The sequence below is a fragment of the Oryzias latipes genome, chromosome 19 (assembly GCF_053564925.1).
Source record: "Oryzias latipes strain Hd-rR chromosome 19, Olatipes_Hd-rR_3.1".
Classification (NCBI taxonomy): domain Eukaryota; kingdom Metazoa; phylum Chordata; class Actinopteri; order Beloniformes; family Adrianichthyidae; genus Oryzias; species Oryzias latipes.
In genome coordinates, this window is record NC_136255.1 from 9,966,131 (window position 1) to 10,037,177 (window position 71,047).

Genomic DNA, 71,047 nt, shown 5'->3' on the forward strand with positions numbered 1-71,047 from the left:
CGTACCTCACCGACATCAAGTGAGCGAGGGTCTCTCCGGACAGTGCGGGCAGGACGTCCACGCGAGACCCGTACATGTTGCGCAGGACTTGAAAGTAGCTCCAGAATGTGGGCTCACGTGGGTCAGCATCCAACACTGCGACTTTCAGTTCGGGGCAACCACTCAGCAACCAATCCAGCACTGCGGACGTCTCCTCCACGCTCAGGCCTCTGCCTTTCGGCTTTGGACGAACGATCCTCACTCCAATCTTACCCCCCCATTCTTGACGAATCATCTCGTGCAAAGTCTCCTTGGTCCGCAAAGGCACGCTTGGGCCAGTCAATTTCTTCTGGCTTTTTTTGCTCGCTTGCCGCACGGCGAGACTAAGGTAAGGCCCATCGTCACGTCCTACGGTGTCGTCCAGAAGCACGGGCACCTCGAGCAGCATCACGTCACAGCTCTTCACGTCAAGAGGCGGATTAGGCGAGCCGCGCCTGGGGGACGGGGAGCCGTTGAACACTTCGGTGGTGGCCGAGCAGAGACGCTCAGTCTTGCGTGTTGTCGTACCCCACAGCGTTCGACCCCTGGCTGCGCGGATGCTGGACTGCTCGCCCGACACCACGAGCGTCCAGTCATTGAATCCGTCGCTGGGGTAAGCGCGCCTGAGGCCGATCAGAGCGCACACGGGTGAGCAAGGTCCTGCGGGGGAACCATACCGCAGAAGGTCTCTCGTGCAGTTGCAACCAGGGCTCAGGCAGCCTATTTTGACGTCTGTTGTTGAAGACGGCCCTCCCGTGGCAAAGTCGACTCTCAGGCTTGCAGATTCGAAAAGTCCGCAGACGAAACCTTTCACCAACAGGGAGACGTCCAGCTCCTCCACAAAAGAGCCATCCGGGTAGAAATATTTTTTGTAGTCCTTGTACCACAGGCCCGCGTTAGGGGCAAACTCGTACTTGGCTTTGTCCGCAAACACCACCTTGGTCCCGTTGCCCTTGAGCAGCCAACGACCTGCCGCGTTCCACTCGAACGTGAAAGAATGGTTTTTCGTGCGCATGCCAGAAGGAAACACGATTTTCGCGACAATTGTGACCTGTGTGCCTTCCTCCACCCACAGCGGCCCGGCAGGCTCTAGGAACACGGTTGGCTCCGCACGAGGCCCTTTGGGCTCCCCCATCAAAGGCTTTAAGACTTGCTCGTACATTTTACGGGCCTCTACGTACGCACCGACTCTGTTCAAGGCGAAATACAGGTTCTCGGCCAGGTCTTGGCCCATTATGCGGAAAAGTGGAGCAAAGTCCGCCGTGCATATCTGGAAGGTACGGGCGATCGAGACAGAAACAAATGAGCACACACTGTAAGCGGCGTTTTCGTCTAAATCGTAGATCCATGCTCTGGTCAGCTCGTTCAAAGCATGATGTAAGACGGGAGAGCGTCGCACGTCCCTGGATCCCTCAAGCAGAGCGTACTCCTCAGGCCTGCCGCATACGGTGTCGTGCCATACGGTTCCTCGGACGATCTTCGTCTCTCCTGGCGGACACGTACTCCTGTGGAGCTGGCACGTCTGCTCCGTGCCGACACTCGTGACGAAGTATCCCCCAGGACAAACCTGTGCGCAACTGCGTTTATTCTTAGATGGTTGCGAGATCAGGGGCTGCCCGAGCGGACAGTGATGGGCACACGTTTTCCGGCCGTAGTCTAAGCATCGCACAAGCACAGACTTAACTCTGAACCAATTATCGCAGTGCGTTTTATATTTCAGGCAATTCTTGAGATTGCTCGTGTCTAACACTTGTTGCTGCGAACGAGCGACGGTCCAACATTTGAAGAAGACCGCCGCAAGCAGCAACCGCGCGTGCCACCTTGATAACTTGAACATTCTTGCTGTAATCATTTCATTTTTGTTTTTTGTTTTTCTAGTCGACAATGGCAGCCACGGCCGACGTGTCTGTCGACTAAGGGCTGATCAGTTAATTCGACCTAGCGAGATTGCAGGCACGCGGAGCTATGGCGCCACCCCAGCGATTTCATCCACCGCAATGCAAGACGATTCTGAGTCTGTTCGACGGGACTGGCAGCATATGTAGGCCTTTCATTGCGGCCGGCTGGACGGTGCGCAGGCTCGATGTGGACGGGAGGCACGGGGCGGACATAGTGGCGGATGTCAGGCAGTGGGACCCGAGCAGGGACTGGCAGGGGCCAGCGCCTGACGTTGTTTTCGCCGGGCCTCCATGCGAGAACTACAGCTTGGCCAGGACCAGAGCCAGTAGGCCGAGGGACCTGAGGCTCGCAGACTCGCTGGTGACCAAGACCTTGGAGATCATAGAACACTTTCACAGACAAAACCCTCGCTTGCAGTACTTTGTCGAGAACCCTGATTCCAGCATGCTCTGGAGGCGATGGGTTTCTCACCGGCTGTACCAGGAACCAGGCAAGCACTACCTGAGCTCCTTCGTCGAGTGCATGAATGCGACCAGAGGCAAGAAGAGCTATAGGTACTTGACTTGGGCCAAACGCAAAAGTTTCAGTTCAGGCTGCGGAGACATACATGCCGTCAGGCTGGACTATTGCATGTACGGCACCAACTACAGAAAGAGGACAAGGCTGATGACCAACAGCCCTTTCGAGGGTGCGCAGTGCAAAAAGAACTGCTCTGGTTTCAGAGAGGGCAAGCATGGGGAAGCGGCTCAGCGAGGACCCTATGACAGAGGGGTTGGGCAGAAGAGCCACTCCCTGAACGAGCTGCACGCGTATCCCGCGCGACTGGTGGACGCGATATTTGCACACGTCAGCCGGGCCGAGTGGCGCGCACGACACGGGCTGAGCCCGCCGACTGCAGAGCCTGTCTTGAGACCGGTCTCAAGACAGGTGAAGCTGCAGAATAATATGAGATGTGACTGAGTGGATGAGATGTGCTGACACAGTATATCTCGGGGTCCATACCGAACGTCCGATTGTGGGTCGTTTCAAAAACTCTGACCAAAAAGAAAAACCCGACAGCCTCTGTGTCCCCTGCCTTGATATGTCTTGGCGATCGTACACATACACTTTTACTTGCTGCTTGATTTTCTACTAAGTGTTCCAAATAAAACTCTAACTGGAAGAAAAAAAAAAACAGTCTGTGATTCTTGTCTAACCTAGTCTGTCTCGAGATGTCTGGCTAAGTTTGCGTATGACTTTATGTGCTCAAAGGCTCTCTGCGGTATCCTAGGCAGAATAAAATGTTGAAACTCTAAACAAAAAAAATAGAAAAGAAATAATGAAAGCAACACATACAAGACTCAAATGTGATTGGGTGCACATTTTATTAGTTCACACATCTGTAGTGATCCATTTGTAAGACACAGATTTTCAAAGCAGAGCAACAGAACAGAGAAGGGAAAAAAAAAAAAAAAACAGTAGATGTCAAACAACCCCAGTTTCCTGCAGTAAGTGCCTTACGATCATCAGTTACAAGCAGTTCTGGCATGTCTTCCTCCCTCAAGCTACGAAACATTTGGCTTTGGTATGTGAGTCAAAGACCAGGGCGCAAAGCTTGGTCTTGGAATGTACCCTTCCGTGAATCGGGCATGGGTAAGTCTCGGACCTCTCGTTGGCTTGCACATACACCAGCCCCGATCCGGTCATCTTCAACGTCACCGGCACGCCCCACTGATCTGAAAGTCTCCTAGCCTCGCTTTCTGCCAGTGCTTGCTCCGGGGCCCGGGGTGGCTCAGTTTCAGGACCTGGCCGGGTTCTCCCTGCCCCGAGTGTGTGTTCAAAGCGCCCCCCGAGAGACGTCACGTCGGGAGCGATAGGGTTCGAGGAGAGGCCCACAGAGAGAGCTCGGGGGTCCTCTAAGTGAGAATCCTCTATGTCTTCTCGAGCGTTAAACGTGTCCACGTACTCGAAAGCATAGCCGTCCTTGCCGCAGTTTGGAAGTCTCACGCACTTTCTGCAAAAATATGGAGCTCTGTCGATCGCCGAGCGCCTGCTCGAGCTGGGATTTGGGCCCTTCACTCTCAGCCATCCTGATCCGGATGCCCTCCGCTCACTGACTGCTTTTTTGAGATCGCACAGCCCGCATTGAGACGGGTCGTCCGGGTAAGAGAGCACAGTGTAGCGCAGGGACCTTTTTTCCATCTCTTTCAGCAGCTGCCCATACGCTTCTATCCCGTCGAAGCTGCACAGTTCGATCGGCAGGTACCACAGGATCCTTAAGCTCAGCTTAGCCATGGCCGTGGACACCTTTTGATACGCTGCGAATTTCCCCAGCGATTGGCACAGGTCCGTCAAAAGCTCAGGGTTCCCCTGGACCTCCGCCTTTTTCACCTCAGCCAGCCTGAGCACAGATTCCGCTGCCACGAGAACCAGGCTCGAGACCACGTTCTGACACACGCGAGCCTTGGTGGCTCGGTCCGTCCTGCTCGAAAACTTCTCGCTGCATCCCTGACAGCACTTGAGGTCCAGGTCCAGGTTCAGCCTGCTGACGGGTCTGCCTGGCAGAAAGACCTCGTTGTAACAAGGGGGTGGTTCTTCGCAGGGCGACCTCGTGATAAGGGTGCTTAGGTGGCCTCTGGAGGTTACGGTGTACCTGCGCGAAACCTTTCCTGTTGACCGATTGACCGGGTCTTCCATGAGAAGCACCGGGTTTATCGATCCCCATCGACAGCGCTCAGGCAGGGGACCCAGGGCTCCCGAGGCTCGTTTCAGGCAATAGTCGACCAGGTCGTTGAAGCGTAGCTCAGCACCCGTGAACATGGTGTATGCGTAAGGAAATCCCTTTGGGCCGTCCGTGAGCGTTCCGGTCAGATTGTTGAAGGCGATGTAGGTCTCTCCGACCCCGTGGGCCTCTCCCAGATCCGGTCCGCCTGACTCTTTGTCTGTGCCGCCCGCAAAGTCCTCCTCTTCGCCGTCCTCTGGGCCGCCCTCATCCTTCTTTTCACCGGAGCACCTGTTTCGTTCGCAAAGAGGGGTCTCCGCCTCAGCAACGGAGCTCTTCGGTTCCTCACCTGTGGTCTTGCCTTCAGAGCGCTCGGCCTCTAGGGGATCCACGGCAGGGTCTGCGTCTCCTTTGTAGTACCCCCATCGCGAAAACGACAAGTGGTCCGATCCCACAAGCGGTATGCCGTGCAGAGCGACGTGCTCTTCCACGCTGCGGTCGAGCAACCCGCCCGGAGCCACCATGTCCTTCACTTCGGGCGGCCCGGACCGGACCTCAGACGTGAGGTGCAGGCTCAGAGCTCGGCTGAACAGGGCGTAATGGTGCATCACGTCGTACTGCCTGCGTAGCATCTCCTCCACGGAGCGCATGAACAAGACTTGCAGCCGGGCTCCGAGCCTGGTGTCTTCATCGTCCTGCTCTGGCTTCTTCACGTAGTGATTCAGGAAAAGAAAACAGTCCACTCCTTTGGACAAGCACAGTCTGGAGAGCTTGTCCTGATCCGCCGCCTGCTGCAGGACACTAAGGTGCTGGTGGCCTGGGTGCTCGCGGCCCGAATATGAGTCTGTGTGAAATCGCACGTCTCGATCGAGGGTGCAGGCTTTACTAGAGGACCCAGGCAGGACGAGGTCTATGAGTGCTTGGATGACCACGATCGAGTCGCTCTCAAAGTTTCGATTCAGGATCCTTGCTGTGCACCTGTCTCCGGGGTGCAAGTTCAGAGCCATGGAAGACGTGTTCCACACGTGCCACTCGCTCTCCGCGGATCCTCTCGTCAGGAAGCAGATGGACATGGAGTAGAACGAGGGTCTCAGACGCTCTGTCTGAGGACCAGGGAACTGTTGCTGCTCTGTGCCTGTCACCCTCTCTTTGGCACGCTTCATCGCGTGAACAATATTGGACGGGAGGGTAGAGAGCTGCGGGGACGTCTATGTTCTTTTCCTTCTTGTCTTTATTTTTTCTAGCAATCCGTGAAGTCAGTCTAGGTTTCTGGGGCCGACAGTGGCGCCTGTCTCCGAATCTCGATGACCCGTTATAGAACCAAACAATGGAGGCCTTCTCGGAGAACGATCGTCAGGGCTTTCATTTTGTGGGCAACAGCGAGGCCCGCGCTCACCGGGTGCGCGACCGCACATGTAGCACCACAGTTTGTCAGCCAGCGTGATGTATATCCCGTGGGTGAGATGAACCTTCGGAGAAAGGTCCGTTCCGTCCGGAGCCCACACAGCCTGAGGGTGAGCGATTAGGCCCCTGGTGAACCTTACTTGGCCTAGCTCAATGTCGATGCGCTCTTGCGTGGAGTTTGCAGGCAGGGCAGAGCAAGTCCCTCCTGAAACAAAAACATGCTGGTTCAGATAGGTCTCGCCCGGCGCCGCAACGCCTTTGTCGAAGCCGCAGGAGAAACTGATCCCAGTGTTCGTTGGCCTGCTTAACACCCGTTTCATCGTCCTTTCTTGGCATTCCCAGCAGCAGCATTGCCTGTGCGAAAAACGAATTGTCATCCGGGTGGACGTCTCGGCCTCCATTTGTGCTGTTCATCCACTTGAGCCTGTGTGACATCAAAGTACGAGCCTAGACCGATCGGAACATACTCACCGTCCCTGCGGACGATGTTGCTGTATACTGTAGGTTTGTCTCCCTGTCGTCGGTCCATCCCCTCGACTGGTTTGACACCTGCTGCAAGCATGGCTGTATAATATTTGTGAGACAGAATCCTCGAGCCTGAGATAAGAGTTGCTTACCTGGCACAGATGTCTGAAGCTGGTGTTAAGAAATACAAAAGGGGATAAAGAGTCTGAAAGGGAAAGGGCCTACGGACAAACGAGGACGAAGAGGAAGATTCAAATTAAAGCCGCAAGCGGCGTTGTATGGCCCGCAGACGCAACCCGCCTTCCACGCCCAACTCTACGCACTACCGCGGCCCTCTCCGCCCTCACCGCCCACAAATTAAAAGCTAATCAAGGCTGGATTTGCTCATAATGCTAACTATGCTAACTATGCTAATGTGACTAAAAGTCCTAGCATAGCGATCAGCATAATCAACTCTCTCAGAAAAACACATTTCCTAAAATGCTAATTATGCTTACTATGCTAGCTATGCTAATGTGCCTAAATGAGCTAGCATTGCGATTAGCATCATCAACTGACTCAAAAAAACACATTTCCTAAAATGCTAATTATGCTAACTATGCTAGCTATGCTAATGTGGCTAAAAGTGCTAGCATAGCGATCAGCATCATCAACTGACTCAGAAAAACACATTACCTAAAATGCTAATTATGCTAACTATGCTAACTATGCTAATGTGGCTAAAAGTGCTAGCATAGCAATCAGCATCTTCAACTGACTCAGAAAAACACATTTTTAAAAATGCTAATTATGCTAACTATGCTAGCTATGCTAATGTGGCTAAAAGTGCTAGCATAGCGATCAGCATCATCAACTAACTCAGAAAAACACATTACCTAAAATGCTAATTATGCTAACTATGCTAGTTATGCTAACTTAGCTAAAAGTGCTAGTTTAGCGATCAGCATCATCAACTGACTCAGAAAAACAAATTCCTCCATTGGTAAGAGTTATATGTCATAAGTTGCTAAAAAAAACACTTTTTCCAAAATGGCGGCTTTTCTTTTGATTTTATCTCCATAGCAACCATTTTATGTTTTGGTCCCCTCGGGAGGACGAACAGATTGACGTCAGTTTCGGACAAATCGGTAAAAGTAAACTTTTTGTCGTCCTTAGCAACAGTGGTTTTATGCTAACCACGCCCACATTCCTTATATGTCCATATCCAGTGTTTTTCAATGTAATCTGTTTCAGGCATGAGTGCATGCATTCAATTTTCACTGTATTGTATTGAAATGCATGAGAGTTATAACAGTGCGCCACTTTGCTAGCTTGCCACGCACACGCCGTTCAAAATCTACAACTTCTAATTCCAACATTTTTTCCACAGTAGCTTGCCATTGATGCCCAAAAAGTTTCGAGACGATTGATGAAATTTCCAACGACAAGTTTACGTTTGAATCCGGTGGTAAAGGTGTTTTTTATAGAAAATTCAAGATGGCCGCCTTTTCCCGAGGTCAAAGGTCGACGAAACTCCAGAGGTGATTATACACTTACGCTAGGGACATGCGAGTCAAATTTCGTCAAAATCGCTCGAAAAAAAGTTCATTTTTCCATATTGTGTAAAAACGCGAAAAACGCAAAATGGTAGATTTTGGCACAAAATGGCCGCCAAACCGTAGGTCGTGTCGCCATCACGTAATGATTTCAAAACTTTCTTTGGATATACCTGACAAAGTTATCTGAGTTTCGTTAGCCGATTCTTAAAAATAAAATCCGAAAAATTTTTTTTTAGCCGAGTCAGCACTTTTTTTTGCGACGGTTTTTTGTTTACCACGGCCACATTCCTTTATCGATTTTGTCATGCGTGACATCGTTTTGTTCAGTGTGGGCCAGGGTATCGCATATTTCAGTTTCAGGCTATTCCGATAAAATATGTGCGAGCTAGCTAAAATGGCGACGGTTGCGAATTCGCCACGTGCACGCGTTTCAAATTCTACAACTTCTAATTCCAACATTTTGTCCACAGTAGCTTGCCATTGATGCCCGAGAAGTTTCAAAAAGATCGATAAAAATCCCTAGGACGAGTTTTCGTTTGTATCCGTCAATAAAGGTGCTTTTTTATGAAAATTCAAGATGGCCGCCCCTTCCCAAGGTCAAAGGTCAACAAAACATCTTTGGTAGTTGTAGAATCGTGTTTGTGGCATGTGTATGAAATTTCGTGAAAATCGCTTGAACAAAAGTGTAGTTTTCCCATATTGTCAAAAAACACGAAAATCGCCATTTCTCTGAGTTCGCCACAAAATGGCCGCCAAGCCGTAGGTCGTGTGGCCATCCCATAATGATTTCATAACTTCTTTGGGATATCTCCAACACGCGTGTTTTGGTTTCGTAACTGTATTTCAAAATATTTTTTTTTGGCCCCATAAGCGATTTTCGGCCCATTCATTTTTTTTACGGGATCGCTCGCCGTGATGTCATCGACTTCGGGGGGGTGGCGTTCTCTTTGCCGAAAATTCATTTTCAATTTATCCCAGGTGTGTGCCAATTTTGGTGAGTTTTCGGGTATGTGGCGGGGGTCAAAATTAAGCTCAAAGACGCCGTTAGTGTGCAAGAAGAATAATAATAATTAAAGCCGCAAGCGGCGTTGTATGGCCCGCAGACGCATCCCGCCTTCCACGCCCAATTCTACGCAACACCGCGGCCCTCACCGCCCTCACCGCCCACAAATTAAAAGCTAGTCAAGGCTGGATTTGCTAATAATGCTAACTATGCTAACTATGCTAATGTGACTAAAAGTCCTAGCATAGCGATTAGCATAATCAACTCTCTCAGAAAAACACATTACCTAAAATGCTAATTTATGCTAACTATGCTAGCTATCCTAACATTGCTAAAATTACTAACATTGCGATCAGCATCATCAACTGACTCAGAAAAACACATTTCCTAAAATGCTAGTTATGCTAACTATGCTAGCTATGCTAATGTGGCTAAAAGTGCTAGCATTACAATCAGCATCATCAACTGACTCAGAAAAACACATTACCTAAAATGCTAATTATGCTAACTATGCTAGTTATGCTAACATAGCTAAAAGTGCTAGCATAGCGATCAGCATCATCAACTGACTCAGAAAAACACATTACCTAAAATGCTAATTTATGCTAACTATGCTAGCTATCCTAACATTGCTAAAATTACTAACATTGCGATCAGCATCATCAACTGACTCAGAAAAACACATTTCCTAAAATGCTAGTTATGCTAACTATGCTATCTATGCTAATGTGGCTAAAAGTGCTAGCATAGCGATCAGCATCATCAACTGACTCAGAAAAACATTACCTAAAATGCTAATTATGCTAACTATGCTAGTTATGCTAACATAGCTAAAAGTGCTAGCATAGCGATCAGCATCATCAACTGACTCAGAAAAACACATTCCTCCATTGGTGAGAGTTATATGTCATAAGTTGCTAAAAAACCCACTTTTTCCAAAATGGCGGCTTTTCTGTTGATTTTATCTCCATAGCAACCATTTTATGTTTTGGTCCCCTCGGGAGGACGAACAGATTGACGTCAGTTTCGGACAAATCGGTAAAAGTAAACTTTTTGTCGTCCTTAGCAACAGTGGTTTTATGCTAACCACGCCCACATTCCTTATATGTCCATATCCAGTGTTTTTCAATGTAATCTGTTTCAGGTATGAATGCATGCATTCAATTTTCACTCTATTGTATTGAAATGCATGGGAGTTATAACACTGCGCCACTTTGCTGGCTTGCCACACGCATGCCGTTCAAAATCTACAACTTCTAATTGCAACATTTTTTCCACAGTAGCTTGCCATTGATGCCCAAAAGGTTTCGAGACAATCGATGAAAATTCCAACGACAAGTTTACGTTTGAATCCAGTGGTAAAGGTGTTTTTTATAGAAAATTCAAGATGGCCGCCTTTTCCCGAGGTCAAAGGTCGACGAAACTCCAGAGGTGATTGTAGACTAACGCTAGGGACATGCGCGTCAAATTTCGTGAAAATGGCTCGAAAAAAAGTTCATTTTTCCATATTGTGTAAAAACGCGAAAAACTCAAAATGGCAGATTTTGGCACAAAATGGCCGCCAAACCGTAGGTCGTGTCGCCATCACGTAATGATTTCAAAACTTTCTTTGGATATACCCGACAAAGTTATCTGGGTTTCGTTAGCCGATTCTTAAAAATAAAATCCGAAAAAAGTTTTTTTTGCCGAGTCAGCACTTTTTTTTGCGATCGTTTTTTGTTTACCACGGCCACATTCCTTTCTCGATTTTGTTGTATGTGACATCGTTTTGTTCAGTGTGGGCCAGGGTATCGCATATTTCAGTTTCAGGCTATTCCGATAAAATATGTGCGAGCTAGCTAAAATGGCGACGGTTGCGAATTCGCCACGCGCACGCCTTTCAAATTCTACAACTTCTAATTCCAACATTTTGTCCACAGTAGCTTGCCATTGATGCCCGAGAAGTTTCAAAAAGATCGCTAAAAATCCCTAGGACGAGTTTTCGTTTATATACGTTACTAAAGGTGCTTTTTTAAGAAAATTCAAGATGGCCGCCCCTTCCCAAGGTCAAAGGTCAACGAAACTTCTTTGGTTATAGTAGAATCAGGGTCTTGGAATATGTGTGCAATTTCGTGAAAATCGCTTAAATAAAAGTGTCGTTTTCCCATATTGTCAAAAAACACGAAAATCGCCATTTCTCTGAGTTCGCCACAAAATGGCCGCCAAGCCGTAGGTCGTGTGGCCATCCCATAATGATTTAAAAACTTCTTTGGGATATTTCCAACACGCGTGTTTTGGTTTCATAGCTCTATTTCGAAATATTTTTTTTTGGCCCCATAAAGAGATTTCGGCCCATTCATTTTTTTTACGGGAACGCTCGCTGTGATGTCATCGATTTCGGGGGGGTGACGTTCTCTTTGCCGAAAATTCATTTTCAATTTATCCCAGGTGTGTGCCAATTTTGGTGAGTTTTCGGGTATGTGGCGGGGGTCAAATTTGAGCTCAACGGATCCGTTAGAAACGGGAATAATAATAATAATAATTAAAGCCGCAAGCGGCGTTGTATGGCCCGCAGACGCAACCCGCCTCCACGCCCAACTCTACGCACCACCGCTGACCTCACCGCCCTCACAGCCCGCAAATTGAAAGCTAGTCAAGGCTGGATTTGCTAATTATGCTAACAATGCTGACTATGCTAATGTGGCTAAAAGTGCTAGCATAGCGATCAGCATCATCAACTGACTCAGAAAAACACATTATCTAAAATGCTAATTATGCTAACTATGCTAGCTATGCTAATGTGGCTAAAAGTGCTAGCATAGCAATCAGCATCATCAACTGACTCAGAAAAACACATTACCTAAAATGCTAATTATGCTAACTATGCTAACTATGCTAATGTGGCTAAAAGTGCCAGCATAGCGATCAGCATCATCAACTGACTCAGAAAAACACATTACCTAAAATGCTAATTATGCTAACTATGCTAGCTATGCTAATGTGGCTAAAATTGCTAGCATAGCGATAAGCATCATTTACTGACTCAGAAAAACATATTCCTCCATTGGTGAAAGCTATATGTCATAAGTTGCTAAAAAGCCCACTTTTTCCAAAATGGCGGCTTTTCTGTTGATTTTATCTCCATAGCAACCATTTTATGTTTTGGTCCCCTCGGGAGGACGAACAGATTGACGTCAGTTTCGGACAAATCGGTAAAAGTAAACTTTTTGTTGTCCTTAGCAACAGTGGTTTTATGCTAACCACGCCCACATTCCTTATATGTCCATATCCAGTGTTTTTCAATGTATTCAGTTTCAGGCATTAATGCATGCATTCAATTTTCACTGTATTGTATTGAAATGCATGGGAGTTATAACAGTGCGCCACTTTGCTAGCTTGCCACGCGCACGCCGTTCAAAATCTACAACTTCTAATTCCAACATTTTTTCCACAGTAGCTTGCCATTGATGCCCAAAAAGTTTTGAGACGATCGAAGAAAATTCCAACGACAAGTTTACGTTTGAATCTGGTGGTTAAGGTGTTTTTTATAGAAAATTCAAGATGGCCGCCTTTTCCCGAGGTCAAAGGTCGATGAAACTCCAAAGGTGATTGTAGACTTACGCTAGGGACATGCGAGTCAAATTTCGTGAAAATCGCTCGAAAAAAAGTTCCATTTTCCATATCGTGTAAAAACGCGAAAAACTCAAAATGGCAGATTTTGGCACAAAATGGCCGCCAAACCGTAGGTCGTGTGGCCATCACCTAATGATTTCAAAACTTTCTTTGGATATACCCGACAAAGTTGTCTGGGTTTCGTTAGCCGATTCTTAAAAATAAAATCCGAAAAAATTTTTTTTTGCCGAGTCAGCACTTTTTTTTGCGACGGTTTTTTGTTTACCACGGCCACATTCCTTTATCGATTTTGTCGTATGTGACATCGTTTTGTTCAGTATGGGCCAGGGAATCGCATATTTCAGTTTCAGGCTATTCTGATAAAATATGTGCGAGCTAGCTAAAATGGCGACGGTTGCGAATTCGCCACGCGCACGCGTTTCAAATTCTACAACTTCTAATTCAAACATTTTGTCCACAGTAACTTGCCATTGATGCCCGAGAAGTTTCAAAAAGATCGATAAAAATCCCTAGGACGAGTTTCCGTTTGTATCCTTTACTAAAGGTGCTTTTTTATGAAAATTCAAGATGGCCGCCTTTTCCCAGGGTCAAAGGTCAACAAAACTTCTTTGGTAGTTGTAGAATCGTGTATGTGGCATGTGTATGCAATTTCGTGAAAATCGCTTAAACAAAAGTCTCGTTTTCCCATATTGTGATAAAACACGAAAATCGCCATTTCTCAGAGTTCGCCACAAAATGGCCGCCAAGCCGTAGGTCGTGTGGCCATCCCATAATAATTTCATAACTTCTTTGGGATATTTCCAACACGCGTGTTTTGGTTTCGTACCTGTATTTCAAAATATTTTTTTTTGGCCCCATAAGCGATTTTCGGCCCATTCATTTTTTTTACGGGAACGCTCGCCGTGATGTCATCGACTTCGGGGGGGTGGCGTTCTCTTTGCCGAAAATTCATTTTCAATTTATCCTAGGTGTGTGCCAATTTTGGTGAGTTTTCGGGTATGTGGCGGGGGTCAAATTTGAGCTCAAAGGCGCAGATAGAAAGCGGAATAATAATAATAATAATGAAACAAAGCAGAAACAATATAGAAGTTTTTGCAGTCAGGTGGCCTATGTATTTCAATGCGGCCTGTCTTTTACTGTAGGCTGGGCATGTCTTTTTGGCTTTAAACCCGTCTTTTGAGGGCTTTTTGGGGCTTTTTTGTGTTTTTGTCATCATTTTTGCGACTACAATTTTGACGTTTTTGCGTTAGTGTTGTGCGTGTGTGTGTGTATTTTTGTTGCGTTACACAATTGTCGTGTCGTTTTGTGCTTTGGGGGACTTTTGACCCCATTTTTTGGCGTTTTGACGCGTTTTTTCGACGTTTTGGACCTTTTTGAGTGTTCGACCCTCGTACCAGTTACAATATGGTCCTTGCAGTCTATGACTGCTGCGGGCCATAATAATGAAACGAAGCAGAAACAATATAGAAGTTTTTGCAGTCAGGTGGCCTATGTATTTCAATGCGGCCTGTCTTTTACTATAGGCTGGGCATGTGTTTTTGGCTTTAAACCCGTCTTTTGAGGGCTTTTTGGGGCTTTTTTGGGTTTTTGTCGTCATTTTTGCGACTACAATTTTGACGTTTGTGCGTTGGTGTTGTGCGTGTGTGTGTGTATTTTTGTTGCGTTACACAATTGTCGTGTCGTTGTGTGCTTTGGGCGACTTTTGACCCCATTTTTTGGCGTTTTGACGCGTTTTTTTGACGTTTTGGACTTTTTGAGTGTTCGACCCTCGTACCAGTTACAATATGGTCCTTGCAGTCTATGACTGCTGCGGGCCATAATAAACATTCGAAAAACAATATAGAAGTTTTTGCGGTTAGGATTTCCTATGTATTTCAATGCGGCCTGTCTTTTACTATAGGCTGGGCATGTCTTTTTGGCTTTAAACCTGTCTTTTGAGGGCTTTTTGGGGCTTTTTCGTGTTTTTGTCGTCATTTTTGCGACTACAATTTTGTCGTTTTTGCGTTGGCGTTGTGCGTGTGTGTGTGTATTTTTGTTGCGTTACACAATTGTCGTGTCGTTTTGTGCTTTGGGCGACTTTTGACCCCATTTTTTGGCGTTTTGACGCGTTTTTTTGACGTTTTGGACCTTTTTGAGTGTTCGACCCTCGTACCAGTTACAATATGGTCCTTGCACTCTGTGAGTGCTGCGGGCCATAATAAAGGTGACGGCAAAAGAAAAACGAGAAAAGAAATAAGAAGAACAAGAAAAGGTGCAAGGTGACAGAGGATGAAATCAATAAGAATGGGCGAGGAGAACGAGTAAAACGAGTGCCCACTCACGTCGTTGCTGCTAGACAGAAAGTGAGCGAAGGACGAGCCCTTGTACCCGGGATCGAATCTGTACACCCGGTTCTCTGGGCTTCCCTGAACGCTCACGGTCCTCTCAGTCTGAAGGAAGGATGGCAGTCTCTGGAGTTCCTCCATGACGGCTTCCACCCCAAGCCTCAGTGTGGTGCACATGTGTTTGTTCTGAGCCTGCACCATGACGTTGATGTCCAAGTGCAAGAGCACCGCCGCCAGTATCAGCTTCATCGCCAGGCTCTTGCCGCACTGCCTCGGGGCGAGGCATAGGGTGTACGGGTTTGCATATCGAGCGAACTCTTTTTCTACTTCAAGCAGGTGGCTGCGCGCCGGGTTCTGGTAATCGTAGCTCTCTGAACCCAGAGGCGCTAGGTTCAGCGCACTCAGCAGGGCGTGCTTGTGCCTGAAGAGGTCGTCTCCAAACTGCGCGTTGGTGACGCCCAGCACCACTCCTCTCAAGAGTTCTAGCTGAAAGGGCTCCATGCGCATGCCGTTCATTTGGAAATATTCAAACACCCTTTCTACCATACATCGAAATCGATACATGAGGCGATCGGAAGCATCCCCTTCAAGATTTCCCGAGGCCCGTAACTCGCGCACCCTCGCCTTTGCGCCTTCCAAACCCAGCTCCCGGATCAAGACGGCTTGCGCAACCCGGTCTGTCATCAGACGGTTGTATTCAGAGACCCTCTCCCGCTCGGAGCGCCTGGTCTCCCCCTCCACCTGATCCTTGTAGAGCCTGAGCCGAACGCAGTCCACAGCCACCGCCAAAAGCGCAGGCGCCCCAGAGCCCGGTGCTGGATCGTGTTCGATTTGGTTTTGCAACCAAAGGATGTCATCAGGGTTTGACGACAGGGCTCTCCACAGGCCCGGCCGCGTGAGGCGCGACGAGATAGATCTGCACGCAGGCTCTGTGCTCGCAGAGGGAGAAGAGGGTGAGGCGCTGTGTCCGGCAGAGCTCATAGCACACAGTACCTGGGCTTGCCAAACCCTGGACGAAGAAAGACGCCCCTGCAAGGCCACGGTTAGCGAGTTTGTGCTGCCGCTAAAAATCCACTTCAGGTACTGCTGGCTCTTCTCTGGGAGCCCTGTGAGAGAAGCATCGATACCAAGAGATGCGCATCGGCCGGAAGCGTTAACCGATACCCAAAAGGTTCGCGCCAACCGCGCGATGATGTCCGGGGACTTCGATCCCGAATTCTGCTTCGAAGAGTGGCCCGCGGAAGCCTTTGGGGTGAAATCATTTTGGCTCACAACTGACGGAAGGTTGGTTGTCGTCGACTCGCCCCTCGAAGATGCAAAGTTTTCTTGTCTGAGGCAACGCAATCTCACGAACGCTCTGGCCCTTTGGGAGGTGCAGCCTGAGCTGTGCTCCCAGCTCACCAAGGCCTCGAGTGTGGCGCACTCCACCTTGATTGGACTGTGCGGGGATGCATGCCGCCTGAGCCGAGGCCGCTTCTACAACCTGTACGCCAAGTACCCTCTGCCCCTGGAGAAGCGAGGCAGCGGCCTCGCCTGCAAACCTCCCGAGAATCGGGGGGCGCCCATCGAAGAACGCGACCTATCTTTCAGAGAGATCCGTTCGGGTAAGGAGTTGCTCTCGATCCTCAGACCTCTCTACGCCACATATTTTGCCCTGGTGGAGGGGGACCCGGCTCTCGAGGAGCTCCGGCACAGGGTCGATCTGCTCAAGGCTTGGTGGCTAGTTCGCGAAGAGCGTTCTGAACTGAGCCTCTCTGTCTGCCTGCGTGGCAGTCGGGTCGCCAGATGGGCGTTAGCGTGTGCTTTCTTCCTCACCGACTGTTGAGCCGCGTGGCATGTCTTTTGGACGGACAGAAAATACAGTTTATTAAGCCCGGATGCTGTTCAGCAGGTCAGGTCTTGTTCTTCCGAGGCAAACCGCGCACCTCATGCATCTGAAGACATGGACCATAGGAATATCAATCTAATGGGACCGTTTCTCAACAGGGACGAGACAGTCAGGTTGATGCTCGGCACGAATTTGGGCAGCTATCGCGTAGTCCTCATGCAAGGCTCCTGCGATGTGTGGGTGCGAGGCAGAGATTGCACGGTCCAGTACCAGGCACACAAATGCACGGAAGGCTCTGGATGGTACGCCTACTCGAAATCTCAGTCAAGAATATCAGGTCTGTCAGTGGAGGACCTGATAGAGCTTTGCGTCGAGGACACAATCTGCGAGGAGCAGGAAGAAGAGGAGGTGGTGAAGGAGGACAAGGAAGATGAGAAGGAGGTGGTGCAGGAGGATGATAATGAGGCAGCGCGGTACGACTACGAAGTGATACACAAGCTCTGGGCGCGCAACAAAGGCCGCAGCTATGGTGAAGAAACGAGCCCAGACGGTGGAAGGGCTGGGGGGCATCCTGACTCACGAAAGACATGCTGGGGCTCCGGGGGGGGCGTGCCGTACCTCCAGGATGGCGAGAACTCGGTTGATGAGGATGTCGAGAGTGGTGATGAGCTAGACTTCTTGCCCGAAAAAATGGGCAACCTCAAGCTCGTGGCAACGGATCGACTCCAGAAACGCCCCAGCAGCCCAAATCCAGCTCACTGGGACCTGGAAAGACGCCAGCCGGGCAGCCCCCCTCTGCTCCGTTGGGACCTGAAACCCAAGGAGCATCCCGTCACCAGGAGTGCCTTGCCCAGCGGCATGGAAAAGGTTGGTGGTACTCCTCCACTCCGGAGACATCCTGAGCCAAGAGAGCACTGTCTCACCATGCCCGTCTCGCCCACAAAGGCACCCGCGACTCAGGTTCCCAGTGACCTGAAGCTTGAGAAGTGCAGCATGCACAAACACGCTTTTTCCTGCGACAGCTCCCAGAAACCGGCGTGCCCTGGACGAATTCGAATCCCCCCGATTTTTTGTGGTGAACAGGAAGCAGATCCGCAAAGTCCATCAGAGGATGACAGTGAAGAGGATGGGTACGGAAAGGTCTACGGCGAAAAGAGATCTTAAGCGACGAAGCAAGCACCCCAGGAAGAAGTTGCCGAATATATCAGAGAGTACAAGGCAACGTGGTTGAATTGAGTGTATGTGTTCATTTATTTATTTTTTGTTTTGTTTCTGTATCCTCTTTTATTTTCACCCATATCCATCTGGACCACTTCACGTCACCCGTGATATCGTGTCATGAGAGCAGTAGTTGAGCTCCGTCGAGACAAACGGGTTTTGTCGGATGAGCCTTTTGGTCTCCTTAAGCCCGAGTAACACAGGAGTGGTGGGCAGTGACGAGAAGCCTGTGTCTCATCTCTTTGTCTTTCCTTAAGAAAGGAAAAAAAAAAAAACTATTCTGACACGACAAGTTACCAGGAACCTCGACCCCACCTCCAGGTTGGATCAGACACACGGTTCAGCGGACAACAGGAGTCTCCAGAATCTCCCCTCGTCCGCCACCACGGCAATGTCAACCACTCCAGGACACGAGTTTTACTCCTCGGATGTAACGCACACAAGAGCTTCATCCTTGACAATCACAACAGAAACCGTGTCGTTCACCAACGCCCGTGGTCTCGAAGGGGACGGTGTCCTCACCACGTTCTCACCCAGAGACAGGGCCAGCTTGGAGCGCGGTGGAGAATCCGGTCGAGGGGGGACGGAGGACGTGCCGGACTCTGTCATCTATGATCAGCTCTCACGGAACCCTGAGTCGCTGAGTAATTCCAACTTCGTGTCCGATTCGCTGGAGAGAGGGATGTCCGCTTCCTCCGATCTAGACGAGGAGGAGAGCGAAAGGTTGGATGAAGATTATCTTTCTGACTGCAGCCTGCCCGATTGGTACGACCCGGCACTCCGGTGGCATGCCCCCGAAGTCGTAGAACGCATGCGAGGCCAGGGCCTAAGCGTTGACGAAGAGGGATTCTGGTACGACCCGGGCTCCTTCTACTTGGACGGCTTTGAACCTAGAGGCGTTGTGTTTGAAGACGAGAAGTGAAGTTCTGATCCTGATGTATCCCTTGACTCTATTTTTCCTACCTACAGAATTGAACAGTGTTTGCTTTTGTATGTTTTTTTGACTTCATTGTATGAGACTCAATAAAAGTTCTGCTAACTCACAACCTGTGCACGTGTGTGTGGTGCCTCTGAATGAGAGTCCATGAGCTCCTGAGGCTTGTACAGTGAAAAATTATTGGGAGCGGGAGATTGGAGCAAAACAAAAGAAAAAGTGAAGAAAGGAAACAAAACAACGAGAAAGACCAAGCAGTTCATCTTTACCCTTTTACTTTGTATTTTATTGAGGGGAAACAAATGTGACGATACAAAGCGGCGGCACACACAGACAGAGGCAGACACAGACAGAGAAGTAGCATTTCACATACAATGAATCTCTCCGCATATTCTGACGGATCTGTCTCCCCCGTGAATTTCGTCTCTGGTGTGGCAGAGCAGCAGAAACGCAGAGAGCACGTCGTCCCTGGTGTACTCGCCACCCTTTGACTTTTTGCCTCCGGTGAGAACGGTCCCACCTACACCCTTGGCTGACTCTGTTATCACGACAGTGGCCATCTCATCCCTCAGTTTGCCCAAGAGCCGCTTCCCGTGCTCTGCGTGCAACCTGTCGGTCAACCTGCTGTCAGGCAGGAAGATGGTGTCTCGGATATCTAGAGCTCGAGCGGTTGCATCTGTGGCCAAATTAATGCCACTCCTTGACCTCCTGTACATATGTACGGCCATGGAGGAGCCGGCCCTCGCGCTGGAGCCAGCGCCGCGACAGACGCCAAGGGCCGCTTCTACGGCCCTGCCCTTTCCGATGGCCTCGGCCAGCACGGCCCAGCCTAGGGACATGACACACTCGCAGTAGCCCAGATTGTCCCTCTCGATGGCCGACACGGCGCTGAGCACCATGGCCAGTTTGGTCTTGGCGCTGACGTGTTTTCCCAGCATGTACCTGGAGTTGACCTGGGACCACTTGCTGTAAAAGAGCACCCTGAAGCCAGCGCGCGCCAGAGCGTATTCGAGCAGCTCCTTCAGATCTGCCAGCGCGTTTACGTAGGTGTTTTGCTCAAACACCACAACCACCGGCACCTCTTTCCAATGAGCTGCGGGCAAAAGGACTTTCAGTAGCCTGACGTGTGCGCTCAGCAGGGCAGCGTACACCCTGGTGACTTGATCTAGATCCTGAATCTCTAGCTCGTCCAGGGACATGATCTGCAAAGAGACGGGGGAGACACGGGTTAGAATATTTTGTCTTCAAAAAACAATTGCACAAAGAACACTGAGAGGTGCTCGACGTAGTGATCATCATATTCATCGTACAATTCATCTTCTTCTTTAGCATCATCATCGTCATCACCATCATCATGATCAACATCATTATCGTAGTATCACCCTTAAGATAACACAACTGAAGCAGATCTGACATTATCAACATGTCTCTCTGTCCTGCCTGCTGTACGGCTAGAAGACGTCTCTTGCAGTCCATGCGTATGCCGTGGGAGCTGCTGCTCTCCCGATATGAATTCATGGTAGCCCTTGCTTCGTTCCGCCGCAATGTGGACCTGTACGTTGAGATGGACATCGGGCAGCTGAGAATTGCGTACAGTCAAGTGGTTTCGTTTTCGCCCGCCAGGATACTCGTGACAAACTCGCTCATCTCCCATTACAAACTGAGTTTGAAGAACGAGCACTCGGGACGCAAAGTTCAGGCATCGGTCCCCCGAGTCCCCACGGAGCTTTCTGAAGCGGTGACCCTCGCTCTCGGAAACGCCGTTCCGAGACGTTTTGTGCACGGTTGCATGTCCAAGCGTAAGTGGCGAGGACACGAGGAGATGGTTCTCTCTGCCTTCGCCTCTGCTGAGTCTGTGCGAGGCGGGCCACTCAAGTACCTGGCCCTGGTGAGGGCGAGCCCCCGGAACGTGGCCTCTCTACACACGGTGGTCGCGCTCGCCATGACGGGCTGGATGATGGAGTTGTCGGGGGGTAGGGCTGAGAGCTGCACCTGTGGGGTCTGGGATCAGGCCCTGCAGCTCATCTCGTGCTCCGTTCCAGACGCGGAGACCACTCTTAGCGTGCAAGACGAGAACCGAGTGAGCGCGTACATCTGCACCCTGATGCATGTGAAGCTGGGCCCCGAGAAAGAAGTGCCTCGAGGGCAAGCTCCTGACTACGGAAACATTTTCAGAGATCTTCTGGTGTCCGGCTTAGAGGGGACAGAGGAGGAAGGCGTCGAGCGTGTACGGTCGCGCGTTGAGGATCGTGGATGGGAGACCTACCACTAGCTTGCCTCCGGCAATCTCCACGGCACAACACACTCCGGCGCAAGACCTGGAACCTCCCCCGAACGTCGGGTCCAGACACAAGTAAGCCCTAGTCACAGTCGATCGAGCGAGGTCTTCCAAAGCAGAACAGTTGTTGGAAAGGAACCTGTTGATGACAGAAGCCTCGAACGGGATAGTTGTGTCAGTCTTGCGGTCCTCAGACGAGGTGCTGCTGCTGCCTGTAACCTCACTCTCGAAACCCTTGGGCGAGACCATGTTCATGAGCTCCTTAAGCTGCTCATCCACTGATATGTGTTGTGGGCAGTAGACGCCGAGGCAGCAGCAGGTGAGCCCCGGATCCCTTTCGTGGTACGCGCACTTGAAACTCTGGGACACCACGTGGTAAGCGGGGCTTCCCAGGTCGTCGCGGATGTCCGCGACCTTGTTCAGCCAAGGCGTGTTGTTGACGTGGCTGGTGATGTGAACCTGTTTCCTTCCTCTGAATGCAATGTTGGGCAGGACTGCCAGAAGCACTTTGGAATTCACAAAGCCGACTTCGTCCACCAGGATGAGATCGGCGCTCTGTCCCCTGCTTGCCTGAGAAGGACAGCAAACAAAATGAAAGAAGAGCAAAAGTTTTTTTTCTTTTTTTAAAAAAAAACAAAAAAAAACAACAACAAAAAAAAATATAGAAACACTGTAGCAGCGTGAGTTATACAAGTGGGAGAACAAAGAAGAAGGAGAGGAGAAGAAACAGGAGAACAACACAGAGAAAAAAGAAAGGGCAAATGGGACAGGAGAAGGTTGATCGGGAGACGAATCGAGGTTTGACGCTAAGGAAAGCATCGATGGACCGCTGGCTCTCAGAGTTAATAGACGACCCTCAGTGGGTAAGCCACTGCGTGGAAGAGGGATGCACTTTTGATGACCGATACATCCTGGGCTGTTACGTTTGCTCAGCGCACCTCAGCAAGCACTCCTGCTCGGGATTCAACTGCTCCCTGGTGCGCGCGATGGCCGGCCGGGTTTCTCTCGCCTCGTCGTCAGAGGAATGCTCCTGCCCCGTGGTGGGGCTGGCAACATTTCGCAGAGAGGACCCTGACTTCAGGGGACCCTGGTACTCTGGTACGGATGTGACCGTGGGCTACGGAGCGTTGGAAGCGGACCTGCGGACGGGCGGACCCGTAGGCAGGGTGCCGTGGGTTGAAGATCAGCGCAGCGTAACGGCACGTGTGCTGAAATCCTGCCTGCCGGCCATGATCGCGCTGTTCTCCACCATCCTCTCGCGTGCATTTTCAGATGAGTACCAGGCCCTGGAGCGTGGGGAGGGTCAAGTCCTTTCGGAGCGTTGCCGCTGGACGTCTTGCGTGTTCAGACTCGCGGGTTGCATCGAATTTCAAACCGGAGGAGAGCGGGTCAGCGCGGACCTAGGAGATCTGGAAACCGTGAAGGACGCTGCTCTCAAAAGTGCAGCTGCCGTATCGACCCTTTTCTGCTCACCCGAAGCGAGGGTCAAGCGCTTTGTGAAAAAACTTGTGAACAAGCAAAGCGACAAGCATTCGAGGAGAGATGATTTTTACACTCTGGTGATTATGGCCTCCCTTTGCTTCTTCCCGTACTTAAAGCTCACCGTGTTGAGCGAACTGTTCAAAAACAGGACCCTGGTGCTCATGTTTTTCGACAAGACCCTCGTCAGGCACAATCAGTGGTCCATGCTTGCTACCAACGTCCACCTGCACGTGAAACAGCCTTTGTTTAAGAATGCATTCGCGGACGGCGACCCGGGTCGATACCTGCCTTTGGTTGTAAGGGCCGCCTTGGGCGATTATATTTCGTCATCCAGTCTGAGAAGTGAGCTGAGACCAGGAAGCCGATGCCCACCGGGAACGTAAACCGCCACGAGCCAGCCCAGGCCCCGCTCAGAGAAAATGGAAACAGGGACCGAGGCCGCTCCAGAGGCAAGCGGATAGAGCCCTCTCTGGCGGGCTTCTACGAGATGCATGAAGGAAGAATCGAGGAGAAGAGAATCTGCGTGAGCAACGAGCCGCCTTCGGCACAGCGTTGCAGACAATATCGCGTGGGGTGATGACCTACTGCCTTTATCCGATGTCTTCGCATCTCACGCTGCTCATTTTACCTCTAGGATGGTGTTTTGTCTGCTGTGTTGTACCTACACTACATTCAATAAAATCTCCAATGAAAATGTGACTGGTGTATTGGTTTGTGTCCCTTGTTTTTACCCCCCTCACCTTTTTCAGAAAAAAAAAAAAAGAAAAGGAATTCAGGTTTGGTGTAACAGTTTTATTTCCCATATTTAGTCTCCCTTCTGGTACAATGAAATGATGAAAAGAAAGGTAACAAAAAAAAAAAAGAAACTCAGAACCAACATCAGCAAGGCGACTCCACAAGCGTTCCGAAGCAGCACAGAGACATCGAAGGGCCCTAGACCTCATTGTGGCTCTTCTGTCTTGGTTTATATGCCCCCACTTTTTTCCGCTTGGAACACAGAGGTCTTCTCCATTCAACGCCTTTGGGCCGTGAAGGTTTTGGTTTATTCATTTCCACGCTGCGGGAGCCGTCTCGTTCCTGGGAGTCTGTGCTCTCAAGAGGCAGCTCTGCGCGTCGCAGAGCACGATCGGATTTGAGCTTCTGCAAAACCTCTCTCTTCCACTGCAGGTTGACCAAGGATGTCAAGGGAGCGTGTCCGAATTGCACCAAAGCGTCGTATGAGTGCCCTGGGTCGGCGCTCGCTACCCTATCTGCGAAAAATCTCATGAAAGCGATCTCGCATCGCAAGCAGTTCCACGATCTGCTCGAAGGGCGAGTGGGCTGAGGCGATGCGTTGGGCAGAGTCCGGCGCTCCCCCTCGTCCTCTTGCCGACAGCCTGTATCCAACGTGGCCGTTGTCAAACACGTAGATCCCGTCGCGAGACAGTTCCACTGGCGAGTCTCCCATGAGCACGTATCCATGAGGCAGCTTGCGGAGCGTGCAGTATGATGTGATGTGAGCGAATAACCAGATGAGAGAAGCGACCTTTCTGTTATAAGGTGTGGGTCTTGTCGTATGTTTTAGCTGCCTGTTCACTCCCTCACTCAAAGTCACCCCGATCAGGGGGACCCTGGCTACCCGAGACACGCTCCTCACCAGGCTCCACGAGGTCTCCACCGAGAGCCCCGATGCCACCAGGTGCTTGAACAGCACAATCCTCTCAGCCGCCATGTTGTATCTGTCCGTATGTCTCCGGATTGGGTCCAGCAAGGCCATGCACACGTAGGAGAGCAGTTTGTCGTTGGTACCCGTAGAGGCTGTGGAGGCCAAAGAGAGCTTGAGCTGCTCCACCGCGAGGCCCACTCGTGCTCGACTGTCCTCCTCTGCCACCCCGGACCGGCAGTTCGCCAGGAGCAGTGCCCTTTCACGGCTCCTGTTCAGCGAACCATAAAAGCGGTGGAGCCAGCGCACGGGATGGGCACTCAGGTACCTGGGGGCTTCCAACTCCTCTAGCGTGCGCTTGTACGAACAGAGCCGATGAGCCACTTCTTTTCCAAGAGCGATCTGTTTGTTCATCTCTTCCCGACGCTTCAGGGACTCCAGCTGCTCGAGGAACCTCATGGACCTCGCGCCGTTGCCCGTACTTTCCGGGGGCCGCTCCATTCCCGGGAATGCACCTCCGCTCGGCCCGGCCCTGGCCACCTCTCCGAAGCCTTCGGGGTCACTGAAATCTAGCATGGTCGACCCGACCGAGTCCAGGTCGCAAAGGGGCTCCACGCCCTCGTGCCTCAGCGTGAAGTGGCAGCATGATAACGTTCTCTGGGTTTCCTCCCAAGTGTCCAGGGTAATGTCGGTTTCAAAGTAGCACTCGGGGCACTCCTTGGTGTCTGTGGCCAGCCTCGGAATCACTGGGTAGCGGAGCAACAATGCGAAAAAATCCCTGAGGGAGTCCAGTGCGAGCAGCAATTCCTGGGTCGAGAGCGTCCCAAACTCTCTGCTCAGCCTAGCATACACCTCCAGCGCTTCGGAGAACGTGAGGGGCTGGCTTGGTTGCCTGACAATGGTTTCCCCTTCTTCTATCCCTCTCACAGCGAGCCAAAGGGTGAATTCGTTCACTCGCTCTTTGCCCGGGTCCGATGGGGTGCAGGCGGCCGTGCGGGGCTCAGCAAAGGTCCTGGCGAATTCCAGCAGTGTTGCATCTGCCTCTCCCAGCACGCGAGCCAAGCAAGCTCTGTCGTACAGCTCCGTCAGGGACCTCCGAGTTGTCCCCATGTTGCTCTGGTCGCATCTTGCTTCTGCGCCACCAAGGCTTCCAGTGCGCCCGGAACCAGAGTGTTCGCGATGAGCCTCTGACCCTGCCACTCGGCTAGACAAAGCATGAGTCCTATCCATCGCGGGTCCCCTGAACACGAGGGGTGCTTCACGTCCAGCCTGAGACCAGCCGATGGCCAGAGGGTTGTTAGTTGGGCAAACGTGGCCAATCCGCTCTCTGAGAGGAACCGCCTGGGTGAGCCATAGATACGCCGTGGTCCTTGACTCCAGGAGGATAACGGTCCGCCCAACTCACGGTCCAGGCTCTCTGGGATTTCTTCTAACTCGTAGGCCCCGGCCTTTGTCACGATCATGCAGCGAGAGAGTTCTCTGGCGCGCTTCAGTATCTCCCCTCTGCCACCCCTCACCACCAATGTGACACCAAACTTGCCTGGAGGTGCATCCATCGACAACACGTCCCCCAGCGCTAGAGTGCAAAGGACCAAGTCCAAGATCTTGTCCCCCGCCGTGTCTGCAGAACCGTGCTCAAACACTGGCCTCAGGCCACATCCGAATGTCAAAACGGTGTGAACGTGATACGCCAGGGTTGAAAATGCGCAGGGTCTGTAATAGCGCACAAGCTTGCCTCTTCCCGTCAGCTCGAACTGCCTTTTGCAGTTCACATTGGGAGCTGGGGTGAAAAAAATGTGGCCCTCCACAGCAGGGACGTCTGGGACCAATTCGATCTCCAGTCGAGAGTTCAACGTGAGGATACTCGAAATGCCTTTCTCTCGCCAATTGCATTTTACTCTCACAGGTGCAGGTATTGGTGGCGCAGGTTCGTCTCCTTTTCCTTCATCTCCAGCTTTTTCTTCTTCTTCTTCTGCATCATCATATACTTCGTCAACGTCAACGTCCTCTTCTCCTGCTTCTTTGTCATCATCCTCGTCTTCTAGCTGCCCAAGTCCATTGTCACCGTCCCTCGTGTTCTGTTCCTGTGCATTTGTTACTCCTGTGTTGAGCATCAGGTTTGCAGCCCTGTGCATCCTCTGGACAAGCGACGCCTTTGTGTCCACCGAGCACCAAAACCTGTCTCGCTCAAGCACGAGTCGACCGTCGGGGCTCCTCTGCCATCTCGGAGGGCTTGGGCCGAGATGGGGAAACCATTCGCAGTGTCCTCGAGCCAGCGCTTTGACCGGCTCTGCATTACCCGTCTCCCACCTGAACTTCAGCTCGGCCACCTTTGCGCAAAACGATCCCGGGTCTCTCTTTGACCATGGCGAGGGTCCGTTCCAGGTCTCGGGGCCACGTATTCCCCCAGGCACTCCGTTCATTTCGCAGAAGGCCCTAAGCGAATCTTTGTTTCGCATTCTCAGAATGTTCTGCTGCTCCTCCGATGGTTCGGCATCCTCTGGTGCGCTGACGAGCACGTGCAGGCCAGGGTCGCCCCGAATTGCAGCAGCCCTCAGGGTTCTGGGCTCAGAATGCAACACCAAGTTACCAGAGTTTCTCACCGGTATGACACCTCTAGACCTTTGGACCAGAAGCGCAATTGCCTTGTCCTTCTGTGAGCTGCCTCCACCCGGGTGCGACACAAGGTACCCCGTCCTTCTGCTTTTCAGCGCGTCCATGTCCCTTGGCAGCGCATGGGTCCACCGACAGGCAAAAGTCAGACAGTCTGCCTCTGGAGTGTACACCGTCACAGAGCGACTCCTGAAGGGCCCAGTGGCTCCTGCAAACCAAGCAACCGCTTTCTGCAGGTAACCATATAGCCCGCATTGCGAGCATCTGATCTCCAGCTCCGCGTGAATTTCTCGAGAGAGCATGGCACGCGCGAGCGCGCCCGCAAACTCTCGGGCAGAGCTCACCTCGGCCCGAATGTTCCGCCTTTCGAGATCATCTTCGCTGTCATCCTCCAGCTGGTTGTTGGCGTCGTCCTCATGAATTGGCTTTGCGTACCACCGTCCGGGCTCCGCTATCTCTATCAGGCTGGAGATGGGCACGCGAGACTCACGCTGGAACAGGCTAGTGCCACGATTTGTCACGACGCAGAGGCCCCTCGTCCACTTTTTTTCCAGGGGGCACGTCAAAACGCGCGAGCGCAGCGTGTCAAAACCTCTCCATTCTCTTGGATTCAGTGCCCTGGCATCCTCGTCTTCCATCTCTACTCTCCCGAGGCCATCGCCTAGGTGACCGAGGTTCGTGAACTCCTCCGGAGGAGCTCCGCAGAACCATTTTACCATTGCGATTTCTGAGTCATCTGGGCCCAGGGACCTGGAGCTCCGGGACACCGGGTAGTCTCGCTCCCAGTCGCTCAGGCGCGAGGTCTCGGCTGGGACTTTGGTAAAAGTCCATCGAGTTTCCTTCAGCCTCTTCCAGGAGCTCTCGCTCGCTACATAGCCATCCAAGGGATCCCTGCGCCCCTGACGCATGAACATCTTGTCGATGGCGGAGGCCTTGTCCAGGCACTTGATGCGTGCCCTGGGCTCGAGCGGATCTGGGTCGGGCCACGAGGGGTCTTCGCTCGTTAGAGCGTCGGTCCGGAACAGCGAGCAGCTCTCCACTACCACCGCCACAGACTCCAGCTTCTGAACCAACGGGCCTTCACCCCTCAGGTAGAACAAGGGAGACTCAGAAGCGAACGCCACCATGTGCCCGTCTATCACAGACACCCCGGGTTGTCTGCCGGACGCCGTCGATTCAGATCTCGGGGCCCCCTCGCTCCCCAGTCTGAGGAAGCTCCAGTCACCCAGGCTCGTCGAAACTTTGCTCGGGAAGCGCTCAACCCTCTCAAACAACAGCGTGGGTCCCAGCGTCTCCGAGTACGCTCTTAGCAGGAGATCTTCTTCGTCCCCTCGAGGCAGCAGCACGCTCCCGGGGTGAAGCTCGGAGGCGCTCAGGGGTATGGGCTCGCAGCACCTGGCCAGGAGTGGGGCCAGCCTGTGGTCTCGAGAACAGAGAAAGGCTCCAATCGTGTTGACCCTAAAGCTCCCCGAGTGGTGAAACTCAGTGTCTGTTCCCCTGGTCCAAGCAGATGCACCCCTGTGCCGGCTTAGCGTGAACAACCGGGGGGCCGAGTGGCAGCTCAATCTGCAGCTCTCAGCCAAGTGGCCCAGGAGAGCGTACGCTGGGGGCAAAAGGCCCCGTCCATGCAAGACGAACTCGTAATCGAGCATGATGTCACCGGTGCTCATTTCTGGCACGCAAGGGTGCACGGCTCGGTAAAAGTGAGTCAGACAGGCACTCACGTCGAAGTCCTTCTCTGCCCCCCTTGTTGCCAGTACTCTCGCGCAGTGCCCTAGCATCACTGCCTCGTCCAGGCATGCTTCATATGCGGAGCCGCACTCCCCGGGGCACCTGTCGGCTCTGTCTAGAGCAAAGCGCTTCGGGCGAGCGTTCGGCGCCAGGTTCAGGTTGTATTCGCACAGGGGACGGGAGAATGTATCTTTCGGAAAGCCCTCGCTCGAGTCCTTCTCGTCCCTTGCCACCTCAACCGAAGGAAAGAACTCTCCGTCCCCAATGGCACTGCGGCATGACTGGTCAGCCTGCGCGATGAGCCAGGAACGTGCGTATGGGGGCTCTACAAAACAAGGGCCTCTGGTGAAAGGCTCGTCCACAGCCACCTCGAACTCGCAGCGCCCAGACGTCCTGCGGGAGGATGTGAAAAGGCGCGACAGCCTGCGCTCCTCGTGACCCCTGGCCTGATCGCTGCGAATGGCTCGTTCCAGGCCGAACGCGACATCCACAGCGAACGGGGATCGTACGGGTCCGGGGTCAGAGCGGCTCAAGGCAGGCTGGCTCTCCGTTTCCGGGGCATAATTCAGCTGAAAGTAGCATTCGCACGTCTGAGGGATCCTCGAGGAGAGGCCGATCGCGCAAAGGTCGTCGGTGAGCCTAGTGCGATGGGCGCCGCTGGATGCTGGACGCACGCCTTGCGTATTTGGAATCTTTAGGACGGCCCTGTGATGACCGTGTCTCGAGTGAAACACCCCGCAAACTCTCAGTATGTTCAAGTCTGTGGGCCCCAGCGTGCGTATGCCTATCGTGAGCCATTTGAAACAAGAGCTCGGCCCAACTCCCCTTCCGTAAAGGACTAGGTGGCCTGTCCTTTCGGGCACCTCTCGGGTTGGTGGTGAATCTGCGCGTGCCGGAGTTTCTAGCTTGTGGATCTCCTCGGTGTCCGAGTTTGGCGGCGGCCGTCTCGGGTTCCCATGTAGCAGCGCTAGTTCCTCTTCCAACTTCCCGTGGATCGGACTCTCGGGCGATCCCAACGGCTCTAGACACGTGAGACGAGGGCCGGTGCCCGGGAGATACTCAGACACGATTGTCCTGAGCTTTTGTAGGATGCAACAGTCTCTCGCCTCAAAGCGAATGTTGCTTTGATTCAAAACATGTTCAAATGCCATACTTTCCACACTGAGGTAACAAAGAATCAGTGCTTGCGCCTCTTCCTGCCCCAAGGGATCCGAGAACCAGAGGCTTGTTGGTACGTCCGGGCCCACCAGCCTTGAGAAGGTTTCCAGCGCGTACAACACCGCCGTGCAGCTTGCGCCGTCAAACTGAGCCGGCGTGATCACATCCATCGTGCCAGGGATCAGACATACGGCTCGGTCGAATAGGTACTCCTCTGACCTGCAGCCCTGCGGCACCACCATTTCGTATCGGGGGCTCCTGGTGACGCGCAGGGTGGGCGTCCTGCTTGCAGACGGCGACCTATCTTTCCCTCGAACGAAGCGCGAGGATATCAGCAAGCGAGGCACCCCAGGTGCAGCCGTCTCGATCTCTAGCACAGAGTGCCCGCAGGGAAACCATTCTGTAAGTCGTCCGCTGGGGACTCTTCCTACTGTCCCCATCCTCCTTCTCCATTCCTTCTTAGCCTCTTCGGGTTGCCTTCCTGTTCCTTTGCTCCCACCTACGTCTCCGCTCCTGTCGCTCGTGCTACTCGTAGCACAAGATACGCCATCCCTACCCACATTCTGCCTCGACTTGGGCACGATCACCAGCGCGTCCCTCAGAAGGTGCCTCAGCACAGCGACGTGACCGTTTTCCGCGAGTACAGAGAATGCCAGTGGCGTGGAGATAACCTCCTTCAGAGCCTCCAGGCCAGAAACTGTGAGGAAGTTTGTCTTGATCACTCCGTCGAGTTCCCTGTGAGGGTTCGACATCCCACCAGCACAGGGGCCTTTCATGGGCCCCGCGAACAGAGGATACATCGGCTCCAGGTCTCTCAGGTCCAGGGGGACAGCGGCTTCTCCGGGCAGCACGCATCGCAAGGCGAACCGTGTTCCAAGCCCACAGTCTCCTAGGGCCAGGGCGCACAACGTGCGGACGACCTCTTCTCGGCAGCCGAATGAGAAGAAGAGGCAAACGCGAGCCTTCCAAGAAGACACCACCTGGTAGAGTGACTGACCGTCAGAAGTGTAGATGCGACCGGAGATCACCTCGGCTCCGCGCACGTCCCTCTCCTCGACTGTGTAGCCCACGCTTGTTTCTGGCCACCAGTGGGAAGAGCTGCCCGAACTGCTCTCCGAATGTGTCGAGATCACCAAAGAAGGCTCGGATCCTCCGTCCTCGCGCGCTCTAAAGGCTACGTCTGAAAACACGGACAGCGTTTCCCTGAAAACGGCGAATGCGCTGTCTGAGGGCCGCAGCCTTCTGGGAGTACGAGGCTCCGCGAACTGCCGGATACTCAGCACTCTGCCTTCCTCGTCTGCGGTGACCAGTGCACCGTCGCCCAGCCATGCGGCATAGTGCGACGAGGTTTTCGATGGCATCAGAGGGCTCGGGGAAAGGCGCCGCCGACGCTCCCGCTCGTACACGATGTGGCATCGCGACCTGTACCGCTCAAACCACTCGGGACGAAGACTGGCACGCAGGTTTCGGCCCCGCATTCCGAACAAGTAGGCCAGCTCATCGTCCGTGAGTTTGGACTTGCCAGCGCGGAGGCATGCATACACGTAGCAGATGTACTTATCACACATGCGGACTAGGGGGCCCAAACGCCCCCCTCCCGAACGTTTCAGAGGGGACGGGGCTTCAAGGGAGCTGCTCTCGATCACTTCTACCCCATGGATCCGGTCACCAGCGTGTCTTTCTGCTCCGCCTGGAGCCGAGTGGTCGAACATGCTGGCAGATTGCCGCAGATTACGCTGGCCCAGGCCGTGGAGTCTGTGTTTCGGAGGTATGAGGAAAGGACTTCCACATGTAGGAAGAGGGTCGAATCTACAGACCGTGAGACTTACAGAGGAGAACGCAAAGAGTCCAGAGCGCCGAGGTTTGAGCAGGACGAGGTCGAAATGAACACAGAGGACGAGTTGCTCGATTTGGAGTCTGGATTCGAGAGGTCCTTCGTAAACCTGAGGAGTATCAAAAGCGAAGAGAGCATGTCTGTGCTCTCTCAAGGCAGTGACGTTGAACTTGAATCCGAATGCGAGTACAATGTTTCCTGGGTACCCGTGAGACGGGAAAGGTACCGGCGTGCCAATTCTGTAAAGAACGGCAGCCTCGGTCCGGGAAATCTTCCGCCGAACGAGCCCGCCAGGTGCCTCAAGTGCGAGGCCTACGACGCCCACTGCAAGGCCGCCGCCGAAAGTTACAGACGGACCTTGAGTGGCTACACGAAGACCGTCTCCGAGCTTATGTTGGGCTTCAAGACGGTCTTGGAGAGGTATCCTGAGCTGAGGGTGGACACGGGAGATGAACGCGTTCACTTCATGGTTCAGGCCGCATTGGGTCGTAATAATCTGGTCCGAGAAATGGTCCGTCTGTCTGCAAGGAGGACGTGCGAACGCACTCTCGGGGAGGCCAGGCAAAGAGAGTCGTGTCAACACGACTCGGCAACCGTGTGCGAAGCGCTGAACTCCTGCTACACGGACGCTGAGGCACTGCGGATGATCCTGGAGCGCTACACCGACCTGTACGTAAGGTACATGGAGGTGTGGAGGGGGATGTGTGCCAAGATATCAAGGGATGTCACACCGCTGGAGTTTCTCGAACTCGTACGGGAAAGGCCTGGGGTGAGCCAAGGTGAGCCGTGGAGCGAGGCCAGAGCATACGTGGGTCGCATGCTCGTCAAAGCGTCTTCGCTGGTGCCAAAGTGTGTGGGGGACGATTGTGCTCGGATGCTCAGGAAGTTGGACGTCGAACTTTCTCGAGCCAGGCCTCTAAACTCAGGGAGTAGCAACAGGTTCCTTGTAGGGTACCTTGAGGACGTGCGTGGGCGTCTGGACAAGGCAGGCTCCGGTGTGTGGAGCTGGGATTGTCACATGAACGATGCCTACTTTGACATCAGGTGCGACTTAGCGGTTCTCGAGAGCCTCATCGGCATTGGTGACATCTCAGTCAGAAGCCTGCTCTATGAGAGATCCCTGCTGATCTCTCAGTTGAGAAAAGTCATGATGAACGAGGGCTCTCTGGAGGTCAACCTGAGCAGGGCACGCTGCAAGCTCGCTGAGGCCAATGCTCTGAGGCGTCGCCTGGAGGCCGCCGGCCCGGTCTTCACGTTCTGAAGGTATCCATATGTGTGTGTGTGTGGGGGGGTGGTGGACACAGACGGTATGGGACACGGCGAGATACTTAACACATAAAGCGGTGAGAGCTCGACTGACCACCCCCCACCCCCTCATCATGGATGTCAACTGCGATTACTTGGTGGTCAGTGGTTTTGACACTGAACCTGACGACCAGATTCACTCTTGTCCACATTGCTCATCTGCACGGTACCTGCGCAGGGCGCTGGTGTACGAGCCCGCAGACGGGGAATGGAGCGGGATCTCTGCTTCCATCTCGGTCAGGCCGGTCACCTTTGAGGAGGCTTCTTACGGTCGCATGGTCCCCTACTTGCTGTCGCATGAGACACGGGACGATCATGGCACCGGACCAGAGGAAGGGGACGAGACCTTGCTTTACTATGTTGTGCATAACAACCTTGCCTCAATTCAAGGCCCAGTGCACTTGAGAGACACGCCGGAATACGGAACCTGGTTGACCGAGGTCGACCGGTGCTCCGTGGCGCTTGGACGGTTGAGAAGCGCGGCTTCCGCGTGTGCTCACCTGCCAGACCTGAAGCGATTCGTGCTGGAGCAGAAAAACGACGACGGCCTGCTGCACCTGGCTAGCAAGTGGCTCGCACAGGCCAAAAATTCAGCCGTCGGGATTGAAGCGTTTGGTCCCTTTTTCATCGACGTGGCTTTCGCGCCAATTCTTCACAAGATCATGAGATCTGACTGGCTTGCCAAGCGCAAAAGCAACTGTGGCACCTCCAACGAACTGAAACCAGGCTGGGCGCAGGAATTCTACAACGCCAGCAAGGTCTCGCGCTCACCAGATGGTAAGATGAGATTCGTAGGCCACCCGACTTGCCTTTCTGTGCCGCTTTGCGTGGCGGGGGAGGGGAAGGGGCCCAGCGGCGTGGCTCAGGCCATCCTGAGAGAGATGAGGCTCTGCGGATACACCCCTTGGTCCGCAGTGCACGCAGTGCGGTGCCACGAAAGCTCCTTGCACGGGCTCTCGTGTCCCGAGTGCCGTCGGGTGATTTTTACCCATTGTGCATTTCTCATGGAGTGCGCTGCACTCGAGGCTTCTCTTGAACACGACTGGCTGGTCCGCAATGAAGCTGTGATTCAGCTGTGCTGGGTGGTCCATTCCCTCCTTTCACTCGAGATCCGAGCCGCGGTCACTGTAGGAGACCTTTCGGCTGCCTGCAGCGGAGCAGACAGTGAAATGGATTTCGAAGATGTGACGACAGAAGGAACGGAAGAAGTGGAAGGAGAATGGGATATAGAAGAAGAAAACGAACAAGAAGATGAAAAAATAAAAGAACAAGAACAGCCAAATGAAGAAGGAGGAGAAGGTGCGCCGTTCGACACGACACGCTGTCGCGTCGAGGCCAAGGAGATGGACACTTGGGCATTTTTAGTGACCGCGCACTGCGTTGCATTTCAAACCCACGAGCGAAACTGCTCGCTGGATTTGGAAAAATCGGCAGTGCTGTACGCAAACGATCATTTCCCGTCTACTCTTGAGTGTGAGAACGGGGAAGAAGGACACACCCAGAAAACGAGCATGAAGCCGGACCCCAGACTGTTTGAGATGGCAGCCCTGAACAACGCATTCAACTCTCCCAGGCTCAAATCAGGGAATTGCCTTCAGGAGCGGGACATGCGGGTCCCTCCGGCTGGGAAAGTGTTGTACGGGCTCTCTGCACCAAGGAGGTTCTATGGTTCGGGTTCCGAAGACCAAGCCCGGATACCCAATGCCTTCGTTGACAAAGCCGGACGTATCGAGGCCCGGGGTCAGGATCCAGAGGTGATAGCGGATGCCTTCGGGCTTCACTTTCCCAAAGTGTCACCGTCCGCTCTCTGCCATCTGAGCCTGAAAGCGCCTCAGCCTAGCTCGCTGAGGGCAGACGCGAGCTTATTTTGGCCCGTGTTTGTCAACCCCACGAGGTCCTGTCACAAGCTGTTCAAGGCCCTGGCTCTTCCCGTGTCCCCGAGTCCTGCGTACGCACTGGAAACGTTGGCACGAGGATGGAGAAGGGTGCCGGACTGTGTGCGAGGAGAAATGCCCACTGCCACTGGAGGCTGGGTCACGATCCCTCGTGAACATTACGAACGTTATTTCAAGGGCCCTTTGGACCTCTTGACGGGCGCAGGGTTGATGAGTGAGAGCGAAAAGGGGATGATGCTCGAAGCTTTGAGCAAAGGCGTTTTGCCATGCTTCGCTGCCGAAGGGGAAAGCTTACCCGACACGCTTGTGAGTTCCACCCTGGCGTTATCATTCGCGGCCAGTGGGTTAAGGCTCTTTGCAGCCGGTGACCTGGCTGGAAGAGGAGAGGGCCGGCAAGGAGTCAAGGCAACAGCTCGTTCCGCAGTGAGAGGGACCGTGGCGGGGCTGTTGTACTTCGCGGCGTGGTACGTGCTGGTGTATGGTAACGCTCTGCACTCTGGCCCATGCGCGCTCAAAGTCCTAGCGCGCGAGGCTGGAGGAAATGATGCAAACAGGCACTTGTGTGCGGCCATGGAACTGAAAGCTGACCGTTGCGCCAGAATAACTCCTGCAAGAGGAGACGGTGGAGGGGACGCGGACCTGGACCTGTTCTGCGAATACTCTGTTTGGGGGTACGACGACGGCAGCATCGTGAAAGCTATGCTGATCATATTCGAGGGACTGCTCGATGCTCGGACCGTACTGCGTGCGGCCCAGCTGTACGTACCCGAGCTCACTGCTCAGCTGCCTTTCTCCAAAGCCCTGAACTCCGTCCCCAGCACGGTAAAAAGCGCGATCGAGGCAAGGGACGCATGGTTTGCTGCACGCCAAGGCGGAGTAGAGTCGTCTCGGGGTGATCCGCCTTACATATACCTGGGCGATGTGGCCCATGGGATTCACAGCAGCCTGAGAGGCGCTTTAGATGACGGTGACGAGAGGCCCGTCGCGGCTCCTCCGGCGAGCCTTGACGCTCAAGACTCAGACCCGTGGTACGCATGCCTCCTGTATCTTAACGAGAGCGACGACAGAGAGGGGTCACATCTCAGCTACGTGATACAGGACCTGGAGAGAATGACTGTTCTGAACGACCCGGAATGCTGGGAAAACATACTGGAAGGAGAGCTCCCAGACGTTGATTTGGGCATTCGTTGCTCAGACTCTGCAGACGGCACACGGCAAGTCGCGGCCCGCTCGGAGAGTGTCGCTCGAGGCTCCCCACACGTCGCAGGCGGGGTCGCTCCCGGGGATCCAGCCGTACAGGGAGTGGCGCGTTCACAGCTGGATAGCTCTCAGTCGACGCTGGAGAAGTTGCTGGTGGTGGACTCTCTGGATAATCTCGGCTTTGCGGGCCAGAGCATTTTTCCCAGAGAAACCGCTGACATCGATGACTGGCGGCGTTCTGACGGGGCGAGCGCAGCACCAAGTTTGAGAAGGCCATGCCTGACGAACGTGTGGAACACGACTTACACAAGGACGCATTGGGACGGCATGCGAAACTCGAAACCTGCCCTACGCAGCTCGCGGTCACGCTCTTACCGAACCCTGGCGGAAGCGCTCTGGGTGATGTTCATCGGCGCGTACGGATGCAAAGGGTCGCACTCAGCTCCCCTAACGGTGGAAGCCCTCGCAGTGATCATACACCTGGCCTCCAAGATCATCGATAATGGATCCATCTCCGGCCTAGGGCCCTGCAAGGACATAAGGGCTCTGTGCTGCCACTTGTACCCCGAGCCGCGCCAGTTCCTGCCGGTCGCCTCAGTAGCGGCCGGTATGTTTGGATGCAACGTTGCGGTTTGCTCCCGGGAGACCTTTTATTGCATTCGTAACAGCCATCACGAGAACTCGTGGGTCCAGGGTTTTCTGGAGTGCGACGGGTCCTCGTGGCACCTGAGGGACGCGCCGCTGCACACAACTCCGATCGAACTGCTGTTCGAGATCGGACCGAGGCACAGAGCGGGCTCACTTCAAGCCTATGCGAGGCTACACGACCTCGAAGTGATCAATGTTCCTTCGGACGGCTACTGCGGATTCCACAGTGTGGCTCAGCTTCTGTACGGTCGCATGGCCACGGATGAGATCCGCGTGGATTTGGTAAAGAGGATGGCTGACTTTGTTTTCCTCAACGCAGGAAGGTCAGACATTAGAGAGACGTACCTCCCGGAAACCAGAGCGCGAAACATCTCTGAGCTGGAGCGGCAGTTGTCTGAGGAGAAGAGGTGGCTCAGCGTACAGGAATTGGGTTATATGCTAGAAGCTCACGGCAAATGCTTGGGACTACTCACGGACACCTCTTACCCAATCTACGACAAGGCTTGCGCTCACATCGTATGGACACAAAACCATTATGAGCCCCTGAAACCGAAAATGGAATGTCAAAGAAGAAGATGTTGAGCTGTGCTGTTTTTGGTCAGATATGTTTGTCCTAATGAGCTGATGGGAATGAATAAAAAAAAAAAAAAAATAATAAAAACGTACACCAGAGTTTGTGTTGTATGGCTCAATTCTTTATGTTGTACGACAGGAATACATAGGATATATGGAACAGGGTAACAACTCTGGTAGAAAGGACCAAAGATACTGCACAGTCAGAAGGCACATTTTTTTTTTTTTTGTGCGAGAGGAGTACACAGGAAATATGGTACATGGCGACCACTTCGGTCGAAGTTACTCGAGCTACAGCTGTCAGAAAACACATTTGGCACACACATATTGCAGTCCATCGAGTAGGTGGATGAAACCTAATAGTACGTGCTGCTCTGCGTGTCCTCTCCCTGCTGAGGGAGCACTGGTGCGCTTTACTCTGGCCCGTCTCCCGAATCAAGTTCCTCGCTTGGCTCGGCAAAGGCGGAGAGTAATGCCCTGGTGATCAGGTCACACCTTTGCGACGGGTTCATCTGAGCCAGGGTCACAGGCCCAGTCAGGACGGGCTCGACCACAATTGCCCGATTCCACTTGATGACCTGATTTTGTATCCGTACGACAAACGGGCCATAGGGTTGCACATCGGGCCCTTGGTCGGTGGGCAGCGAACACGTTTTGTATCGTCCGTCTCTCCCCAGCACTTCCTCCAGGGGCCCTTGCGGCCCCGTGGCTCTCTCAGAAAAGCCGCAAAGTGCGTACACTTGGTGGACGAGCTCCTCGTCATCGGGCAATGTCCACTCTCTGAAGTGACCTCTCATTTCCCCTGGTCGGAGCCACGACGCGCAGCCGCGCTCAGTACCGCGGACCCTCTGTCTGCGCACGGGGGGGGCGTAGGTGGGACCCGGGGGCGCTCCAAACACCGTGGCGTAAGCCTGCTTTAGTTTGTCGGCTGCCGCTGTAGGCACGTATTTGTGCAGGTTTAGCTGGGAGAGGGTTTCCCACACAGCGGCCAGACCTTCCAAGGCACCCCAAGCGGGACCGTTACCATCCCAAACGTACAGCGTGTCGGCCAGGCACGCCAGCAGGTCAACCCTGAATCCCGTCTCGACCCTCCAAATTCTAGCGGGCTGTATGCGCTTCATGGTGAAGCCGAGAACCCTCAGGGACAGGATCTGAACTCTCAGTAGGCACTGTAGCACGTGGTAGGCCAGCAGGACCATGTCGTCGTACCCGCATGACATGAGTGACCCTCTAGAGCACCCTAGGTTCACGGACCCGGGCCTCTCGCCCACAAAGACACCGACAGCAGTGTCCTCCGTGTCTTTGGTCACGGAGTGTAGGGCGAAGGTGCGTGGAACAAAGGAGTGGACTTGCAGGCGTGTGTGCATGTCAAGCAGCATCACCAGATGCTTGTAGGCCATGTGAATCCTGTGTATGATCAATCCCAGGACATCCTGGACGGTGCACACGGCACCCAGGTAGTGGGTCTTTCTCCCTATCACTCGAAGGAGATGCGGCGTGTCTTCCTTGCACAAGCACGGCAAACTGTCCACCAGAATCTCTGTGAGCTTGTAACCCAGGTCCGGTGGAGCGGCAAGATCCACGGGAAGGTACATCTGCTCCGAAAGCTCGCAATCGAGCAGGTTCCGCTCCACCGTCGGTACGTAGGCAAAGCCCTTGGGCCACGAGAGGTTAGTGCACCGGGCGCGCCCCCGTTTCATGGTATCTCCATCCCTGAATGAGTACTCTCTGCCCAGTGTCCACAAAAACTTTTGACAAGTACTCGCTCCGAGTACCAGGTCCAACACGTCTGACATCCGGTGCTTTTGGTCTTCTGTGCAGCCCTGGCCCCAGGCGTCCCATCTCCCAGGCTTTTTGAGTCTGTGGCACGGCCTGCTTACACAGGCCTCTGCTGAATCGCGTTTCACAGTGGGGTTTCTCATCATATCAGTTATGTCCCTCGAAACAAGGTATGTGATGGGGTGAAAGCGTGCGCGGTCGGCAGATTGCCTCTCCCGCCGCGAGAGCCCTCTGGATTTCCACCTCATGCGATTAGCTGACAGCACGCGCTCACGTTCTGCTTGTAGTTTGGGACTCTCCGCGCGCGCCACCGCGCTGAGACTGTCCCCTTTGCTGCAACTGTCCTCTGTTTTGACGCGACCGTGAAACGATCGCCTCTCTTCGCTCCCTACGGGGTCGAGGCCTCTCGGCGTGACGGGCGTCCCTCGAAAGCCGGCCTGCGTTGGCTGTTGCGTCTCTTCGTCCAGACCCTGCTCGGGGTAAAATGACTCTTGAAAGACTCTGTGCGCTGTCTTGGCGCTTGGGAAATCGTCCATGTCTGTATTAGTCTGGAAAGGGTCTGAAGCATTGTCTGTAAAAATGCTGTCCAAGGAGCCTGCCGTGAGCAGCGAGTCTGCCGTGTGGAGGGAGTCTCCCGTGTGTAGGGAGTCTCCGGAGTGGAGGGAGTCAGCCGTGCAGAGAAAGCCGATTGTGTCGAGTGTACTGATCGTATGAAGGGGGCTCACACAGTCATTGCTGCAAGGTTCAAAGTCCTTGAGGGCGAGGAGAGCCAGAGTCGCCTGCTGGTCCTCATTGTCAGGGTTCGCATCAACGTCCAGGTAGGTCACGGTTCGGGGCTCGGTGAAAGGCCCGCTCGAAAGAGTCTGTTCGCTCGTGATATTGTGGCACATCTTCCGAATGTTCTCCAGGCCGCTGCATTCTCCTAGCATCTGCCGGCTTACAGATTCAGAAGTCTCTGATAAGAGTGACTCGCTAAGCTCCATCGTCATGCTTTTTGTGATGCATGGATGGCACTGCGTTTCGCTCTTACGCTTCCTCCTACCAGCCTTGGCTCGAGGCGGACTGGTGGCAGGAGCGCATCCCAAAACTTGGGAATCCAGAATTTCTGCGAGGGTCTTACAGCTCTTCGGCAACGTCCTCCGAGACCCCAGCAACGACAGCTCGTCCTCCTTCAGGACCTCAATCATGCAGACGAGCCCGGGAACGGCCGCGGACTCGTCACATCCCATCAACCAGACGAATCGCTCTCTCAAAGAGGTACGATCCCTGTACCCTGGCCCCAGCCATGCGGGTTGCGGCCAGTGCCCCTTCTCTTCAGACCTCATCGGTCGTCCGAGGCGATTCCACACAGCTGACCACAGCTGACCGTCCACCATGCCAGTCCTGCAAAACGAAGAGATGGCAGCCTCCGTTGTCGAGCCGTCTTCCGGGAGCTGATCGAGACGGCCCACAGTGGGCTGCGAGCCCTCGGTTCCTTTACTCGAGGCCGTAAAGGTTCGGCAGTCCGCTCCGGCGTGCAACACGCTCAGCGCCAGGTTCAGGCACGCAGCACGGAAACTCTCTTCATCATCGGTCAGCGCAGAGGCCCGGTAAAGCCCTGGCAGGGAAACCCAGGGAAGCAGCGACATTGTCTCCCCTGTGTGGCGGTTGATGATAAAGGCGCACGGGAGCTTGGAAGTGCTGCGATGAGAGTCGGCATCCTTGGCATTTTGGTACAGAACTCTACAAGGCCTGTGATCAATCGAGCAAAGTTCCCTCAAGGAGTCCAACACGCAGACCAGCGCTCTGCGAACCACGATAGCATGGACCTGCTCTCCTCGGACCTCCTTCAGCCAGCTGTGTAGCGGCAGCCACCCGGCCCCCAACGTGGTCACCAAGTGCATGACTGTTGACGCGGCTCCAACTGCCTGCTCCAATGCGACGCAATCGAGCCGTGGGTAGTGCCGCCCGACCCCCAGTGAGCAGCTACGTTCTTCGTCTTTCAGCCTGTCCCTCAGCTTCGCTCTGCGTCTGTTCTCGTGAGCCCTAGTGGCCTCGTGCAAAGTCTGCTCCAGGTGTTTGTTGGAGATCAACACGCTCAGGATGATGGAAACGTCCCCGTGGAGCGTGGTGCGCAGCTCGCGCACCCTCACAAGTGGGTTCCTCAACCGCCTTTGGCTTACCGTTTCGGGTCCGGACACACGTAGCTCATGAAACAAACACTGGTCCCTCAAAAAACTGTACAGGGGTTCGGGCATCCTCAGGTCGAAGCGATCAGACGATGGAGTCCACGACCGTCCCTGCGGCACCGTGGCCAGGTTGAAGTAGTAGGGAATGGACACGTGTAGCCTGCCGCTAGCTCTGGAGCTCTGCTTGTCCTGATATCTCCACCAGAGCTTGAGCACACTGGCGTGGACGCGAAGCTCAACTTCTGGGTCTTGAGGCAAGCAGTGGGATGCATCGGGACCTAACGCTAGAAGTAGATGCGCAGCCATGTCTCTCAATTCGCTTGGGGACTTGTGAAACGTGTAGCGTCTCCTTTTCACGAGGCTGACGAACAGCATCACAAAGTACGGCGTGTGGAGAACAGCCAAGTGTTCCAACCGTCGTAGGTTCAGCCCCGCTTCCAGCGGTGCGGGCTCAGCGCGGCAATCTTCCACCTCCAGCACGTGGCGACATGCAGTTGGGTCGAAATACAGTTTTGCCCCTCTGCAAAGCTGACAATCTCTGCACTGGCCCGTGGCGAAAAATGAACTTAATCCAATAGAGCCCCTCAGGTGTTGCGGGTGGTAGAAGTAATCCCTGCGCTCTGCCTCGAGGCGGTTATGCTCCCCCGAGGAGTACCCCCGTGCAGCTTGATTGCAGAGGTACCGCAGGGCCTCCTCGACACATTCAAAGCCGTCTCGGACGACGGCTAGCTCCAGAGCGCCAGTGTGCAGTGCCGCGGCTGCAGCCAGCCACTTGGCGACGCCGTCCTTCGGATCCATAGGCGCAACTGGTAAAGAAAAACAAACAGAGGAATGGGTGAAGTGAGATGAAAAGACGGAGAGGTCATGTTCTTTAAGGTATTCACTGGGTGTTCATTATGTTGCTTCATCTTAACCCAACGGTGGCCCTCGTCTATTGGAAAAGTCAGTGAATATCCTTCGCGCTATCCCCCTAGCGGACCCTGTCCTCCCAACGCAGCATCACAGTTTGTAAATGTTCAACGAGGTGTCACCGTCCGAGACTGTGTGCGTCACCATCAGTTTGTATCGTCTGTCCCTCGCATGGTAGTACAGGGTGTGTTGCACGGCCATGGCGAGACAGCAAGCCCCGTTTGTCTTTTTGAGAGCCCAGGTCGTGAACTGGTCCCACAAGCCCTGGGGCTCTTGTGCACGGCGTGACTTTGAGCCGCTGCTGAAAGGTGTTGGCTTCAGGGCACCCAGGGATGCCGGCAGCTCGTACCAGAAAGCAGGCGAGCCTGGTCGTGGGAAGCCCATCCTAATCGAGGCCTCTGGGAGCTCGCCGATGGCCGCTGCGGCCAACCCCGCATCTCCCTCGAAATACGTGTGTGCAAAGCAGGAGGTTTCACCCAAGGGTGGCTCGGGCAGAGCCCCAGGAAAACCTTCCATGTCTATAATGATGTAGCGCACGCCGAGGCTCTCGTTTTTGTAGTCTACGGTGCGTACGGCCACGGGCAGCGCACCGACAAACCCGAAGAGCCAGGCAAGCACGTCAGACTCGATCTTCACAGGGTCAGGCACGTGGTTGGACCAGACTACTGCCTGCATTCCCCTGATCTTTGGAACCGCCTTCAAGCAGGCGCTCATCACGTCAAAGGAGTTCCAGCGGAGATCTATCACGCAGGCTTGTTCCGTTCTCATGGAGATCAGGTGGTGGTTGCAGGCGACGGCATTCTCGCCTGACTCTGCAGTTATAAGGTCGAGCGCTAGGGCTTCTCCAAAAAGCCTGTTTCCGTACTCGGGCGCGGGTGCTGTGATGCTGCGCCCAATCACGTACAGGGCGCTGAAGTTGTCGCGACCCGGGAAGAGCTCCAAGGTTATCTCCTGGGGCAGCGAGCTTTCTAGGCAGCACGGTTCTTCCCCCGACGAGGCCGGTCCCCGTCTCTGGATGCAAAAGTTAAACTGCTCCACCACGCTGAGGGGTCTCTCTGCGGTGCAACCGAAGTGGGATGGGCGTGACTTGTAAACGTACAGCCCCGGAGGCAGGGTTCGGGATCGGTCAACCTGGTAAACCAACACTGCGTCGCAGCATTTGGGATATCTCGCGCTCCGGTTGCGAATCAGCCACCTGTACGCCGCTGCCACCGGCTCCATTTCGTAAGCCCAAAGGACTCGGGACTGGGCTCTGGCGGTCTCGCGGGTGGAGCTTCTCACACCTGATTTTGTTGCGCACCGTCTGCTGCGGCTTTCCTCATTTGGAACATCTTTGCCAGACTCCTGGTTGTCGCGCTGACCTGCGGACAGGCTGGACTGATGAGCGCAAGTGCAAGGCTCGTCTTTCGTCCCGTGCCGCAGCAACGAGTCCACCGCGTGCCTAAAGTTAAACCTGTGGTGGAAGCAGTTGGTCGAGCCATCTCCGAGAGATCTCAGGCTCAAGCCTTCCGCTCCGGGGGCATACAGCACACCGTCAATCACTGGTACGGGGTCTAGCGCCAAGGCCTTGTACAAACAGCAGCACAGCTCCCCTTTGGCTTCCATCTGGGACCGAGCTTCCACGGACAAACACGGCAGGTGTTTTCCGATGATGCTGCAAGGAGGGGAGGAAACTCCTCGAGAAGGTCCTCCTGAAACATTCACGGGTAGGGTCCCCGTCGAGCTGTTGATGGAGTGCAAGAAAAAACGTCAGAAGGCCTCAGCGGAGGCCGCTCTCAAGTCTACAAATCTCTACAGGAGAATTTCCACCATCAGCTATGTTGGCGGAGCGTCCAGGGTCAGCAGAGCGCGAGCCAACAAGAGGTCTGGGTGCACCAAGTGCCTGGCATGTCTGGTGACCTTGGTCAAAGGCGGCAAGCGAAGGAGCAGAGCCGGCGTCAAGCTCCGATGTCCTTGTGACGCCAGGGTGTGCGAGACCTGCTTTGTGAACGACCCCCACTGGTACCTGACGGAGCCCCACTTCAGCAGCTGCCCTTCGATCCGCGGGTTCATCTGTTCCGCGTGTGCCTGTTTCGCAGGACTCGTCGAGAAGCCATGTTGCCTCTGGATGTGCTTGGGCTGTTCGGACGGGGTCCGGGAGAACGGCGTAGACTGCTTGCAGTGCTCAAAACCTGCGCCTCGAGGGAAGCCCCGCTTGCGTCGCGCTCTTTGGTGCGAAACGATGAATGTGGGTCGACAGGATGCTGGGGAGCCTTCCTCAAACGCCCTGTGTTGCGACAAGGACAAGGTCTCAGACTGTAAGGAACTGATCAAGGTACGCGTCCTGGAGCGCGTGGCAGAGAGCAGGCACCTGTCGTCGACAGACCTTACCGTCCTCTTTCCGGAGTGCAAGCCTCCGCTGGGCAGATGCTCGTGCGGGGCGAACGGCGACCCCGATCCGATGTGCCCACGCTGCACCCCTGTGCTGGCCGTGATGGAGCTGCTGGCCAAGAACCCGAGGCCGCTCATGGCATCTTTTGCAGAGCGTGCGGTACCAGGGCGAGCCCTGGCCCGTAACACGTACGACAGGGTGCTGCTCACTGAGATGCTGAATGACAGAGGGCTCCCTTGGTGCGCTAATCGCAACTCTTGCAAAGGCATGCTGGTGAATGCAAGGACGGGGCCCTTGAGGACTCTAATGTCCCCCGAGGCTTACAAGCGATTTGTTTTGGAACGAGTTAAGGCACAGCGGTTGGGCAATGGGGAGCCGGAGGTCACGCCAAAGACATCTTGCTGCGTCCTGTGCCTGCTGTTCAACCAGTCTGCGGCCGTAGCGCAGATGTGCGCTTCTGAGGGTTTCAGGCTGGAGGCTCACCCCACTGAGCCTGTGTACTACTTCAACGTGAAGTTTGCACCTGACGTGGGCGTGCCTGAGGTATCAGTGAGAGACTACCAAGGCTTCCTGATCAACTTTCAAGGGTCTGTTGGAAGCTACAAGCCCACGTTTTACTACAACTGGAGACATATGTTGGAAATGTTACGCAGAGACGCCTCCGGAACAGTGATGCTCGTTCACCCCGGACAAAGGCAGCCTTAGACACTTATCAAAACAAGTTATGAAACGAGTCTCTCTAAAAACGCGATCGTTGGCAAAGAACAAAAAAAAAAAAAAAAAGAACAACAAAAAGAAAAGCGTTTCCAAACAACTACATGGTAAATGACAAACTCACATACCTGAAAGAATCTCTCTTCAGTCCTGAGCTGACAGCTCTGCGATCCAGGTTCAGCTGCACAAAAATGATATTGGCCAAAGAGGAAAGTCCTTTCAGAATTCCAGATGAGTATTTGAAGCAAAATGCCCTCCTCTTTCTTGCTCCTTGCAACGTGACAACCTGCTTTGCCTGAGCCCTTGGGAGAATTCCTCCTCACTCCAGTCGGATGCTTGAATTTATGTGGTCAGATATCACTGTCTCTCCCCCTCCCTCTTTCCCTGCAGCTTTTCCTCCTTCAGACAGAAGACTCCACCTTCTAATTTCTCTATGTTTCTTTATCTGCCTTAGTGCCCTCCTTCTGCTGCTTCTGTCAGGAGTCCAACAGGAGCACAGCAAACAGGGCTTTCTGTGTCTAGGTCTGCCAGGGGAAACCTGCTCTCTGGTGCAAACAGAGCTACACCAGAAGACTGAGATCCCAGGCTCTTCAAACCAGAAACTGTTTCATGCAAACCTAGAGAGGTTCAAGTAAAATTACCTGGCTCTGTAAAAACACCATGGAAGCGAAGACTCAAAAACCGATCGATCCTTCTGCCATGAAAACATTCCGGGAAAAGTATTGGATGTCCAGCCATTGCCTGGGCAAGGGGGGCTTCGGCAAAGTGTTTCTGGGAAAGAGGCGGAGCGACAGGATTTCCGTGGCCCTGAAGTTTGTCCCGCTCTTGCGTACGAGATGCTGCGAGGTCGACGGGACCAGTAAGCCGCTCGAAGTGGTTGCCTTGGAAATGGTCACCAAAGACCCTCCGTTTCCGGGGATCATCCGCATGCTGGACTTTTACAAGACCCGGGGAGCTTGGGTGATAGTCACGGAGACGCCAGAGAACACGCAAGATCTGTTTCACTACATCACGACCTGTAAGCGTCTGTGTGAGGACACGGCCAGAGATTTTCTAGGTCAGGTCATTCAGGCCTTGCTCCACTGTCACAGCCGCGGTGTCGTGCACATGGACGTGAAAGACGAAAACCTGCTGCTGGACCCGTCTACGCACAAGCTGTTACTCATCGACTTTGGTTCTGCCGTTTTCCTTGAACCCGACAAAGTGTACGACACGTTCCACGGGACCGCGGTGTATGCACCCCCCGAACGGCTCACTCAAGGATGCTACAAAGCTCTCCCGTCTGAGGTCTGGTCGTTGGGAATACTTTTGTACGACATGGTGCACGGGGACATACCGTTTCAAAACGACGAAGAGATCCTACTGGGCGAGCTTCGTTTCAAAAAGGACCTTTCCGAGGACTGCGTGGCCCTGATGCAATGGTGTTTGAGCAGGGCGCCTGAAGAGAGACCGACGCTGAAAGACATACTAGCCCATCCTTGGATGTCGAAGCAAGACTCGGAGATGCACCAGGGAAACGCCTCGGCCGGGGACCCGGCGCGCACGCGAGGGGATCTCCCGCGATTGAAGAACGAAATGCAGCACCGTCCGTCGATGTTGACGCAAGGCTCCGAGAGCCCGGAGGAGTCCGAGGAGGAGGGGGTTAGCCGCACTCCAATCGAAAAGAGAGACGGAGCATTCATTTGAATCGGCAAATGACCTCCATGTTCCTTGGAGTGTTGCTGAAGAGACAGGACTTTCCGCGGCCACTCTGAAGTCTCACAGAGCCGTGTGTCGTCCAGCCTAGGCCCAGCGTTGCATGGGTGGCAGCTTTCTGATAGTTTGGCAAAGTGTGTTCCTTCAGGATTTCTGTGTTGCAATTTTGCCTTAGTCGAATAAAAGTTAAATCTGAACCAACATCATCTTGTGTTTTTCAATTTGTGTTTGCTGGGTGCTGTATGACATAGACCCCAATAATACCTTTTAAAGATAAATTGCTTTATTTTGTATTAGTTGATACAAGACACAAGCTGGCTTTGTAAAGATTGACAAATGCAAAAAATAATGAAAATAATAATACTACTAATAATAATATCAATAATAATAAAAATAAAATGAATAAAACTACATTGATGTTTACATTGTTTCAATCGCATATTGGTTAGCCTATAAGCAGGTTAAATTAAATGATTATTGCATACAGAGGTTAGATGTTTGTGATAAGCGTACGCACAGGTTAAATCGAGTGATTATCGTAAGCAGAGTATACATGTTTGTGACTACCTGACACGACTATGAGATTATAGTACGAAGATATTACATGAAGTTACTGTCTCATACAAGATACAAAACGGTACATATTGAGACGGATAATAGCAGGAGGAAACAAATCTCGAAGTCACAAGGCAAAACGTTGTTTGGTTTATTTGTTTTTTAGTATTTTTTTCTTCTTTTTTTTTTTAAGGTACTCAACGCGCCGGGTTGAGTACTAGCAGCAATGGGTATGCCTAAAGTGCGAGTGGCATAGAAACCCTTCCGCTGGTACAGCTCAGCCAGTCCCCTTCGAGGAAGCCCAACGGTGGAGCGCTTTGACAATGTTGCCTGGTTCTGAGTTAAGCCTGGACGCAGAATTGCGTATCTCATCCGTGCAAACGAGCCAGCCGTCTGGCCTCTGTCTGCGCCAGGACGCGGTGGGCTGGCAGATGGGAACATGACGTTCAGGGACAGTGTTGAGGTGTTCCCAAGCAAGACGTGGCCTCCAGGTACCCCTGCAACTGCGCTTCTGTATTCGGTGACACTGCATCACTTGTGGCAAATTGGCTGGACCCTGTAGGATGTTGGTCACCGTCTTTTCGGAACCGATCATCATTGGGTTTGCCTAGAGAAAGATCAACACAGTAAAAGTTGAGATGGCATGCCCCTTAGCGCTCAGGAAAGAATTAAAAAATAAATAAATAAATAAAAAAGGTTACTTTGATGGCCCCGTCCTCCCGCTCGCCACCGTAGCACCAGCAGAGTAGAAAGAGAAACGAAAGTGTCCGAAGAACTATCATGCTGCCCACACTCAGGAAAAGGAATGTGTTTGGAAAGTCTGCAAGAGTCAGTAGCTTTTAAAACCCTGAGATAGAAGTCGGATTAAGAAAAAAAAAAAAAAAAAGAATTGTAGCTTACTCTGATTCAGAGGTGCCGACCGCAGTTTAGGGACTCTGACCTAAGTTCTGAGAGTCCGACCACCACAGACAGAGTCTGACATTAGTCCCTCACCAAGAAAAGTCAAATTATAAAAAAAACTAAATAGTATAAAATATTAAAAAGTTTTCCACGCTCACTTGTTGGGAACATAAAACCACATTGTAAACTAAAACAAAACAGAAAAGTTTTCTACGCGCTGGTTGTTGGGGTTATATGGAACCCACCTTAGACTTAGGTAAATAAATAGTTTTGCACCCTGCCTTGTTGGGTTCGCGAGACAGAAACCTCAACAAATATAGTTCCGAGCGCTAATTCGCAGGGTCCCGGGACCCAAGCATAAACATGAACAAAACCTAGCCAAGGTACACTAAAACACCACATTTGTTCAGAGCGCTGCCTGGCGGGGTCCGTGAGACCCCAACATAAAATAAAACAAAATATAGTTCCACACACTACCTTGCAGGGTTCGCGTGACCCAAGAATAAACCTGAACAAGAGATAGTTCCGAGCGCTGCCTTGCGGGGTCCGCGAGACCCCACTGTACACTAAAACAGAACATTTGTTCAGCGCGCTGCCTTGTGTGATCCTAAACAAAATATTGTTCCAAAGTACACTAAAACAGAACATTTATTCAGCGCACTGCCTCCCATGGTCCGAGAGACCCCCGCGTGAACCTAAACCAAAATATTGTTCCGAGCACTGCCTCACGGGATCCGCGAGACCCCATCATGAACCTCGACAAAACTTAGTTCCAAACCCTGCCTCCCTGGGCCTGTGTGACCCCAAGGTGCACTAAAAAGATGAATTTGTTCAGTGCGCTGAAATGCGGGATCTGAGAAACCCCAGCGTAAACCTGAACAAAACTTAGTTCCGAGGTCTGCCTCGGCGGGTCCGCGTGACCACAAGGTACACTAAAGTGATGCATTTGTTCCCCGCGCTGCCTCGCTGGGTCAGTGAGACCCCAGCGTGAACCTGGACAAAGCGTAGTTCCGAACCCTGCCTCGCGGGGTCCGCGTGACCCAAGGTACACCAAAAAAAAAAAAAGAACAGTTTTTCAGCGCCCTGCCTCACGGGGTCCGAGAGACCCCAGCGTGAGCCTGAACAGAACTTAGTTCCGAACTCTGGCTCTCCGGGTCCGCGGGACCCCAGCGTGAGCCTGAACAGAACTTAGTTCCGGACCCTGCCTCGCGGGGTCAGCCAGACCCCAGCGTGAACCTGGACAAAGCGTAGTTCCGAACCCTGCCTCGCGGGGGGTCCGCGTGACCCAAGGTACACCAAAAAAAAAAAAGAACAGTTTTTCAGCGCCCTGCCTCACGGGGGTCCGAGAGACCCAAGCTTGAGCCTGAACAGAACTTAGTTCCGAACCCTGCCTCTCCGGGTCCACGGGACCCCAGCTTGAGCCTGAGCAGAACTTAGTTCCGAACTCTGCCTCTCCGGGTCCGCGGGACCCCAGCGTGAGCCTGAACAGAACTTAGTTCCGAAGCCTGCCTCGCGGGGTCAGCGAGAACCCAGCGTGAACCTGGACAAAGCGTAGTTCCGAACCCTGCCTCGCGGGGTCCGCGTGACCCCAGCGTGAAGCTGGACAAAGGGTAGTTCCGAACCCTGCCTCGCGGGGTCCGCGTGACCCAAGGTACACCCAAAAAAAAAAAAAAAAAAGAACAGTTTTTTAGCGCCCTGCTTCACGGGGTCCGAGAGACCCAAGCTTGAGCCTGAACAGAACTTAGTTCCGAACCCTGCCTCTCCGGGTCCACGGGACCCCAGCTTGAGCCTGAACAGAACTTAGTTCCGAACTCTGCCTCTCCGGGTCCGCGGGACCCCAGCGTGAGCCTGAACAGAACTTAGTTCCGAACCCTGCCTCGCGGGGGGTCCGCGTGACCCAAGGTACACCAAAAAAAAAAAAAAAGAACAGTTTTTCAGCGCCCTGCCTCACGGGGTCCGAGAGACCCCAGCGTGAGCCTGAACAGAACTTAGTTCCGAACTCTGCCTCTCCGGGTCCGCGGGACCCCAGCGTGAGCCTGAACAGAACTTAGTTCCGAAGCCTGCCTCGCGGGGTCAGCGAGAACCCCAGCGTGAACCTGGACAAAGCATAGTTCCGAACCCTGCCTCGCGGGGGGTCCGCGTGACCCAAGGTACACCAAAAAAAAAAAAAAGAACAGTTTTTTAGCGCCCTGCCTCACGGGGTCCGAGAGACCCCAGCGTGAGCCTGAACAGAACTTAGTTCCGGACCCTGCCTCGCGGGGTCAGCGAGACCCCAGCGTGAACCTGGACAAAGCGTAGTTCCGAACCCTGCCTCGCGGGGTCCGCGTGACCCAAGGTACACAAAAAAAAAAAGAACAGTTTTTCAGCGCCCTGCCTCACGGGGTCCGAGAGACCCAAGCTTGAGCCTGAACAGAACTTAGTTCCGAACTCTGCCTTGCGGGGTCCACGTGACCCTAAGATACGCTAAACGATTCGTTTGTTCATAGCGCTGCCTCACGGGGTCCGAGAGACCACAGCGTGAACCTAAACCAAATATTGCTCCTAGCTCTTCCTCGCCGGGTCCGCTAGACCCCAGCGTGATCTTGAACAAACTGTACTTCCGAACGCTGCCTCGCTGGGTCCGTTAGACCCCTGGGGAGGGTGAAAGGGGTGTTTATCTTTTATATATATATTCATAATAAGAATAAGAATAATACTAACAATAATAATATTAATAATAATAACAATAAAGAAATAAAAAAAAAAAAAAACAACTGTAAGGTTGGCACCATCAGGTGGCAGAGAGGAAGCATGGTGAATGTGGACTAAGACCAAAAAAAGAAACAATGAAGCCCCCCGTAACCCAATTGGTCAAGGATAAAAAAAAAGAGAAAATAAAGGTGGACTGCATAATGCATTCGGTGGAAATCTTTTCCTAAAAGGATGCCCCTTGTTGGCATTAGATCAAATAGGAAAGAATTCAGGGTTTCAGTGACCCTCAGAGAAACGGCACCCCTGGTGACCGAGGGTAAAAAAAAACAAAAAAAAAACAGAGTGACCGCAGTAGAGAAAAGGCGACCCCTGCTGTCCGTGAAATAAAAAAAAGAACCGGGGAATTGGCGACCCCAAGTGGTCGGGGGTGATAGAGGGTGCCTGAAACGTCTACAAAGTTTTGGGGTGAATGACCACTCTTCAGTGGTCAGGGACCAAACCAGGATGAGGGGGTGCGTTTTTAAAATGACCCCCCCATTCCCTTCCTTCAATCCAAGCCTTTTTGTTCCCCCTCTAGGACAGCCAAAGGGTTAAAATAAGCCCCCCCGTTCCTTTATCTAATCCAATTTATTTCTTTTTTCTCTAGGATAGCGCAAGGGTTATGTAGAGAAGTCCAAACAGTGCTATTTGGAGCTAAAAACGCTATTTTGACACTTTTGAATGAAAAACTGATTTATATGTACAAAATGCACTCAAAAGTGAAGAAAGTGTTAGTTCTTGTCACCTTGTAAGTGGGGAAGTCGTAACAGTGCAATTTGGAGCTGAAAACGCATTTTTGACACTTTTGAATGAAAAACTGTTTTTTGTGGCCAAAATGCACTCAAAAGTCAAAGTTCTCATTTGCAGTTGAACAACGTCTTATTTCTTGTCACCTTATAAGTGCAGAAGTCCAAACAGTGCTGTTTAGAGCTGAAAACGCATTTTTGACACTTTTGAATGAAAAACTGATTTTTATGTACAAAATGCACTCAAAAGTCAAAGTTCTCATTTGCAGTTGAACGTGTTATATCTTGTCACCAAGTCACTGGAGAAGTCCAAACAGTGCAATTTGGAGCTGAAAATGCTTTTTTGACACTTTTGAATGAAAAACTGTTTATTGTGGCCAAAATGCACTCAAAAGTCAAAGTTCTCATTTGCAGTTGAAGAACGTCTTATATCTTGTCACCAAGTGACTGGAGAAGTCCAAACAGTGCAATTTGGAGCTGAAAACGCTTTTTTGACACTTTTGAATGAAAAACTGTTTTTTTGTACAAAATGCACTTAGAAGTGAGGAAAGTGTTATTTCTTGTCACCTTTTAAGGAGAGAAGTCCAAACAGTGCTATTTGGAGCTAAAAACGCTATTTTGACACTTTTGAATGAAAAACTGATTTATATGTACAAAATGCACTCAAATGTGAAGAAAGTGTTGTTTCCTGTCACCGTGTAAGTGGAGAAGAACAAACAGTTCTGTTTATAGCTTAAAATGCATTTCTGACCTTTTTGAATGAAAAACTGTTTTTTGTGGCCAAAATGCACTCAAAAGTCAAAGTTCTCATTTGCAGTTGAACAACGTCTTGTGTCTTGTCACCTTATAAGTGCAGAAGTCCAAACAGTACTATTTGGAGCTGAAAACGCCTTTGTGACACTTTTGAATGAAACACTGTTTTTTGTGGCCAAAATGCACTCAAAAGTCAAAGTTCTCATTTGCAGTTGAACAACTTCTTGTGTCTTGTCACCTTATAAGTGCAGAAGTCCAAACAGTGCAATTTGGAGCTGAAAACGCATTTTTGACACTTTTGAATGAAAAACTGATTTATATGTACAAAATGCACTAAAAAGTGAAGAAAGTGTTATTTCTTGTCACCTTGTAAGTGGGGAAGTCGTAACAGTGCAATTTGGAGCTGAAAACGCATTTTTGACACTTTTGAATGAAAAACTGTTTTTTGTGGCCAAAATGCACTCAAAAGTCAAAGTTCTCATTTGCAGTTGAACAACGTCTTACTTCTTGTCACCTTATAAGTGCAGAAGTCCAAACAGTGCTATTTGGAGCTGAAAACGCTTTTTTGACACTTTTGAATGAAAAACTGTGTATTGTGGCCAAAATGCACTCAAAAGTCAAAGTTCTCATTTGCAGTTGAAGAACGTCTTATATCTTGTCACCAAGTGACTGGAGAAGTCCAAACAGTGCAATTTGGAGCTGAAAACGCTTTTTTGACACTTTTGAATGAAAAACTGTGTATTGTGGCCAAAATGCACTCAAAAGTCAAATTTCTCATTTGCAGTTGAAGAACGTCTTATATCTTGTCACCAAGTGACTGGAGAAGTCCAAACAGTGCAATTTGAAGCTGAAAACGCTTTTTTGACACTTTTGAATGAAAAACTGTTTTTTTGTACAAAATGCACTTAGAAGTGAGGAAAGTGTTATTTCTTGTCACCTTTTAAGTAGAGAAGTCCAAACAGTGCTATTTGGAGCTAAAAACGCTATTTTGACACTTTTGAATGAAAAACTGATTTATATGTACAAAATGCACTCAAAAGTGAAGAAAGTGTTAGTTCTTGTCACCTTGTAAGTGGGGAAGTCGTAACAGTGCAATTTGGAGCTGAAAACGCATTTTTGACACTTTTGAATGAAAAACTGTTTTTTGTGGCCAAAATGCACTCAAAAGTCAAAGTTCTCATTTGCAGTTGAACAACGTCTTATTTCTTGTCACCTTATAAGTGCAGAAGTCCAAACAGTGCTGTTTAGAGCTGAAAACGCATTTTTGACACTTTTGAATGAAAAACTGATTTTTATGTACAAAATGCACTCAAAAGTCAAAGTTCTCATTTGCAGTTGAACGTGTTATATCTTGTCACCAAGTCACTGGAGAAGTCCAAACAGTGCAATTTGGAGCTGAAAATGCTTTTTTGACACTTTTGAATGAAAAACTGTTTATTGTGGCCAAAATGCACTCAAAAGTCAAAGTTCTCATTTGCAGTTGAAGAACGTCTTATATCTTGTCACCAAGTGACTGGAGAAGTCCAAACAGTGCAATTTGGAGCTGAAAACGCTTTTTTGACACTTTTGAATGAAAAACTGTTTTTTTGTACAAAATGCACTTAGAAGTGAGGAAAGTGTTATTTCTTGTCACCTTTTAAGGAGAGAAGTCCAAACAGTGCTATTTGGAGCTAAAAACGCTATTTTGACACTTTTGAATGAAAAACTGATTTATATGTGCAAAATGCACTCAAATGTGAAGAAAGTGTTGTTTCCTGTCACCGTGTAAGTGGAGAAGAACAAACAGTTCTGTTTATAGCTTAAAATGCATTTCTGACCTTTTTGAATGAAAAACTGTTTTTTGTGGCCAAAATGCACTCAAAAGTCAAAGTTCTCATTTGCAGTTGAACAACGTCTTGTGTCTTGTCACCTTATAAGTGCAGAAGTCCAAACAGTACTATTTGGAGCTGAAAACGCCTTTGTGACACTTTTGAATGAAACACTGTTTTTTGTGGCCAAAATGCACTCAAAAGTCAAAGTTCTCATTTGCAGTTGAACAACTTCTTGTGTCTTGTCACCTTATAAGTGCAGAAGTCCAAACAGTGCAATTTGGAGCTGAAAACGCATTTTTGACACTTTTGAATGAAAAACTGTTTTTTTGTACAAAATGCACTTAGAAGTGAGGAAAGTGTTATTTCTTGTCACCTTTTAAGTAGAGAAGTCCAAACAGTGCTATTTGGAGCTAAAAACGCTATTTTGACACTTTTGAATGAAAAACTGATTTATATGTACAAAATGCACTCAAAAGTGAAGAAAGTGTTATTTCTTGTCACCTTGTAAGTGGGGAAGTCGTAACAGTGCAATTTGGAGCTGAAAACGCATTTTTGACACTTTTGAATGAAAAACTGTTTTTTGTGGCCAAAATGCACTCAAAAGTCAAAGTTCTCATTTGCAGTTGAACAACGTCTTATTTCTTGTCACCTTATAAGTGCAGAAGTCCAAACAGTGCTGTTTAGAGCTGAAAACGCATTTTTGACACTTTTGAATGAAAAACTGATTTTTATGTACAAAATGCACTCAAAAGTCAAAGTTCTCATTTGCAGTTGAACGTGTTATATCTTGTCACCAAGTCACTGGAGAAGTCCAAACAGTGCAATTTGGAGCTGAAAATGCTTTTTTGACACTTTTTGATGAAAAACTGTTTTTTTGTGGCCAAAATGCACTCAAAAGTCAAAGTTCTCATTTGCAGTTGAAGAACGTGTCAATTATTGTCACCTTGTAAGTGAAGAAGTCCAAACAGTGCTGTTTAGAGCTGAAAACGCATTTTTGACACTTTTGAATGAAACACTGTTTTTTGTGGCCAAAATGCACTCAAAAGTCAAAGTTCTCATTTGCAGTTGAACAACGTCTTACTTCTTGTCACCTTATAAGTGCAGAAGTCCAAACAGTGCTATTTGGAGCTAAAAACGCTTTTTTGACACTTTTGAATGAAAAACTGTGTATTGTGGCCAAAATGCACTCAAAAGTCAAAGTTCTCATTTGCAGTTGAAGAACGTCTTATATCTTGTCACCAAGTGACTGGAGAAGTCCAAACAGTGCAATTTGGAGCTGAAAACGCTTTTTTGACACTTTTGAATGAAAAACTGTTTTTTTGTACAAAATGCACTTAGAAGTGAGGAAAGTGTTATTTCTTGTCACCTTTTAAGTAGAGAAGTCCAAACAGTGCTATTTGGAGCTAAAAACGCTATTTTGACACTTTTGAATGAAAAACTGATTTATATGTACAAAATGCACTCAAAAGTGAAGAAAGTGTTGTTTCCCGTCACCGTGTAAGTGGAGAAGAACAAACAGTTCTGTTTATAGCTTAAAATGCATTTCTGACACTTTTGAATGAAAAACTGTTTTTTGTGGCCAAAATGCACTCAAAAGTCAAAGTTCTCATTTGCAGTTGAACAACGTCTTACTTCTTGTCACCTTGTAAGTGAAGAAGTCCAAACAGTGCTGTTTAGAGCTGAAAACGCTTTTTTGACACTTTTGAATGAAAAACTGTTTTTTGTGGCCAAAATGCACTCAAAAATCAAAGTTCTCATTTGCAGTTGAACAACGTCTTGTGTCTTGTCACCTTACAAGTACAGAAGTCCAAACAGTACTATTTGGAGCTAAAAACGCTATTTTGACACTTTTGAATGAAAAACTGATTTATATGTACAAAATGCACTAAAAAGTGAAGAAAGTGTTATTTCTTGTCACCTTGTAAGTGGGGAAGTCGTAACAGTGCAATTTGGAGCTGAAAACGCATTTTTGACACTTTTGAATGAAAAACTGTTTTTTGTGGCCAAAATGCACTCAAAAGTCAAAGTTCTCATTTGCAGTTGAACAACGTCTTACTTCTTGTCACCTTATAAGTGCAGAAGTCCAAACAGTGCTATTTGGAGCTGAAAACGCTTTTTTGACACTTTTGAATGAAAAACTGTGTATTGTGGCCAAAATGCACTCAAAAGTCAAAGTTCTCATTTGCAGTTGAAGAACGTCTTATATCTTGTCACCAAGTGACTGGAGAAGTCCAAACAGTGCAATTTGGAGCTGAAAACGCTTTTTTGACACTTTTGAATGAAAAACTGTGTATTGTGGCCAAAATGCACTCAAAAGTCAAATTTCTCATTTGCAGTTGAAGAACGTCTTATATCTTGTCACCAAGTGACTGGAGAAGTCCAAACAGTGCAATTTGAAGCTGAAAACGCTTTTTTGACACTTTTGAATGAAAAACTGTTTTTTTGTACAAAATGCACTTAGAAGTGAGGAAAGTGTTATTTCTTGTCACCTTTTAAGTAGAGAAGTCCAAACAGTGCTATTTGGAGCTAAAAACGCTATTTTGACACTTTTGAATGAAAAACTGATTTATATGTACAAAATGCACTCAAAAGTGAAGAAAGTGTTAGTTCTTGTCACCTTGTAAGTGGGGAAGTCGTAACAGTGCAATTTGGAGCCGAAAACGCATTTTTGACACTTTTGAATGAAAAACTGTTTTTTGTGGCCAAAATGCACTCAAAAGTCAAAGTTCTCATTTGCAGTTGAACAACGTCTTATTTCTTGTCACCTTATAAGTGCAGATGTCCAAACAGTGCTGTTTAGAGCTGAAAACGCATTTTTGACACTTTTGAATGAAAAACTGATTTTTATGTACAAAATGCACTCGAAAGTCAAAGTTCTCATTTGCAGTTGAACGTGTTATATCTTGTCACCAAGTCACTGGAGAAGTCCAAACAGTGCTATTTGGAGCTAAAAACGCTATTTTGACACTTTTGAATGAAAAACTGATTTATATGTACAAAATGCACTCAAAAGTGAAGAAAGTGTTATTTCTTGTCACCTTGTAAGTGGGGAAGTCGTAACAGTGCAATTTGGAGCTGAAAACGCATTTTTGACACTTTTGAATGAAAAACTGTTTTTTGTGGCCAAAATGCACTCAAAAGTCAAAGTTCTCATTTGCAGTTGAACAACGTCTTATTTCTTGTCACCTTAAAAGTGCAGAAGTCCAAACAGTGCTGTTTAGAGCTGAAAACGCATTTTTGACACTTTTGAATGAAAAACTGATTTTTATGTACAAAATGCACTCAAAAGTCAAAGTTCTCATTTGCAGTTGAACGTGTTATATCTTGTCACCAAGTCACTGGAGAAGTCCAAACAGTGCAATTTGGAGCTGAAAATGCTTTTTTGACACTTTTTGATGAAAAACTGTTTTTTTGTACAAAATGCACTTAGAAGTGAGGAAAGTGTTATTTCTTGTCACCTTTTAAGTAGAGAAGTCCAAACAGTGCTATTTGGAGCTAAAAACGCTATTTTGACACTTTTGAATGAAAAACTGATTTATATGTACAAAATGCACTCAAAAGTGAAGAAAGTGTTGTTTCCTGTCACCGTGTAAGTGGAGAAGAACAAACAGTTCTGTTTATAGCTTAAAATGCATTTCTGACACTTTTGAATGAAAAACTGTTTTTTTGTACAAAATGCACTTAGAAGTGAGGAAAGTGTTATTTCTTGTCACCTTTTAAGTAGAGAAGTCCAAACAGTGCTATTTGGAGCTAAAAACGCTATTTTGACACTTTTGAATGAAAAACTGATTTATATGTACAAAATGCATTCAAAAGTGAAGAAAGTGTTATTTCTTGTCACCTTGTAAGTGGGGAAGTCGTAACAGTGCAATTTGGAGCTGAAAACGCTTTTTTTGACACTTTTGAATGAAAAACTGTTTATTGTGGCCAAAATGCACTCAAAAGTCAAAGTTCTCATTTGCAGTTGAAGAACGTCTTATATTTTGTCACCTTATAAGTGCAGAAGTCCAAACAGTGCTATTTGGAGCTGAAAACGCATTTTTGACACTTTTGAATGAAAAACTGATTTTTATGTACAAAATGCACTTAAAAGTCAAAGTTCTCATTTGCAGTTGAACGTGTTATATCTTGTCACCAAGTCACTGGAGAAGTCCAAACAGTGCAATTTGGAGCTGAAAATGCTTTTTTGACACTTTTTGATGAAAAACTGTTTTTTTGTACAAAATGCACTTAGAAGTGAGGAAAGTGTTATTTCTTGTCACCTTTTAAGTAGAGAAGTCCAAACAGTGCTATTTGGAGCTAAAAACGCTATTTTGACACTTTGAATGAAAAACTGATTTATATGTACAAAATGCACTCAAAAGTGAAGAAAGTGTTATTTCTTGTCACCTTGTAAGTGGGGAAGTCGTAACAGTGCAATTTGGAGCTGAAAACGCATTTTTGACACTTTTGAATGAAAAACTGTTTTTTGTGGCCAAAATGCACTCAAAAGTCAAAGTTCTCATTTGCAGTTGAACGTGTTATATCTTGTCACCAAGTCACTGGAGAAGTCCAAACAGTGCAATTTGGAGCTGAAAATGCTTTTTTGACACTTTTTGATGAAAAACTGTTTTTTTGTACAAAATGCACTTAGAAGTGAGGAAAGTGTTATTTCTTGTCACCTTTTAAGTAGAGAAGTCCAAACAGTGCTATTTGGAGCTAAAAACGCTATTTTGACACTTTTGAATGAAAAACTGATTTATATGTACAAAATGCACTCAAAAGTGAAGAAAGTGTTGTTTCCTGTCACCGTGTAAGTGGAGAAGAACAAACAGTTCTGTTTATAGCTTAAAATGCATTTCTGACACTTTTGAATGAAAAACTGTTTTTTTGTACAAAATGCACTTAGAAGTGAGGAAAGTGTTATTTCTTGTCACCTTTTAAGTAGAGAAGTCCAAACAGTGCTATTTGGAGCTAAAAACGCTATTTTGACACTTTTGAATGAAAAACTGATTTATATGTACAAAATGCACTAAAAAGTGAAGAAAGTGTTATTTCTTGTCACCTTGTAAGTGGGGAAGTCGTAACAGTGCAATTTGGAGCTGAAAACGCATTTTTGACACTTTTGAATGAAAAACTGTTTTTTGTGGCCAAAATGCACTCAAAAGTCAAAGTTCTCATTTGCAGTTGAACAACGTCTTACTTCTTGTCACCTTATAAGTGCAGAAGTCCAAACAGTGCTATTTGGAGCTGAAAACGCTTTTTTGACACTTTTGAATGAAAAACTGTGTATTGTGGCCAAAATGCACTCAAAAGTCAAAGTTCTCATTTGCAGTTGAAGAACGTCTTATATCTTGTCACCAAGTGACTGGAGAAGTCCAAACAGTGCAATTTGGAGCTGAAAACGCTTTTTTGACACTTTTGAATGAAAAACTGTGTATTGTGGACAAAATGCACTCAAAAGTCAAATTTCTCATTTGCAGTTGAAGAACGTCTTATATCTTGTCACCAAGTGACTGGAGAAGTCCAAACAGTGCAATTTGAAGCTGAAAACGCTTTTTTGACACTTTTGAATGAAAAACTGTTTTTTTGTACAAAATGCACTTAGAAGTGAGGAAAGTGTTATTTCTTGTCACCTTTTAAGTAGAGAAGTCCAAACAGTGCTATTTGGAGCTAAAAACGCTATTTTGACACTTTTGAATGAAAAACTGATTTATATGTACAAAATGCACTCAAAAGTGAAGAAAGTGTTAGTTCTTGTCACCTTGTAAGTGGGGAAGTCGTAACAGTGCAATTTGGAGCTGAAAACGCATTTTTGACACTTTTGAATGAAAAACTGTTTTTTGTGGCCAAAATGCACTCAAAAGTCAAAGTTCTCATTTGCAGTTGAACAACGTCTTATTTCTTGTCACCTTATAAGTGCAGAAGTCCAAACAGTGCTGTTTAGAGCTGAAAACGCATTTTTGACACTTTTGAATGAAAAACTGATTTTTATGTACAAAATGCACTCAAAAGTCAAAGTTCTCATTTGCAGTTGAACGTGTTATATCTTGTCACCAAGTCACTGGAGAAGTCCAAACAGTGCAATTTGGAGCTGAAAATGCTTTTTTGACACTTTTGAATGAAAAACTGTTTATTGTGGCCAAAATGCACTCAAAAGTCAAAGTTCTCATTTGCAGTTGAAGAACGTCTTATATCTTGTCACCAAGTGACTGGAGAAGTCCAAACAGTGCAATTTGGAGCTGAAAACGCTTTTTTGACACTTTTGAATGAAAAACTGTTTTTTTGTACAAAATGCACTTAGAAGTGAGGAAAGTGTTATTTCTTGTCACCTTTTAAGGAGAGAAGTCCAAACAGTGCTATTTGGAGCTAAAAACGCTATTTTGACACTTTTGAATGAAAAACTGATTTATATGTACAAAATGCACTCAAATGTGAAGAAAGTGTTGTTTCCTGTCACCGTGTAAGTGGAGAAGAACAAACAGTTCTGTTTATAGCTTAAAATGCATTTCTGACCTTTTTGAATGAAAAACTGTTTTTTGTGGCCAAAATGCACTCAAAAGTCAAAGTTCTCATTTGCAGTTGAACAACGTCTTGTGTCTTGTCACCTTATAAGTGCAGAAGTCCAAACAGTACTATTTGGAGCTGAAAACGCCTTTGTGACACTTTTGAATGAAACACTGTTTTTTGTGGCCAAAATGCACTCAAAAGTCAAAGTTCTCATTTGCAGTTGAACAACTTCTTGTGTCTTGTCACCTTATAAGTGCAGAAGTCCAAACAGTGCAATTTGGAGCTGAAAACGCATTTTTGACACTTTTGAATGAAAAACTGTTTTTTTGTACAAAATGCACTTAGAAGTGAGGAAAGTGTTATTTCTTGTCACCTTTTAAGTAGAGAAGTCCAAACAGTGCTATTTGGAGCTAAAAACGCTATTTTGACACTTTTGAATGAAAAACTGATTTATATGTACAAAATGCACTCAAAAGTGAAGAAAGTGTTATTTCTTGTCACCTTGTAAGTGGGGAAGTCGTAACAGTGCAATTTGGAGCTGAAAACGCTTTTTTTGACACTTTTGAATGAAAAACTGTTTATTGTGGCCAAAATGCACTCAAAAGTCAAAGTTCTCATTTGCAGTTGAAGAACGTCTTATATTTTGTCACCTTATAAGTGCAGAAGTCCAAACAGTGCTATTTGGAGCTGAAAACGCATTTTTGACACTTTTGAATGAAAAACTGATTTTTATGTACAAAATGCACTCAAAAGTCAAAGTTCTCATTTGCAGTTGAACGTGTTATATCTTGTCACCAAGTGACTGGAGAAGTCCAAACAGTGCAATTTGGAGCTGAAAATGCTTTTTTGACACTTTTTGATGAAAAACTGTTTTTTTGTACAAAATGCACTTAGAAGTGAGGAAAGTGTTATTTCTTGTCACCTTTTAAGTAGAGAAGTCCAAACAGTGCTATTTGGAGCTAAAAACGCTATTTTGACACTTTTGAATGAAAAACTGATTTATATGTACAAAATGCACTCAAAAGTGAAGAAAGTGTTATTTCTTGTCACCTTGTAAGTGGGGAAGTCGTAACAGTGCAATTTGGAGCTGAAAACGCATTTTTGACACTTTTGAATGAAAAACTGTTTTTTGTGGCCAAAATGCACTCAAAAGTCAAAGTTCTCATTTGCAGTTGAACGTGTTATATCTTGTCACCAAGTCACTGGAGAAGTCCAAACAGTGCAATTTGGAGCTGAAAATGCTTTTTTGACACTTTTTGATGAAAAACTGTTTTTTTGTACAAAATGCACTTAGAAGTGAGGAAAGTGTTATTTCTTGTCACCTTTTAAGTAGAGAAGTCCAAACAGTGCTATTTGGAGCTAAAAACGCTATTTTGACACTTTTGAATGAAAAACTGATTTATATGTACAAAATGCACTCAAATGTGAAGAAAGTGTTGTTTCCTGTCACCGTGTAAGTGGAGAAGAACAAACAGTTCTGTTTATAGCTTAAAATGCATTTCTGACACTTTTGAATGAAAAACTGTTTTTTGTGGCCAAAATGCACTCAAAAGTCAAAGTTCTCATTTGCAGTTGAAGAACGTGTCAATTATTGTCACCTTGTAAGTGAAGAAGTCCAAACAGTGCTGTTTAGAGCTGAAAACGCATTTTTGACACTTTTGAATGAAACACTGTTTTTTGTGGCCAAAATGCACTCAAAAGTCAAAGTTCTCATTTGCAGTTGAACAACGTCTTACTTCTTGTCACCTTATAAGTGCAGAAGTCCAAACAGTGCTATTTGGAGCTGAAAACGCTTTTTTGACACTTTTGAATGAAAAACTGTTTTTTGTGGCCAAAATGCACTCAAAAGTCAAAGTTCTCATTTGCAGTTGAAGAACGTCTTATATCTTGTCACCAAGTCACTGGAGAAGTCCAAACAGTGCAATTTGGAGCTGAAAACGCTTTTTTGACACTTTTGAATGAAAAACTGTTTTTTTGTACAAAATGCACTTAGAAGTGAGGAAAGTGTTATTTCTTGTCACCTTTTAAGGAGAGAAGTCCAAACAGTGCTATTTGGAGCTAAAAACGCTATTTTTTGACACTTTTGAATGAAAAACTGATTTATATGTACAAAATGCACTCAAATGTGAAGAAAGTGTTGTTTCCTGTCACCGTGTAAGTGGAGAAGAACAAACAGTTCTGTTTATAGCTTAAAATGCATTTCTGACACTTTTGAATGAAAAACTGTTTTTTGTGGCCAAAATGCACTCAAAAGTCAAAGTTCTCATTTGCAGTTGAAGAACGTGTCAATTATTGTCACCTTGTAAGTGAAGAAGTCCAAACAGTGCTGTTTAGAGCTGAAAACGCATTTTTGACACTTTTGAATGAAACACTGTTTTTTGTGGCCAAAATGCACTCAAAAGTCAAAGTTCTCAATTGCAGTTGAACAACGTCTTACTTTTTGTCACCTTATAAGTGCAGAAGTCCAAACAGTGCTATTTGGAGCTGAAAACGCTTTTTTGACACTTTTGAATGAAAAACTGTTTTTTTGTACAAAATGCACTTAGAAGTGAGGAAAGTGTTATTTCTTGTCACCTTTTAAGTAGAGAAGTCCAAACAGTGCTATTTGGAGCTAAAAACGCTATTTTGACACTTTTGAATGAAAAACTGATTTATATGTACAAAATGCACTCAAAAGTGAAGAAAGTGTTATTTCTTGTCACCTTGTAAGTGGGGAAGTCGTAACAGTGCAATTTGGAGCTGAAAACGCATTTTTGACACTTTTGAATGAAAAACTGATTTTTATGTACAAAATGCACTCAAAAGTCAAAGTTCTCATTTGCAGTTGAACGTGTTATATCTTGTCACCAAGTCACTGGAGAAGTCCAAACAGTGCAATTTGGAGCTGAAAATGCTTTTTTGACACTTTTTGATGAAAAACTGTTTTTTTGTACAAAATGCACTTAGAAGTGAGGAAAGTGTTATTTCTTGTCACCTTTTAAGTAGAGAAGTCCAAACAGTGCTATTTGGAGCTAAAAACGCTATTTTGACACTTTTGAATGAAAAACTGATTTATATGTACAAAATGCACTCAAAAGTGAAGAAAGTGTTGTTTCCTGTCACCGTGTAAGTGGAGAAGAACAAACAGTTCTGTTTATAGCTTAAAATGCATTTCTGACACTTTTGAATGAAAAACTGTTTTTTGTGGCCAAAATGCACTCAAAAGTCAAAGTTCTCATTTGCAGTTGAAGAACGTGTCAATTATTGTCACCTTGTAAGTGAAGAAGTCCAAACAGTGCTGTTTAGAGCTGAAAACGCATTTTTGACACTTTTGAATGAAACACTGTTTTTTGTGGCCAAAATGCACTCAAAAGTCAAAGTTCTCATTTGCAGTTGAACAACGTCTTACTTCTTGTCACCTTATAAGTGCAGAAGTCCAAACAGTTCTATTTGGAGCTGAAAACGCTTTTTTGACACTTTTGAATGAAAAACTGTTTATTGTGGCCAAAATGCACTCAAAAGTCAAAGTTCTCATTTGCAGTTGAAGAACGTCTTATATCTTGTCACCAAGTGACTGGAGAAGTCCAAACAGTGCAATTTGGAGCTGAAAACGCTTTTTTGACACTTTTGAATGAAAAACTGTTTTTTTGTACAAAATGCACTTAGAAGTGAGGAAAGTGTTATTTCTTGTCACCTTTTAAGGAGAGAAGTCCAAACAGTGCTATTTGGAGCTAAAAACGCTATTTTTTGACACTTTTGAATGAAAAACTGATTTATATGTACAAAATGCACTCAAATGTGAAGAAAGTGTTGTTTCCTGTCACCGTGTAAGTGGAGAAGAACAAACAGTTCTGTTTATAGCTTAAAATGCATTTCTGACACTTTTGAATGAAAAACTGTTTTTTGTGGCCAAAATGCACTCAAAAGTCAAAGTTCTCATTTGCAGTTGAACAACGTCTTACTTCTTGTCACCTTATAAGTGCAGAAGTCCAAACAGTTCTATTTGGAGCTGAAAACGCTTTTTTGACACTTTTGAATGAAAAACTGTTTATTGTGGCCAAAATGCACTCAAAAGTCAAAGTTCTCATTTGCAGTTGAAGAACGTCTTATATCTTGTCACCAAGTGACTGGAGAAGTCCAAACAGTGCAATTTGGAGCTGAAAACGCTTTTTTGACACTTTTGAATGAAAAACTGTTTTTTTGTACAAAATGCACTTAGAAGTGAGGAAAGTGTTATTTCTTGTCACCTTTTAAGGAGAGAAGTCCAAACAGTGCTATTTGGAGCTAAAAACGCTATTTTTTGACACTTTTGAATGAAAAACTGATTTATATGTACAAAATGCACTCAAATGTGAAGAAAGTGTTGTTTCCTGTCACCGTGTAAGTGGAGAAGAACAAACAGTTCTGTTTATAGCTTAAAATGCATTTCTGACACTTTTGAATGAAAAACTGTTTTTTGTGGCCAAAATGCACTCAAAAGTCAAAGTTCTCATTTGCAGTTGAAGAACGTGTCAATTATTGTCACCTTGTAAGTGAAGAAGTCCAAACAGTGCTGTTTAGAGCTGAAAACGCATTTTTGACACTTTTGAATGAAACACTGTTTTTGTGGCCAAAATGCACTCAAAAGTCAAAGTTCTCATTTGCAGTTGAAGAACGTCTTATATCTTGTCACCAAGTGACTGGAGAAGTCCAAACAGTGCAATTTGGAGGTGAAAACGCTTTTTTGACACTTTTGAATGAAAAACTGTTTTTTTGTACAAAATGCACTTAGAAGTGAAGAAAGTGTTATTTCTTGTCACCTTGTAAGTGGGGAAGTCGTAACAGTGCAATTTGGAGCTGAAAACGCATTTTTGACACTTTTGAATGAAAAACTGTTTTTTGTGGCCAAAATGCACTCAAAAGTCAAAGTTCTCATTTGCAGTTGAACAACGTCTTATTTCTTGTCACCTTATAAGTGCAGAAGTCCAAACAGTGCTGTTTAGAGCTGAAAACGCTTTTTTGACACTTTTGAATGAAAAACTGATTTCTATGTACAAAATGCACTCAAAAGTCAAAGTTCTCATTTGCAGTTGAACGTGTTATATCTTGTCACCAAGTCACTGGAGAAGTCCAAACAGTGCAATTTGGAGCTGAAAATGCTTTTTTGACACTTTTTGATGAAAAACTGTTTTTTGTACAAAATGCACTTAGAAGTGAGGAAAGTGTTATTTCTTGTCACCTTTTAAGTAGAGAAGTCCAAACAGTGCTATTTGGAGCTAAAAACGCTATTTTGACACTTTTGAATGAAAAACTGATTTATATGTACAAAATGCACTCAAAAGTGAAGAAAGTGTTTTTTCCTGTCACCGTGTAAGTGGAGAAGAACAAACAGTTCTGTTTATAGCTTAAAATGCATTTCTGACACTTTTGAATGAAACACTGTTTTTTGTGGCCAAAATGCACTCAAAAGTCAAAGTTCTCAATTGCAGTTGAACAACGTCTTACTTTTTGTCACCTTATAAGTGCAGAAGTCCAAACAGTGCTATTTGGAGCTGAAAACGCTTTTTTGACACTTTTGAATGAAAAACTGTTTATTGTGGCCAAAATGCACTCAAAAGTCAAAGTTCTCATTTGCAGTTGAACAGCGTCTTACTTCTTGTCACCTTATAAGTGCAGAAGTCCAAACAGTGCTATTTGGAGCTAAAAACGCTATTTTGACACTTTTGAATGAAAAACTGATTTATATGTACAAAATGCACTCAAAAGTGAAGAAAGTGTTATTTCTTGTCACCTTGTAAGTGGGGAAGTCGTAACAGTGCAATTTGGAGCTGAAAACGCATTTTTGACACTTTTGAATGAAAAACTGTTTTTTGTGGCCAAAATGCACTCAAAAGTCAAAGTTCTCATTTGCACTTGAACAACGTCTTATTTCTTGTCACCTTATAAGTGCAGAAGTCCAAACAGTTCTATTTGGAGCTGAAAACGCTTTTTTGACACTTTTGAATGAAAAACTGTTTATTGTGGCCAAAATGCACTCAAAAGTCAAAGTTCTCATTTGCAGTTGAAGAACGTCTTATATCTTGTCACCAAGTGACTGGAGCAGTCCAAACAGTGCAATTTGGAGCTGAAAACGCTTTTTTGACACTTTTGAATGAACAACTGTTTTTTTGTACAAAATGCACTTAGAAGTGAGGAAAGTGTTATTTCTTGTCACCTTGTAAGTGGGGAAGTCGTAACAGTGCAATTTGGAGCTGAAAACGCATTTTTGACACTTTTGAATGAAAAACTGTTTTTTGTGGCCAAAATGCACTCAAAAGTCAAAGTTCTCATTTGCACTTGAACAACGTCTTATTTCTTGTCACCTTATAAGTGCAGAAGTCCAAACAGTGCTGTTTAGAGCTGAAAACGCTTTTTTGACACTTTTGAATGAAAAACTGTTTATTGTGGCCAAAATGCACTCAAAAGTCAAAGTTCTCATTTGCAGTTGAAGAACGTCTTATATCTTGTCACCAAGTGACTGGAGAAGTCCAAACAGTGCAATTTGGAGCTGAAAACGCTTTTTTGACACTTTTGAATGAAAAACTGTTTTTTTGTATAAAATGCACTTAGAAGTGAGGAAAGTGTTATTTCTTGTCACCTTTTAAGGAGAGAAGTCCAAACAGTGCTATTTGGAGCTAAAAACGCTATTTTTTGACACTTTTGAATGAAAAACTGATTTATATGTACAAAATGCACTCAAATGTGAAGAAAGTGTTGTTTCCTGTCACCGTGTAAGTGGAGAAGAACAAACAGTTCTGTTTATAGCTTAAAATGCATTTCTGACACTTTTGAATGAAAAACTGATTTTTATGTACAAAATGCACTCAAAAGTCAAAGTTCTCATTTGCAGTTGAACGTGTTATATCTTGTCACCAAGTCACTGGAGAAGTCCAAACAGTGCAATTTGGAGCTGAAAATGCTTTTTTGACACTTTTTGATGAAAAACTGTTTTTTTGTACAAAATGCACTTAGAAGTGAAGAAAGTGTTATTTCTTGTCACCTTTAAGTAGAGAAGTCCAAACAGTGCTATTTGGAGCTAAAAACGCTATTTTGACACTTTTGAATGAAAAACTGATTTATATGTACAAAATGCACTCAAATGTGAAGAAAGTGTTGTTTCCTGTCACCGTGTAAGTGGAGAAGAACAAACAGTTCTGTTTATAGCTTAAAATGCATTTCTGACACTTTTGAATGAAAAACTGTTTTTTGTGGCCAAAATGCACTCAAAAGTCAAAGTTCTCATTTGCAGTTGAAGAACGTGTCAATTATTGTCACCTTGTAAGTGAAGAAGTCCAAACAGTGCTGTTTAGAGCTGAAAACGCATTTTTGACACTTTTGAATGAAACACTGTTTTTTGTGGCCAAAATGCACTCAAAAGACAAAGTTCTCATTTGCAGTTGAAGAACGTGTCAATTATTGTCACCTTGTAAGTGAAGAAGTCCAAACAGTGCTGTTTAGAGCTGAAAACGCATTTTTGACACTTTTGAATGAAACACTGTTTTTTGTGGCCAAAATGCACTCAAAAGTCAAAGTTCTCATTTGCAGTTGAACAACGTCTTACTTCTTGTCACCTTATAAGTGCAGAAGTCCAAACAGTTCTATTTGGAGCTGAAAACGCTTTTTTGACACTTTTGAATGAAAAACTGTTTATTGTGGCCAAAATGCACTCATAAGTCAAAGTTCTCATTTGCAGTTGAAGAACGTCTTATATCTTGTCACCAAGTGACTGGAGAAGTCCAAACAGTGCAATTTGGAGCTGAAAACACTTTTTTGACACTTTTGAATGAAAAACTGTTTTTTTGTACAAAATGCACTTAGAAGTGAGGAAAGTGTTATTTCTTGTCACCTTTTAAGTAGAGAAGTCCAAACAGTGCTATTTGGAGCTAAAAACGCTATTTTGACACTTTTGAATGAAAAACTGATTTATATGTACAAAATGCACTCAAAAGTGAAGAAAGTGTTATTTCTTGTCACTTTGTAAGTGGGGAAGTCGTAACAGTGCAATTTGGAGCTGAAAACGCATTTTTGACACTTTTGAATGAAAAACTGTTTTTTGTGGCCAAAATGCACTCAAAAGTCAAAGTTCTCATTTGCAGTTGAACAACGTCTTATTTCTTGTCACCTTATAAGTGCAGAAGTCCAAACAGTGCTGTTTAGAGCTGAAAACGCATTTTTGACACTTTTGAATGAAAAACTGATTTTTATGTACAAAATGCACTCAAAAGTCAAAGTTCTCATTTGCAGTTGAACGTGTTATATCTTGTCACCAAGTCACTGGAGAAGTCCAAACAGTGCAATTTGGAGCTGAAAATGCTTTTTTGACACTTTTTGATGAAAAACTGTTTTTTTGTACAAAATGCACTTAGAAGTGAGGAAAGTGTTATTTCTTGTCACCTTTTAAGTAGAGAAGTCCAAACAGTGCTATTTGGAGCTAAAAACGCTATTTTGACACTTTTGAATGAAAAACTGATTTATATGTACAAAATGCACTCAAATGTGAAGAAAGTGTTGTTTCCTGTCACCGTGTAAGTGGAGAAGAACAAACAGTTCTGTTTATAGCTTAAAATGCATTTCTGACACTTTTGAATGAAAAACTGTTTTTTGTGGCCAAAATGCACTCAAAAGTCAAAGTTCTCATTTGCAGTTGAAGAACGTGTCAATTATTGTCACCTTGTAAGTGAAGAAGTCCAAACAGTGCTGTTTAGAGCTGAAAACGCATTTTTGACACTTTTGAATGAAACACTGTTTTTTGTGGCCAAAATGCACTCAAAAGTCAAAGTTCTCATTTGCAGTTGAACAACGTCTTACTTCTTGTCACCTTATAAGTGCAGAAGTCCAAACAGTGCTATTTGGAGCTGAAAACGCTTTTTTGACACTTTTGAATGAAAAACTGTTTATTGTGGCCAAAATGCACTCAAAAGTCAAAGTTCTCATTTGCAGTTGAAGAACGTCTTATATCTTGTCACCAAGTGACTGGAGAAGTCCAAACAGTGCAATTTGGAGCTGAAAACGCTTTTTTGACACTTTTGAATGAAAAACTGTTTTTTTGTACAAAATGCACTTAGAAGTGAGGAAAGTGTTATTTCTTGTCACCTTTTAAGGAGAGAAGTCCAAACAGTGCTATTTGGAGCTAAAAACGCTATTTTTTGACACTTTTGAATGAAAAACTGATTTATATGTACAAAATGCACTCAAATGTGAAGAAAGTGTTGTTTCCTGTCACCGTGTAAGTGGAGAAGAACAAACAGTTCTGTTTATAGCTTAAAATGCATTTCTGACACTTTTGAATGAAAAACTGTTTTTTGTGGCCAAAATGCACTCAAAAGTCAAAGTTCTCATTTGCAGTTGAAGAACGTGTCAATTATTGTCACCTTGTAAGTGAAGAAGTCCAAACAGTGCTGTTTAGAGCTGAAAACGCATTTTTGACACTTTTGAATGAAACACTGTTTTTTGTGGCCAAAATGCACTCAAAAGTCAAAGTTCTCATTTGCAGTTGAAGAACGTCTTATATCTTGTCACCAAGTGACTGGAGAAGTCCAAACAGTGCAATTTGGAGCTGAAAACGCTTTTTTGACACTTTTGAATGAAAAACTGTTTTTTTGTACAAAATGCACTTAGAAGTGAGGAAAGTGTTATTTCTTGTCACCTTTTAAGTAGAGAAGTCCAAACAGTGCTATTTGGAGCTAAAAACGCTATTTTGACACTTTTGAATGAAAAACTGATTTATATGTACAAAATGCACTCAAAAGTGAAGAAAGTGTTATTTCTTGTCACCTTGTAAGTGGGGAAGTCGTAACAGTGCAATTTGGAGCTGAAAACGCATTTTTGACACTTTTGAATGAAAAACTGATTTTTATGTACAAAATGCACTCAAAAGTCAAAGTTCTCATTTGCAGTTGAACGTGTTATATCTTGTCACCAAGTCACTGGAGAAGTCCAAACAGTGCAATTTGGAGCTGAAAATGCTTTTTTGACACTTTTTGATGAAAAACTGTTTTTTTGTACAAAATGCACTTAGAAGTGAGGAAAGTGTTATTTCTTGTCACCTTTTAAGTAGAGAAGTCCAAACAGTGCTATTTGGAGCTAAAAACGCTATTTTGACACTTTTGAATGAAAAACTGATTTAT

At 48.2% G+C, this 71,047-nt stretch overlaps 1 protein-coding gene and 1 pseudogene across 2 annotated transcripts; one reads left to right on the forward strand and one right to left on the reverse strand.

Moving 5' to 3' along the window:
- Nucleotides 1-19,309: 19,309 nt before the first annotated feature.
- Nucleotides 19,310-22,041, reverse strand: LOC144988048 (uncharacterized). The gene is made up of 3 exons (XM_078938120.1): nucleotides 21,991-22,041; nucleotides 21,211-21,792; nucleotides 19,310-20,146 (listed from the first exon to the last, which is right to left on the reverse strand). The coding sequence occupies exons 1-3, from the start codon at nucleotides 22,039-22,041 to the stop codon at nucleotides 19,310-19,312; spliced, it is 1,470 nt and encodes a 489-aa protein (XP_078794246.1).
- A 23,749-nt stretch (nucleotides 22,042-45,790) lies between these two features.
- On the forward strand, nucleotides 45,791-46,931 carry LOC144987724 (serine/threonine-protein kinase pim-2 pseudogene; annotated as a pseudogene). Its single transcript, XR_013651390.1, has one exon. The product of XR_013651390.1 is annotated as a serine/threonine-protein kinase pim-2 pseudogene (transcript).
- Nucleotides 46,932-71,047: the final 24,116 nt, after the last annotated feature.

Coding starts and splice junctions, on each gene's coding strand:
- LOC144988048 (XM_078938120.1), bottom strand. CDS start 22,041: ATGCTTTCCTTAGCGTCAAACCTCGATTCGTCTCCCGATCAACCTTCT. Junction 21,793..21,990: donor CTCCCGATCAACCTTCTCCT/GTCCCATTTGCC, acceptor TGTCCTTCTCAG/GCAAGCAGGGGACAGAGCGC. Junction 20,147..21,210: donor TTGCCGGAGGCAAGCTAGTG/GTAGGTCTCCCA, acceptor GTCTCTTTGCAG/ATCATGTCCCTGGACGAGCT.